This window comes from Primulina huaijiensis, chromosome 13 (assembly GCF_012295235.1).
Source record: "Primulina huaijiensis isolate GDHJ02 chromosome 13, ASM1229523v2, whole genome shotgun sequence".
Taxonomy (NCBI): Eukaryota; Viridiplantae; Streptophyta; class Magnoliopsida; order Lamiales; family Gesneriaceae; genus Primulina; species Primulina huaijiensis.
Genome location: NC_133318.1, coordinates 13,403,926 through 13,476,014, shown reverse-complemented (window position 1 = coordinate 13,476,014; position 72,089 = coordinate 13,403,926). Strand labels below are relative to the sequence as shown.

General features: G+C 35.8%; 1 protein-coding gene across 1 annotated transcript; it reads right to left on the bottom strand.

Annotated features, from left to right (window-relative positions):
* Positions 1-14,216: 14,216 nt before the first annotated feature.
* On the bottom strand, positions 14,217-46,298 carry LOC140991234 (uncharacterized). The gene is made up of 9 exons (XM_073461173.1): positions 46,196-46,298; positions 45,470-45,721; positions 44,742-45,376; positions 44,453-44,702; positions 43,850-44,278; positions 43,132-43,414; positions 42,508-42,561; positions 41,503-42,129; positions 14,217-14,349 (listed from the first exon to the last, which is right to left on the bottom strand). The coding sequence occupies exons 1-9, from the start codon at positions 46,296-46,298 to the stop codon at positions 14,217-14,219; spliced, it is 2,766 nt and encodes a 921-aa protein (XP_073317274.1).
* Positions 46,299-72,089: the final 25,791 nt, after the last annotated feature.

The window sequence follows — 72,089 nt, the reverse complement described above, 5'->3', positions numbered from 1 at the left end:
TCTCGTACTTACGAAATATATTATTTGCAGAAAACCTATACTTGGGTGAATTATAATTTAAGTAGTAGCATTAGTCACAATCAATTCACTTCCTTTAACATTTTTCATGCTCGTTACTTTAGAAAAATCATGAATAGCCTTTACATTTTTTTTTTCCTTTTTGAAACCAAGCATGCAACATGTATTTTTAAATGTCTTCCTTAAATCGTAAAAATCCCATGGACATTTAAAAATCATAATTAAATCATGAAAATCTCATATACATTTAAAAATAACCATAATATGATAAAAATAGCATTAAGGGCACTGCCATGACGATTACTAATTTCTAGGTGTAAAAAGACCGTTTTACCCCTAGACGTAAAATTTCTCGAATTTGACTTTTTCTTAAATTCATTGACTCTAACATGTCCCTAATAATTATTTAAGCCTAAATTAATTTTCCCATAATTTTATTTAGCTTAAATATTAGACTTTTCTATTTATCATTAATTAATAGTTTTGACGGTGTTTTAATCCCGAAAAATCCCAAACTTTAATATAAAATTCTTAAATTCTAAATTTAGTCTTTTTATATTATTTTATCCCTTATGGACCATGACTCGACCCCTGTGAGTCGTTTTCCAATTTTTCTTATTTCTAAAAACCCTAATTGACACATAATTTTCACTCCCGAGCAAACTCTCGATTTTCACGAGTTACCCCCAAACAATGTCAAACCAAAACTTGACCAACCCCCAAAACTAGACTACTGTACCCTTAAACCACTAAGATACCCATCCAAACCACAAACACGAGCCACCCCAAGACCCCCTCATTCTGGCCGAGACTCCTAGTGGTGATAGGACTCTACAATTTGCGTCCCATCCCTTGAACCAACGAGCCCAGCCCTTGCACCACCCCCCGTGCACCCTCCTAGGACTCTAGTGCATCGAATTGACCGGCCCTTGAACCCAGACCGAGCCCCCAAGCCCTTGGAAGCAGCGCAACCCTGCGCAACTCCCTGCGCGAAATCTCGGGCTAGGACTCTTTCCCTAGCCCTTGGTTCGAGTCCTAGCTTGGCTAGGTCTCTCGCCCTAATCCTTGACAGTCCCTGGACGAGCCCTGACCCAAGCCAAGACCCTGCCAGCCCCTCCCTCGTGAACCCGATCACCCCCAAGCTCATGACAGCAATTTACGGTTTTAAGGAGAGTTGCTTGAGGTGCAACGATTTCGGTGAGTTTAGGGTCTTTCAAATTCGTGTAAAAACTCCTCTAGATCATGTCCTATCATCATGGCAGTCCTTTACAATATAAAACATGAATTTAAATCAAAGAACATGAGTTTACAACTTGTGCATGCCATAAATCCGAAAATTCAGAAAATAAATTCATGCTCTTCATGCACACATTAATTAAAACCATATTATAATATGATGGATGAGAAAAGGAAGATTAAGGCGTGCCTTTGCGTTATATACACTCAAATATCCGTTGACGACGAAGAACGGGACGCGAAACCTTGGCTGGAATCCTTGGCACCTTCGAATTCCTTCAAGCTTTGTGTAGTGACTTGTGTGTTGTGTTGTGTGAGGGGTGGGGAGTGTTTTTCAGATTTTAAAAGAGGTGTGGCCGATTCCTTGAAGTGCTAGGAGTGAAGAATTGTAGGGTTTAAGGGAACTTAATCATGTATTATATACTAATGAACTACTAAATAGGCTTTGGCCTATTAAGCCAATTAAATTAAGCTCATTAGTCCAACTAGGACATAATTAAAATATTAACAAAGTTTTTATTTTATTAAATATGTGAATTTATTAGCCGGTTTGCCAAAAAAAACTCGCATTTTAGTTGAAAACCAACACCGATAAAGTTTATGTCCCGGCGTATAAAATCACCTCAAAACCCCTTTTTTTTAAAAAAAAAATACTAAAAAGCATCGACCATCTTTTAAATAAATAAAAATAATTATTTAATAAAAAATTTTACATTTATCCGTCCTCGATCCCCGTTCCTCGATCGTCGCTTGAATATTTCTTAAAAATACTATTTTATGCATGATGACAATTAAAACATCTCAAATAACAAATAAACAAGTATGTTACATTATTAATTAAGCCATTAAAATAATTAATTACTCATTTTCCATTATTTCCTAGATTCGCATGCAGTTGGATTACGTCGTCTTAATTTTGGACCTTACAATTCCTCCCCTCTTATTTTGAATTTCGTCCTCGAAATTTAGAACTTACTGAATAGATCTGGATAGCGACTTCTCAAGTCCCTCTCGGTTTCCCAAGTAGCTTCCTCTTCCGAGTGATTCAGCCACTTGACCTTGACCATTGGAATGACTTTGTTTCGCAATCGTCTTTCTTGTCTTGCTAAAATCTGGACAGGTCTTTCCTCATATGTCATATTTGGAGTTAACTGACGAGGTTCATAATTTAGTACATGTGACGGATTTGACATGTACTTCCGCAGCATCGAAATGTGGAACACATTATGAACTCCAGAAAGTGATGGTGGAAATGCCACTCTATAAGCTAGTGTCCCAATCCTTTCCAAAATCTCAAACGGGCCTATAAATCTTGGACTAAGCTTGCCTTTCTTGCCAAAGCGTATAACACCCTTCATAGGTGCTATTTTCACAAATACATGGTCGCCCACTGCAAAATCCAAGTCCCTTCGTCGTTCGTCTTCATAACTCTTTTGTCGGCTTTGCGCCGTCTTCATTCTATCGCGGATTTTGACTATAAGCTCGGTAGTCGCTTCAATCACGTCCGGACTAATTTCTCTTCTTTCCCCAACTTCGTCCCAATGTATAGGAGATCTACATTTTCTTCCATAAAGTGCCTCAAAAAGAGCCATCCCGATTGATGATTGATAGCTATTATTGTAGGTGAACTCCACTAGAGGTAATTTTGGTTCCTAGCTGCCTTGGAATTCAATAACACATGCTCGAAGTAGATCTTCCAAAACCTATATAACTCTTTCTGACTGTCCATCGGTTTGAGGGTGAAATGCTGTACTGAATAATAACTTGGTCCCCATCGCTGCATGTAGACTTTTCCAAAATGATGACGTGAATCTTGGATCTCTGTCAGAAACAATAGATACAGGAATCCCATGCAGACGAACTATCTCTCGAATATACAAGTCGGCGTACTGAATCATGGTGAATGTCGTCTTAATAGGTAGAAAATGCACTGATTTAGTAAGACGATCGACTATCACCCATATAACATTGAATCTCTTAACTGTCTTTGGCAATCCCACAACAAAGTCAATGGTGACATTTTCCCATTTCAACTAGGGAATAGGGAGTGGCTTCAATCTCCCTGCTGGTCTTTGATGCTCTGCTTTAACTTGTTGGCAAGTCAAGCACTCGGATACAAACTTCAGAATGTCTCTCTTCATGCCTGGCCACCAATATAGCAACTGCAAATCTTTGTACATTTTTGTGCTGCCCGGATGAATGGAATATGCTGTGTCATGGGCTTCCTTCATAATAAGATTTCTCAAGGCATCGTCACTAGGAACCCATAGACGGTCTCGATAACGGACTAAGCCATCCACTACTGAATATAAATTCCGGCCCTTGTCTTCATCTCTTGCTTTCCACTTTTGCAACTGCTCATCGGTAGACTGCCCATCTCGTATTCTATCTCTCAAAGTCGACTGTACCGATAATGTGGCAAGGTTTGGGGCCTTGTCCCTAGCATACATTGTCAGCTCAAACCGCTGTATCTCGGACTGCAACGGTCTTTGGAGTGTTAGATGAGTGATAACTGTTGCTTTTCTACTCAGTGCGTCTGCCACTACATTAGCTTTTCTCGGATGGTAGCTAATGTCACAATCATAATCTTTTACTAACTCAAGCCATCTGCGCTGTCTCAAATTTAGCTCTTTTTGGGTGAAGAAGTATTTCAAACTTTTATGATCGGTGAATATCTTACATTTCTCCCCATAAAGGTAGTGTCTCCAAATTTTCAAAGCAAAAACTACTGCTGCAAGCTCAAGATCATGAGTGAGGTAGTTTTTCTCATGAATCTTCAACTGTCTCGACGCATAGGCTATAACTCGGTCATTTTGCATCAGAACTGCGCCCAATCCAAGTTTAGATGCGTCGGTATAAAGAACATAATCCCCTTGCCCCGATGGCATAGCTAAGACTGGTGCTGAAATCAAGGCTAGCTTCAACTTGTCAAAACTGTCTTGACACTCTGATCCCCATATAAACCTTGCATTCTTTTTGGTCAAGGATGTCAAAGGTACTGCAATATAAGAGAATCCCTGAATAAACTTGCGATAATAGCCAGCTAATCCCAAGAATCTGCGAATCTCGGTAACACTCTTCGGTATTGGCAACTCTTTCACTGCCTCGACTTTGCTTGGATCAACTTCAACGCCATTACGAGAAATGATGTGGCCTAAGAATGCCACTCTATCGAGCCAAAACTCGCACTTGCTGAATTTTGCATATAGCTTCCTGTCTTGTAGTACTTGCAGTGCTGTCCTCAAATGACGACTATGCTCCTCTTTGTTCTTCGAATAAATCAATATATCATCAATGAAGACAATAATAAACTGACCCAGATACGGCTGAAATACGCGATTCATGAGATCCATGAAGATCGCTGGTGCGTTAGTCAGACCGAATGGCATGACCATAAACTCGTAGTGCCCATATCTGGTACGGAATGCTGTCTTGTGAACATCAGACTCTTTGACTTTCAACTGATGGTACCCAGATCGAAGATCAATCTTAGAAAGTATCGATGCTCCTTGCAACTGATCAAATAAATCTTCAATTCTTGGCAGTGGATACTTGTTCTTGATGGTGACCCTATTAAGCTCTCGATAATCGATGCAAAGACGCATACTACCATCTTTCTTCTTCACAAATAATACCGGTGCGACCCATGGAGAATAGCTAGGGCGAATGAAACCCTTGTCTAGTAACTCTTGGATTTGATCTTTCAATTCTTTCATTTCAGCGGGTGCTAGATGATAAGGCGCTTTAGATACAGGAACGGTGCCTGGCAATAGATCAATAGAGAATTCCACTTCACGGTCAGGTGGAATACCAGAAACGTCCTCGGGAAAGACGCTAGGAAAATCTCTCACAATGCCAACATCTTCTAATTTCTGACTGATAGATTCCTGTGTAGCAGTGACACATGCTAAATAAGCTTGGCATCCACGTTTAATAAGCTTCCTCGCACATAGACAAGAGATAATGTGCGGCATTTGCTTGTTTCTTGCCGCCTCGAAGACAAAAGATTTACCACTAGGTGGCCTAATAGATACCGATCGTTGACGGGAATCAATCGAAGCTCCATTTACTGATAGTCAATCCATCCCCAATATAATATCAAATTCGGGCATAGGAAGCACAATAAGATCTGCTCGAACAACATCTTTGAATAAACGAAGCTCCAGATTCTTGACAATTTTAGACGTGAGCATTTGTTCACCGGATGGAATAGAAACTTTGAAACCCAAACACATATCTTGAAGAGTAATAGTCAGTCTTTTGATGAAGGTTTCAGATATGAATGAATGTGTAGCTCCCGAGTCTAAAAGTGCATAGGTTGCTACACCTTGAATGATAATCCTCCCTGCGGTAAAAATGTCTTTTAAATCTTTTTGTGTTAAATCTTAAGGATTTACTATCATTAATTCCCAAAGTTATATGAAGAATTTGTGTTGAACTCAAACCTATCTTGGAAAAATTGCACTTTAGTCCCTCAACTATTGAAATTTGCATTATTACCCAATGTTTTCGAATTATTGCAATTAAGCCCTTAAATTTTCGAACTTGTTCATATTAGCTTTTGAAGTTCTCGTAAATTACATTTATGGCCCTTAAGTTTTCGATACTTGCATTTTGGTCCCTTAATTATCGAAAATTGTATTTTAGACCTTAAAATTTCGAAATTTGCACATTTAACCCCCAATGATTCGAATTCCTCTAAAAATCCTTTAGTTATGATCTTATTTAATTTTGGCCCTAAACTTTTTATTTGGAATCATTTCATCCTTCACATAAAATAAGGCACAAAATTCAAATCATTTTCTATGGTTCCTAAAATCATAACTTAAGTCCAACTAGGTAGAACATGCAATCTAATTTTCATTAGGTTAATGCTTTTCTCTAATCAATTCTAATAACCAATTTAACATTTCATGCAATAATAAGCAATATAAAAATGTTAAATTACTAGGTTACCTGTGATGAGTGTAGTGTCTGTCTCTTCCTCAGCTTCCTCGGCATTCATAACATAAGCTCGTGCCGTAGTAGCCGCTTTCCTCTTTGGGCAATCTATAGCTTTGTGACCAGCCTCCTTGCAGTGGAAACATTTAAATGATCCCAATTCGCATTTGCCAAGATGTAGACGGTTGCACTCCTTGCATGGTTGCCTTTCAGCAGGCTTTGGTGCTCCAGGATTTTGTGGCTTTGGTGGAGCTGACTTCTTGACTGGACCTTGGGGCTTTTGAGGCCCTTGAGGTCTAGGAGGACCCGTATATGGCTTCTTGTTAGGCTGATTATTATTTTGATTGTGCTGCCTCTTGCGCTGAATCTCAAAGTCGATGTCCTTCAAAGACTGCTCGGCCTGATATGCATAGGTAATTGCGATAGCATAATCCCAGGACGCATCATCATAACTTTATCCTGAATGGTAGGTCGTAGGACATCCATAAAATTTCTGAGCTTTTCTTCCTCATCCCTGGCAATAAGGGGTACAAAGTGACAACCACTATCAAATTTCTTCACAAACTCAGCAACAGTAGCATCACCCTGACGGAGGGCCATAAATTCCCTCTTTATTCGGCTCCTAGCATCCGGAGTGAAATATTTCTCATAGAGTTTTGTCTTGAATTGAGCCCAAGTGAGTGTAGCAAGGTCCACACCCTGCTCGGATCCTTCCCACCACAAAGAAGCGTCATCTCTAAACAAATAAGTGGTACACCTCACACGATCCACATCTCCCATATCCAGGTATCGAAAGTGTACCTCGAGTGAACGGATCCAACTTTCAGCAGCAAAGGGATCGGTAGTGCCAGAAAATTCCTTCGGCCCTAGCATCCGGAACTGGTCATATATATCATGATGTGGCCTAGGTGGCTGCTGTAGCTGCTGCTGCTGCATCTGCTGTAACTGCAGCTGTAAATGCTGCTGTTGTAACTGCTGCTCGAAAAGTCGAGCCATCCCCTCCAAAGCACGAGTAGCAGCATCCCCTGGTGGTGGTGGTGGTGGAGGTCAGTTTCCTTGATGATTCACACTCTTCTCTGCTTGGTTTCCATTAACAAGGACACGTCTAGGAGGTATTTTATCTGAATTTTTTCAAAATTCTAACGTAACCAATATGCATTTAAATCTAAGTTCCCTAATCATGTGACATATCCTAACTTAATTTGCATTTTAAGCATGAAAAGCAATAATACTCAAAAATAATAAACATGTAACATAAACACCTTATTCATGACATAATGCAGGTAACGTCATATAATCATATAAAGCATGTATACTTACGATTTGAGGCTTGCCGACTGATCATTCCGGCGCTGATGGTGGCACAACCCTTTACAGGACCTTTGCTCTGATACCAACTGAAACGTCCTGCCCTTTTTATTTCTTTAAAATTACTAGAAAATTTTTTTTTTTTCTAAATTTCGTTCATCCCATGAAAATATTTTTATAAAATATTTTACCCTTTAAAATGAAATATCAACGAAATAGTCATAGAAATGAAATCGTCAATTTGTTTTACCAAACCTAAAAACCATAATTTGAAAAGAATAACACATACTAAACCTCTCAAAAATCTCTCAAAAAGCATAAATAACTAGTCTCAAAATCTTTAATTATAAATCATGATTCATAAGTCATAAGTGCGGAAATAAGTAGAAGCGCTGGTCCTCGGGTTGTTTGCACCTTCAGTCCAGTCAGTTCATCCGTCAAGACCTCCCTCAAACTCACCTGCATCCATCACACCTAGTGAGTCCAAAGACTCAACACACCAAAATCTTTATAACAAATAATACATATAAAACCACATGCAACAGTGAAAATACTTTTAGGTAAAAATAAAATTTCATGACATGCATAAATAAATCTTACTCTTTTTCATTTTTCCTTATCATGACATAAAAACATTTTAACATGATCATAAACATTTTCCTTTTCCCTTTTTCCTTTTCCTTTTCCTTTGTTGAATTCAGATCGTTAATTGTGACTTTCCTGATCATGATCATAAGAGTCGATGGATCCATCTACATGTAACCACAGTTCTGGGCGGCGGGGACATCAGCAACACTCTCACCGGTCAACTGAGCCTTGGCCTATCATGATTCGAATAGAAATACGATCGTCGGGGTTCCCTCTGGGCCTTTTCCCATAAATGGGCTCCCTCTGAGGCCTTTTCCCCTCACGACATTCCCATTCTTACCGTTACAACAAATCCGTTACCACATAACCGTTACCACATATTCGCAATGATGTAAACACGATCGTCGGGCTCCCACTGGGATCATAACCCTCACGATATCCCCACCATTAACGAATTAGTCACAATCAATTCACTTCCTTCAACATTTTTCATGCTCATTACTTTAGAAAAATCATGAATAGCCTTTACATTTTTTTTTCTTTTTTGAAACCAAGCATGCAACATGTATTTTTAAATGTCTTCCTTAAATCGTAAAAATCCCATGGACATTTAAAAATCATAATTAAATCATGAACATCTCATATACATTTAAAAATAACCATAATATGATAAAAATAGTATTTAGGGCACTGCCATGACGATTACTAATTTCTAGGTGTAAAAAGACCGTTTTACCCCTAGACGTAAAATTTCTCGAATTTGACTTTTTCTTAAATTCATTGACTCTAACATGTCCCTAATAATTATTTAAGCCTAAATTAATTTTCCCATAATTTTATTTAGCTTAAATATTAGACTTTTTTATTTATCATTAATTAATAGTTTTGACGGTGTTTTAATCCCGAAAAATCCCAAACTTTAATTTAAAATTCCTAAATTCTAAATTTAGTCTTTTTATATTATTTTAGCCCTTATGGACCACGACTCGACCCCCGTGAGTCGTTTTCCAATTTTTTTTATTTCTAAAAACCATAATTGACACATAATTTTCACTCCCGAGCCAACTCTCGATTTTTACGAGTTACCCCCAAACAATGTCAAACCAAAACTTGCCCAACCCCCAGAACTAGACTACTGTACCCTTAAACCACTAAGATACCCATCCAAACCACAAAAACGAGCCACCCCAAGACCCCCACATTCTGGCCGAGACTCCTAGTGGTGATAGGACTCTACAATTTGCGTCCCAACCCCTGAACCAACGAGCCCAGCCCTTGCACCACCCCCCGTGCACCCTCCTAGGACTCTAGTGCATCGACTTGGCCCAGCGCTTGAGCCCCAGACCGAGCCCCCAAGCCCCTGGCAGCAGCGCAACCCTGCGCAACTCCCTGCGCGAAATCTCGGGTAGAGTCCTAGCATGGCTAGGACTCTTTCCCTAGCCTTTGGTTCGAGTCCTAGCTTGGCTAGGACTCTCGCCCTACCCCTTGACAGTCCCTGGACGAGCCCTGACCCAAGCCAAGACCCTGCCAGCCCCTCCCTCGTGAACCGGATCACCCCCAAGCTCATGACAGCAATTTACGGTTTTAAGGAGAGTTGCTTGAGGTGCAGCGATTTAGGTGAGTTTAGGGTCTTTCAAATTCGTGTAAAAACACCTCTGGATCATGTCCTATCATCATGGCAGTCCCTTACAATATAAAACATGAATTTAAATCAAAGAACATGAGTTTACAACTTGTGCATGCCATAAATCCGAAACTTCAGAAAATAAATTCATGCTCTTCATGCACACATTAATTAAAACCATATTATGATATGATGGATGAGAAAAGGAAGATTAAGGTATGCCTTTGCGTTATATACGCTCGAATATCCGTTGACGACGAAGAACGGGACGCGAAACCTTGGCTTGAATCCTTGGTACCTTCGAATTCCTTCAAGCTTTGTGTATTGCCTTGTGTGTTGTGTTGTGTGAGGGGTGGGGAGTGTTTTTTAGATTTTAAAAGAGGTGTGGCCGATTCCTTGAAGTGCTAGGAGTGAAGAATTGTAGGGTTTAAGGGAACTTAATCATGTATTATATACTAATTAACTACTAAATAGGCTTTGGCCTATTAAGCCAATTAAATTAAGCCCATTAGTCCAATTAGGACATGATTAAAATATTAACAATGTTTTTCTTTTATTAAATATGTGAATTTATTAGCCGGTTTGCCAAAAAAAAAAACTCGCATTTTAGTTGAAAAACCAACACCAATAAAGTTTACGTCCCGGCGTATAAAATCACCTCAAAACCCCATTATTTTTTTTAAAAAATACTAAAAAGCATCAACCATCTTTTAAATAATTAAAAATAATTATTTAATAAAAACATTTTACATTTATCCGTCCTCGATCCCCGTTCCTCGATCGTCGCTTGAATATTCCTTAAAAATACTATTTTATGCATGATGACAATTAAAACATCTCAAATTACAAATAAACAAATATGTCACATAATTAATTAAGCCATTAAAATAATTAATTACTCATTTTCTATTATTTTCTATATTCGTATGCAGTTGGATTACGTCGTCTTAATTTTGGACCTTACAGTTTTTATATTTAATTAAATCTTAATTAAAACTAATGGGCCTAAATTGTTGGCTTGATAGGCCTAAAGCCTTGTTGTTTAATTAGTATATATTATTCTTAAAACCCTCCCCAAATCCCACACTCATTCACGCCTACTTTCTGAATTCCACACGCCTCACCTTTTCTGAAAAACACATCAAAACTCACAGAACTCACACACAAATATTTTGAGGAAAAAGCCGAAAAATTTCAAGGATATTTCAAGCCACGGTTCTTGCTTCGTTCTTCGCAATCGTCAATAGTTTTTCGTGCGTTTAAAACGTAAAGGCACGCCTATTCTTTCTTTCAAAACATCATCACATCATATTATATTTTTATGCATGAAAAGTATGGAAATCAAGTAACACTTTGAATTGTTTTCGAAATTGCATGTGTAGGGGTTCCAAACTTGAGTTTTTGATCACCTAAATCATGTTTATGTATTGTGTAAGGAGTTTCCATGATTAGGAAGTGTTATGGTATTGTTTTACATGAATTTAGGGTGTCCTAGAACCACACAAACACGCTGCAACAAGAACAAAACACAAGCTGAATCGTGTTGCTGTCATGGGGGTTTGGTTCATATGTTTTAGGGGTTGGGCTTGGTTCGGTTGGGAGCAAGGGATAGCCACGTCCGTGAGTGAGTCCAAGGTAGAGTCCTAGCCATGCTAGGACTCGAGCTTGGAGGCTGGGAGGAGTCCTTGCTAACAAGGACTCCTACCCGAGATTCATGGGGCATGCGCACAGGGTTCAGCTGTTGCGCAGGGGATGTGGAGCTCGGCCTGGGTTCTAGGGCTGGGCTTGAGTGAGTCCTTAGTGTCTTAAGTCAGTGCACAACAGGTTGGTTCAGTGGTTGGGGTCGTTGGTAGGGTCCTTGAAGCTAGAACAAGAGTCCATGTCCATAAGAAATTCTCGGCCAGTGCAGGTGCAAGTAGTTATGGATCGGATTTGGGGCTAAGGGTGGTTTCCATGGGTTCCTAAGGTCCAGTAGGGTGTCTAAGGGTGTTGGTAAGGGTCTGGTTCATTTTGGTTCGAGGGCGGCTCGAGAAAATCGAAAGATGACTCGGGGCTAACCAAATAGGGTCAAGTGAGGGTTTTCTAAACTTAAATTATTGAAAAACGGCTCATGGGGGTCGAGTCGTGGTTCATAAGGGCTAAAATAATATAAAAAGACTAAGTTTAGAGTTTAGGAATTTTATATTAAAGTTTGGGATTTTTTCGGGATTAAAACACCGATAAAACGACTAGTTATGAATTAATTAAAAAGCTTAGTTTTTAAACTAAATAAAATTGTGGAAATTTTAATTTAAGCTTAAATAATTATTTGGGACATGTTAGAGTCAAAGAAATCAAGAAAAAGTTAAAAATGTAAAATGTCACGTCTAGGGGTAAAACAGTCTTTTTACACCGGAAAATTAGTAAACATCATGGCAGTGTCCTAAATACTATTTTATATGCTAATATGATTATTTTAAATGATTATGGATGTTTATGAATTTTTACATGTGAAATATGATTTTTAAATGTTCATTAATTATTAAGTTTTAAATTGGACATTTAAAAGATATGTTGCATGATTGGTTTCAAAAAATAAAACGATATGTATATGCATGATTTTTATTAAGTGATGATAACATGTTGAAGGATGTGAAGGGATTGTGACTACTACATGTTGGAGATATCGTGAAGGTTATGGTTCCAGTCGAAGCCCGACGATCGTGTTTCCTTGGATACGGATACAAATACGAATATGTTAATACGTTGGCCAAGGCCCAGTTGACTGGTGAGAGTGTCGCTGGTGTTTCCGCCGCCCAGTACTGTGGTTTTCTCTAGATGGATCCATCGCCCCAATACGATTAAGATTACGAGTCACAATCACGATCTGAATTCAACAAACACGAACTTGAATATGAATATGAATATGGATATGAATATGGATACGTTTATGCATCATGAAAATGTTTTTATCTAAAGTTTATGCATTGTCATGAAAATATTATTTTAAGTACAAGTATTTTTCACTGTTGCATGAGGTTTTATATGTATCACTTGTTACCAAGGATATGTTGTGTTGAGTCTTTAGACTCACTAGGTGTGTTGATGCAGGTGAATATGATAATAATGTTGTGGGAGGTCTTGATGGTTGACCCGACTGGACTAAAGGTGCACATGACCCGAGGACCAGCGCTTTATTTTTCGCATTTATGTTTAAGTTTATGTTAAAAGATTTTACGACATTTTTAGTTATGTTTTGAGAGATTTTGAGAGGTTTAATATGGGCTATACTTTTTAAATTTTATTGCTTTTTAGGTTTGATAAAATATTAACGACTTCATGTTTAGTCCATTTTCTTTGGAATTTCAAATAATAGTTGAATGTTTTATTTTAAAATGGTGCAAAAGTAATTTATGTATATGTATATGTATAGGCCGAAAGTTTGAGAGTTGTAAAAAAAAAATTTCTAGCACTTTTTAAGAAAACGAATAAGCAGAAGTTTCGGTTGGTATCAGAGCAAAGGTCCTGTAAAGGATTGTGCCACCATCAGCGTCGGAAAGATCCGTCGTCAAGCCTCAATTTGTAAGTTTTACATGCTTTATATGATTTGATATGATGTTACCTGCATATTGACATGAATAATATGTTTACGTTACATGCTTACTAGCTTTTTGAGTATTTATGCTTTGCATGCGTAAGTTGCTAAAAATGAAGTAGGATATGTCACATGATTTGAAAACTTATATTTAAATGCATGTTGGTTACGTTAGAATTTGGAAAACATTCAGATAAAATGCCTCCTAGACGTGCCCCTATTAATGAGAATCAAGCCGAGAACAGCGTGAATCATCAAGGGAATGCACCACCACCACCTCCTCCTCCAGGGGATGCGTCTAATCGTGCTTTAGAGGGGATGGCTCGTGTCTTTGAGCAACAGTTACAACAGCAACAGCAGTTGCAGCAGCAGTTACAGCAGGCACCGAGGCCACAACATGATATATATGATCAGTTCCGGAGGCTAGCGCCGAAGGAATTTTCTGGCACTACTGATCTTTTTTTTGCGGAGGGTTGGATTCGTTCACTCGAGGTACACTTTCGCTATCTGGATATGAGGGATGCTGACCGTGTGAGGTGTACTACTTATCTGTTTAGGGATGACGCTTATTTATGGTGGGAAAGAGCCGAGCAGGGTGTTAACCTTGCCACACTTACTTGGGCTCAATTCAAAACTATATTCTACGAGAAATATTTTACTGTTGTTGTTAGAAGCCGATTAAAGAGGGAATTTATGACTCTCCGTCAGGGAGACGCTACTGTTGCTGAATTTGTTAAGAAATTCAATAGGGGTTGTCACTTTGTACCCCTTATTGCCAAGGATGCCGAAGAAAAGCTTAGACACTTCATGGATGGTCTACGACCTACCATACGAAATAATGTTATGATGATGCGTCCTTCAGATTATGCCACTGCAGTCACTTATGCATTCCAGTCTGAGCAATCCTTGAAGGACATCGAGTTTGAGTTACAGCGCAAGAGACAGCAACATCAGAACAACAATCAACCAAATAAGAAGCCATATATGGGTCCTCATAGACCTCAAGGGCCTCAAAAGCCCCAAGGTCATGTCAAGAAGCAAGCACTGGCAAAGCCACCACCTGCAGCACCAAATACGGCAGAAGGACAACCATGCAAGAAGTGCAATTGACTACACTATGGACCATGTGTGTTGGGTACTTCTAGGTGTTTCATATGCAAGCAAGAAGGGCACAAAGCAGCGGACTGCCCAAAGAATAATGCACCTATTATGGGACGAGCATACGTTATGAATGCCGAGGAAGCTGAAGAGAAGGCAGACACTACGCTCATCACGGGTAACCTAGTCATTTAACATTTTTATATTGCCTTTATTTGCATGAAATGTTAAAATGTTATCAGAATTGAATTGGGAACAAGATCTAACCTAGTGGAATTTAGGTTGCATGTTCTACCCTAGTTGGATTTAAGATACGAATTAGAAAACCCTAGAACGATATTTAATTTGGTGCCTTAATTTATGTTAAGGATGAAGTAATTACAAATAAAAAGCTTGGGGCCAAAATTAAAAGGGAATCATAATTAAAGGATCTTCTGAGGGTTCCGAATTTATAAGGGGCCAAATGGGCAATTTCGCAAGATAAGGGACCGAAGTGCAATTTCTGAATTCTTAAAGGATCAAAAATGTAATTCTCGAAATATTAAGGGCTAAAATCAGAATTTTTGAAATAAAATAAGGGTTAAATTGAAAATATTCGGAAAAAAAAGGGGACTAGAATGCGAGTTTCAAAAAAATTGAATGACTAAAATGAAATTTTTCAAGAAATGCTTAAGTTCAACACGAAATCTTCACCTAGCCTTTGGAAAATTAATGATAGTAAATCCTTAAGCTTCAGCACGAAAATATTTAAAAGACGTTTTGACCGCAGGGAGGATTATCATTCAAGTAGTAGCTACCTATGCTTTGTTAGATTCCGGAGCTACACATTCATTCATAACTGAAACCTTCATCAAAAGACTGAATATTACTCATCAAGATATGGGTTTGGGTTTTGAAGTTTCTATTTCTTCCGGTGATCAAATGCTCACATCTAGAATTGTCAAAGATCTGGAGCTTCGTTTGTGCAAAGATGTGGTTCGGACAGATCTTATTGTGCTTCCTATGCCCGAATTTGATATCATACTTGGGATGGATTAATTATTAGCGAATGGAGCTTCGATTGATTTTAGTCAGCGATCTGTGTCTATTCGACCGTCTAGTGGCAAATTTTTTGTCTTTGAAGCGGCGAGAAACAAGCAAATGCCGCACATCATCTCTTGTCTATGTGCAAGGAAGCTTATTAAACACGGGTGTCAAGCTTTTCTAGCATGTGTTACCACTGCACATGCACCTATCAGTCGGAAGTTGGAAGATGTAGATATTGTTAGAGATTTTCCTAGCGTCTTTCCCGAAGACGTTTCCGGAGTCCCACCCGATCGTGAAGTAGAATTCTCAATCGATCTAATGCCGGGCACTGTTCCTATATCTAAAGTACCTTATCGTCTAGCACCCGCTGAAATGAAAGAATTAAAAGATCAAATCCAAGAGTTGCTGGACAAGGGTTTTATTCGCCCTAGTTATTCTCCATGGGGCGCACCGGTATTATTTGTGAAAAAGAAAGATGGTAGTATGCGTCTATGCATTGATTATCGAGAGCCTAACAGGGTCACTATCAAAAATAAGTATCCACTGCCAAGAATTGAAGATTTATTTGATCAGTTGCAAGGAGCATCGATATTTTCTAAGATTGATCTTCGATCCGGATACCATCAGTTGAAAGTGAAGGAGTCGGATGTTCACAAGACGACATTTCGTACTAGATATGGGCACTACAAGTTTATGGTCATGCCATTCGGTCTGACTAATGCGCCAGCGATCTTCATGGATCTCATGAATCGCGTATTTCAGCCGTATCTAGATCAGTTTATTATAGTTTTCATTGATGATATATTGATCTATTCGAGGAATAAAAAGGAGCATAGTCGTCATTTTAGGACAGCACTGCAAGTAATACTAGATAGAAAAATTTATGCAAAATTCAGAAAGTGCGAGTTTTGGCTTGATAGGGTGGCTTTCTTAGGCCACATCATTTCTAGTGATGGCGTTGAAGTTGATCCAAGTAAAGTCGAGGCAGTGAAAGAGTGGCCATTACCGAAGAGTGTTACCGAGATTCGCAGTTTCTTGGGACTAGCTGGCTATTATCGCTAATTCATCAAGGGATTCTCATCCATTGCAGCACCATTGACATCCTTCACTAAGAAGAATGCAAAGTTTATTTGGGGATCTGAGTGTCAAGACAGTTTTGACAAGTTGAAACAAGCCTTGATTTCAGCGCCAGTTTTATCTATGCCATCAGGGCAAGGGGAATATGTTCTATATTTTTGCTTCTAAACTTGGTTTAGGCGCAGTTCTGATGCAAAATACCGAGTTATAGCTTATGCGTCGAGACGGTTGAAAATTCACGGAAAAAACTACCCTACTCAAGATTTTGAGCTTGTAGCAGTAGTTTTTGCATTGAAGATTTGGAGACACTACCTTTATGGGGAGAATTGCAAAATATTCACCGATCATAAAAGTCTGAAATACTTCTTCACCCAAAAGGAACTGAATATGAGACAACGCAGACTTGAGTTAGTAAAAGACTACGACTGTGAGATTAGCTATCACCCGGGGAAAGCTAATGTTGTGGCAGATGCACTGAGTAGAAAAGCAGCAGTTATCACTCAATTATCACTTCAAAGACCGTTGCAGTCCGAGATACATCGGTTTGAGCTTACAGTCTATGCTAGGAATGAGGCCCCTAATCTTGCCACATTATCAGTACAGTCGACTTTAAGATACAGAATTCGTTATGAACAGTCTACCGATGAGTAATTGCAAAAGTGGAGAGCCAGAGATGAAGCCAAGGGTCGGAAATTATATTCAGAGATGGATGGTATAGTTCGTTATCGAGATCGATTATGGGTTCCTAGTGACGATTCTTTGAGAGATCTTATTATGAAGGAAGCTCATGACACACCTTATTCCATTCACCCGGGTAGCACGAAAATGTACAAAGATTTGCAGTTGTTATATTGGAGGCCAGGCATGAAGAGAGACATTCTGAAGTTTGTATCCAGGTGTTTGACATGTCAACAAGTTAAAGCAGAGCATCAAAGACCAGCGGGAGAACTTAAGCCACTTCCCATCCCCGAGTAGAAATGGGAAAACATCACTATGGACTTTGTTGTTGGATTACCAAAGACTGTTAAGGGATTCAATGCTATATGGCTGATATTTGATCGTCTTAAAAAATCAACGCATTTTATACCTATTAAGACGACTTTTACCATGATTCAATACGCTGACTTATATATTCGAGAGATAGTACGTCTACATAGAATTCCTGTATCTATTGTGTCTGACAGAGATCCGAGATTTACGTCATCTTTTTGGAAGAGCTTACATGCAGCGATGGGGACCAAGTTATTATTCAGTACAACATTTCATCCTCAAACCGATGGTCAGTATGAGAGAGTTATACATATTCTAGAAGATCTACTGCGGGCTTGTATTATGGACTTCCAAGGCAGTTGGGATCCGAAATTACCTCTAGTGGAGTTTACCTACAACAATAGCTTCCAATCATCTATTGGGATGGCTCCTTTCGAGGTATTTTATGGAAGAAAATGTAGATCTTCTATTCATTGGGACGAGGTTGGTGAAAGAAGAGAGATTGGTCCAGATGTGATTGAAGAGACTACCGAGCTTGTAGTCAAAATTCGTGATCGAATGAAGACGACGCAAAGCCGACAAAAGAGTTATGCAGATAAAAGACGGATTTAGAGTTTGCAGTGGGAGACCATGTATTTGTGAATATAGCACCTATGAAAAGTGTTATGCGTTTTGGCAAGAAAGGCAAGATTAGTCCAAGATTTATTTGTCCATTCGATATTTTAGAGAGGATATTGGGACACTAGCTTATAGAGTGGCGTTGCCACCAATGATATTCGGAGTTCACAATGTGTTCCATATTTCGATGCTGCGGAAGTACATGTCAAACTCGTCACATGTGCTAAACTATGAACCTCTACAATTGACTTCAAATATGACATATGAAGAAAGATCTGTCCAAATCTTGGCAAGACAAGAAAGGAGACTCCGAAACAAAGTCATTCCAATGGTTAAGGTCAAGTGGCTGAATCACTCGGAAGAAGAAGCCACTTGGGAAACCGAGAGAGACTTGAAGAATCGCTATCCAGAACTATTCGGTAAGTTCTAATTTCGAGGACAAAACTTTATTTAAGAAGGGGAGGAATTGTAAGGTCCAAAATTAAGACGACGTAACCCAACGGCATTCAAATCTAAGAAATATGAAAAAAAAATAAGTAATTAAATGATTTAATTGCTTAATTGATTATGTGACATGCATGATTATATGTTAAATAGAATTTAATTGTCATGATGCATAAAAACGAGGATTATTCAAGTTGCGACCGAAGAACGGAGACCGAAGGCTGAAAAACGTAAAATGTTTTTATTAAATAATTGTTTTTAATTATTTAAAATATGATTGTGGGTTTTTCTTATTTTTGAAAATAAGGAGTTTTGAGGTAATTTTATATGCCGGGACGTAAATTTTATCGGTGTTGGTTTTTCAACAAAAAAAATACGAACTTTTTGGCAACTCGGCTATTAAATTTACAAACTTATTTTTACCAAAACTATTTTTATATTTAATTAAATCCTAATTAAGACTAATGGGCCTAAATTGTTGGCTTGATAGGCCTAAAGCCTTGTTAGTGTTTAATTAGTATATATTATACTTAAAACCCTCCCCACACCCCACACTCATTCACACCTACTTTCGGAATTCCACACGCCTCACCTTTTCTGAAAAACACATCTAAACTCACAGCACTCACCACACACAAATATTTTGAGGAAAAATCCGAAAAATTTCAAGGAGATTTCAAGCCACGGTTCTTGCTCCGTTCTTCGCAATCGTCAACAGTTTTTCGTGCGTTTAAAACGCAAAGGCACGCCTATTCTTTCCTTCAAAACATCATCACACCATATTATATTTGTATGCATGAAAATTATGGAAATCAAGTAACACTTTGATTTGTTTTCGAAATTGGATGTGTAGGGGTTCCAAACTTGAGTTTTTTATCACCTAAATCATGTTTATGTATTGTGTAAGGAGCTGCCATGATTAGGAAGTGTTATGGTATTGTTTTACACGAATTTAGGATGTCCTAGAACCACACAAACACGCTGCAACAAGAACAAAACACAAGCTGAATCGTGTTGCTGTCATGGGGGTTCGGTTCATATGTTTTAGGGGCTGGGCTTGGTTTGGTTGGGACCAGGGGCTATCCACGTCCGTGAATGAGTCCAAGGTAGAGTCCTAGCCATGCTAGGACTCGAGCTTGGAGGCTGGGAGGAGTCCTTGCTAACAAGGACTCCTACCCGAGATTCATGGGGCATGCGCGCAGGGTTCAGCTGTTGCGCAGGGGATGTGGGGCTCTGCCTGGGTTCTAGGGCAGGGCTTGAGTAAGTCCTTAGGAATTTTATATTAAAGTTTGGGATTTTTTCGGGATTAAAACACTGATAAAACGACTAGTTACGAATTAATTAAAAAGCCTAGCTTTTAAGCTAAATAAAATTGTGAGAATTTTAATTTAAGCTTAAATCATTATTTGGGATGTGAAGGGATTGTGACTACTACATGTTGGAGATATCGTGAGGGTTATGGTCCCAGTCGAAGCCCGACGATCGTGTTTCCTTGGATACGGATACGAAAACGAATACGAATATGTTAATACGTTGGCCAAGGCTCAGTTGACTAGTGAGAGTGTCGCTGGTGTCCCCGCCGTCCAGTACTGTGGTTTTCTCTAGATGGATCCATCGCCCCAATACGATTAAGAATACGAGTCACAATCACGATCTGAATTCAACAAACACGAACATGAACATGAATATGAATATGAATATGAATATGGATACAAATATGAATATGGATATGTTTATGCATCATGAAAATGTTATGAAAATGTTTTTATCTAAAGTTTATGCTTTGTAATGAAAATGTTACTTTAAGTACAAGTATTTTTCACTGTTGCATGTGGTTTTATATGTATTACTTGTTACCAAGGATATGTTGTGTGGAGTTTTTAGACTCACTAGGTGTGTTGATACAGGTGAATATGATAATAATGTTGTGGGAGGTCTTGATGGTTGACCCGACTGGACTGAAGGTGCACATGACCCGAGGACCAGCGCTTTATTTTCCGCATTTATGTTTAAGTTTATGTTAAAAGATTTTACGACTTTTTAGTTATGTTTTGAGAGATTTTGAGAGGTTTAGTATGTGCTATATTTTTCAAATTTTATTGCTTTTTAGGTTTGGTAAAATGATTAACGACTTCATGTTTAGTCCATTTTCTTTGGGGTTTTCAAATAATTGTTGGATGTTTTATTTTAAAATGGTGCAAAAGTAATTTATGTATATGTATATGTATAGGCCGAAAGTTTGAGAGTTGTAAAAAAAATTTCTAGTACTTTTTAAGAAAACGAATAAGCAGACGTTTCACTTTACATCCATCTGCCAAATCTCATAGTCATACCATGCAGCTATGGGTAGCAATATCCTTTTAGACTTGAACATAGCAACTGGAGAAAATGTTTCCTCATAGTCAACTCATTGTCTCTGAGTATAACCTTTTGCTACCAATCGCGCTTTGAAGGTCAATACTTCCCATTCGTCCCAAGTTTCCTCTTGTAAATCTATTTACACCCTATGGGAACACTTCCCTCAGGTGGATCCACAAGATTCCACACTTGGTTCGAATGCATAGAATTCATCTCAGATTCCATAGCTTCAAGCCACTTGGATGAATCGGCATCAGATAACGCTTCCTTGAAGGTCATTGGATCACATCCATGGTTAGGCTCATCATGGCCCTCTCCAAGAATCAGACCATACCTCATAGGTGGTATCGAGACTCTCTCGGATCTTCTAGGAGCTTGTATCTCCTCTCTAGGCTCTTCGTGTGTGGGTTCTACAATCGTGGGTGTCTCTCGAACCTCTTCGAGTTCTATCATCTCCCCTTTTCTATCCAATCGAAATTGTTTTTCCAAAAAGGTGGCATTCCTAGAAACACCTTTGTTTCTTGGGGATGATAGAAATAATATCCAACTGAATTCATTGGATATTCCACAAAGTAACATAAAATGGATCGACTAACCAATTTATCTCTCACTACCTGCTTCGCATAAGCAGGGCATCCACATATTCTAAGATAAGAATATTTGGGAGGCTTACCCATCCATATCTCATATGGTGTCTTATCAACTGTATTTGAATGGACATTGTTCAACAACAGTGCCGCTTTCTCAAGCGCATATCCCCAAAACTGTCCATCAAAGTCCGGTTACGACGCTCTGAAAAACCATTCAACTGCGCTGTAGCAGGCAGAGTCCACTGCGAGAGATACTCTTGGAACTCGGCACTCAAGTACTCACCACCTCGATCCAATCGAAGTGTCTTGATGCTTCGTCCCAATTGTTTCTCTACTTCACTTCTGAATTCTTTGAACCTTTCAAAGGCTTCAGACTTGTATTTCATCAAATACACATACCCATACCTCGAAAAATCATCGGTAAATGTGATGAAGTAGGCATGTCCATGCTTAGTGGTGATCCTAAGGGGACCGCACACATCGGTATGGATCAAATCCAATAACCCTACTGGACCTTAGAGAAAATTATTGCACCCAACAATCTATCTCTAAATAATTGTATTTCTTGCAATGAATGAGAATCGAACATTTGACTTTGTCTCTGATAACAATTGTAGGAATGAGCGCTTTTCGTTTTACTAAAAGTTATAGTTAATGGTAACGAGGCAACTGAAATCTTTTAAATCGTATTACAGTTCAGGTTCCACGTTTCGATTTATTTACTCAAAGGAGACAATTATTACATCCAACACATCCAATTATATATAATACATTTTTCTTTAAATTTTATTTTCTCTCCAACCATTTCAATTTCAAAATATTAATAAATTTTATGTTAATTTTTTTTTAAAAAAAATTACTTCATTTTCTAATTTTTATGAGACATGTGCATCGTGTGTACCACAATCCGTTAGTGTATATATATGTAGAATTATGAAATTATTTTTAGTTCTTCGAAATAATTGTCACGAAAATAAAAATGATGAAATTTTCTTGAAATCATTTTGGAAAAAGGGATACTTTATCAAAGTCTAAAAGGGAAAGACAAAAAAAATTTATGTTCAACTATGCAAATTTAGAATGATTTTATTGAAAACTCAACAATTTTTGTTCGGAGTTTTTAAATTAAACCAAATCTCCTTGTCATCAAATCCTATGTTCTCCTTAAAATTATTCTAACCAAATTCAATGGTATTTTTACTTTCTAATCTCTTCAAATCCCAAATTGTCAAACATGAGGACTACTGGAGTTTTTTTTTTTTTTTGTGTTAATTAATCTTTAAGAAAATTATTTAAATCACTTATATATGTTCTATTTTTACCATTTTTTTAAAGAAATCTAGAGCATTCCAGTCGTAAGTATTTTTTAAAAAAAATATTATAGTCAAAGTTGATGCTTAATGAAATTGGCTTTACAGTTTGTTTTTTTGAGTTTGAGTAAAGAAACAAAGTAACCATTTAAAAAGTGTAACTTATTATAGAAGACGCTGCGCATGCTTGGGTTTGATTGGACTCAACTACCGTCCAAAGTTGAAATGTATGTCTTTTACGTGAAGAAAACAGAACAAAGCTGTCAAAAAGTAACCACCAGATTCTCTCACGAGCATACGACTAAATGTGCCTGAAGTACTGGAAACAACGTTCCCTCTCAGGCTGTCCAAAAGTGAAAATTTTATTTATCTATCAAGATTTTTAAGGCTAAATTTCCAACAGCAAATTCAAGTTACTTGTCATGAGTCCATAAATCCACCACCGGATCAGAGCAATCACTAGAGAATTTTTTTGATTTACTTCGCATATTCAATAAAGTCATAGATAGATAATTGTCGAAGTAGACGCACGTGAAGTAATAGGATACCATTTTTACTTCACATTTGGTCGGTTCAATGAGGGAAAACCGGTCCGGAATTAGACCGGAGTGTTTGAAGTAAAAAATAATATTTTACTTCGTCGATGTTATTACCGAAATTGATTGGTATATACTACTTCATAATTAATAATCGTCGAAGTAACCAGTGACGAAGTAAAAACCATAAATTCTACTAGTGAATTTTCTCTTATATTTTCAAAACTTTATTTTCTATTATTTTTTAGATCCAACACCCAAATTTGTTGATTCTAGCTTATTCAGATTTTGTGATGCTACTCCCCAATTTTTCCCAATTCAAAAAGCCACAGATCACCCGTGTTTATATTTTAATAATGTTTCTTTTGTCCACTAATTCTGTTTATTCTCATGGGAGGAGTTCGGATTTAGTAAAAAAAATTGTTACAATTTATTGAATAATTTTTTTTTATTTTTTTTGCAATAATCTTAAAGAAATCGTTTCATATCAACTTGTCTCGTGTCGATTCGTGAAAATAATACGATGACTTATTGTTGTTTCATTGTCAAATTTTTTAAATTATTTTATCTGCATAATTTAAATTAATAAGGCCAACTGATTGTATTTATAAAAACATCAATCAATATTTATAACTTCTATGTCATTTGAGTTCTTTTGGTAAGTTGCAAATTTGTCATTAATAATTACGTATAATGAAAATTAAACATCATATAATAATAGTAAAATGCTAATTGTGATGAATGTGTGGGTATGATGTTTACACATTTCGTGTTTAGATTATGTCATTTTGCAACATATTACAAGCATGCATGAATCCGTACGACAACTATATTTTTTCAAACGTATATGAAAACGTTCATAAATAATTGATATGAAAATTGTGATATTTTATGCCAAATAAAAGATGTAAAAAGTAAAAAGTAAAATATTATTTGTTGTTAGGATCGAAATAATGTTTAGATGTGATAATAATAACTTTTTTTATTATATTTTTCAAAACTTGAGCTGGTTTTAATTATTATTGGTTGTTGGAACATTTCAAGTTCGTAATCTTGATTTTGATGTTAACAAAACTTGTTATTTTGTTTCTAATGATTTATTGTAGTGCGTAGGAAGCTGGAACTGATCAGGCTTTGAACTGATCAGTTAATTGAGCCGAAAATGAAGCTATCGAGACGCAACTAAAAGTACCAGCTGATTCCCAAAACTGAATCAGCTCAACTGACATATCAAAGAACAGTTCAGCTGATATCCAGCTGATATGTGGCTCAACAGGAGAACTTCAAAAACCTGACCAACTGATGAAGAACTCAACTGATGAAGAGCTCAGCTGATCAATTCAACTGAAAGAGTGAAATCAGTTCAACTGATTTCACCAGCCCAACTGAAGATCAGTTCAGATGACCATTTAAGAGCATCAGTTAGGAATCAAATCAGTTGCAGATCAATACAAGTTTATCTAAAGTGGATTCCAGCTACGCACAAGGGTATAAAGCATATGTACTATTGAGAGTGCAATAATGGACGTTGCAGCAAAGCATAAAGCCAAAATATTCTAGAAGACTGTTGGAAAAGTCGAGACACAAATTTCAAGTAACACATCCAAGCTGCAACAGATACAATAATTGAGTCTCACTGTATGATCAAGTCTTCACGCCTATAAATAGAAGATCAGTGAAGACTAAAGCAGAAGTGAGTAAAAGAAGAGAGGGCACGCTTACTGCTTATCAGCTTACAAGAAGCAATCAGCCCAGAGGGAATACACAAAGTCATATAAGCTTAGTTTAGAAGCTCTTTTCCCTCAGTGTGTGAGAACACATTTCCTGTGTATACATTGTTCAGTTTTCATACACACTTACTCACCACTACTACTCAAATACATTCTTGCACAAAGACATTAAACTTGTGTATGTAGTTTTGACACGCAGACGTTAAACAAGTGTTGGCTGGGAGGTGCTGCCTTCAATCTAGCCTAGGAGTTCAGTTGGGCAGTGGGTAAGTCCTAAGCTGAGTGGGTTTGTACAAGTTGTTGTATAAATCAAAATCTTGTAGTGAATCCTACCCGAGGTGATAGAAGAGGTGACGTATGAGCAGTTGAAGTCTACGAACATCCATAAACATATCTTGTGTATTTTCTTGTTTAACTATTGTTTTCAAACTGGTTTGATCAGTTAGAGCATCCGTCAATTCAGCTTTCAACATAATTGAACTGATATATGATAGAACTGATCCTCTGCTCTTCAGTTATTCAGATTACACAAGTTAAAAGGCTTTCAAATATAGCAGCTTTCTTCACGAAAGATTACTTCGAGTATTTTCCACTTTGTACTTTAACCAAATTCGATTTAATTCATCGGTGTTAACATGCTTAGAACACGAGCTATTGTAGCTCTTGAAGAATATAGTGTTTGAAGCACCTCTGGTACCCAGCACACGATCCTTCATTGGTTATTAAAACTCTTTCTTGAACAATTAGACTTAATTGGACCACAAAAAATATATAAGCAATAAATCAACACAACAACTAGATAAATGGAGACTTAACTAAATGTGCAATATTAATGTACAAAATATTGCGGATGTTCGGAGATAACAACTCATGCATAACCCATTCTTCTACTTAGGAAAGAATTCACTAAAAGAGTTTGATTTATACAAATCTTGTACAAACTCACTTCGACTAGGACTTATCACACTGTCTAATTCAAAATTCTTAGTAATATCTCAACACATGAAGTTATGGCTTATTTTAGGACACTCGGTTCACGAGAAAAAACAAATTTTTCAATGGTTAGCTTTGAATGGCTAGACTTGATAGCATAACACAAGTTGATCCTTGATGATCTAAAATGAACAAATAGGTGTGTGATAGGTAAGCAGCTTGATATCTTATAAAGAATAAGTGTGCTCGAGATCTTTTAGATTTCAGATTGTGAAAACTTGGAACTTGTTGATTTCTTTGGCGTTATGATGTTCTAAATCTGCAAATTTATACCCAAAGTTTTCCAACAGTCGGAAAACTTTTTCAACGATCGTATATGCTATCCTCCGGCATATTTTAATCGTAAAATCTATTAAATTCTCATTTAATTAACCTTTGCTTTTTTCTGCTTCGGGCTATTTTAGTTTTTGAAAAGTTGATCGACTCTTGACAATTTAGAAAGCATTAATCTCAATCGAGAATTTTATGTTATTTTTTATTTGACACTATTTATGATAGTAATCGAAAAACTTGAGTTGTTGTTGAAAGGGGATCGGTTACGGTGCCCGGATGCGCAACGGAAACTTCAAAAATTGTTTTTCAACAAGTAAAAAAAACGAGCACCCACTAGTAGTGTAGCAAATAACATAACACAAAATATGTCATACATAGTGTGTTTAGAGAAATATACCTATCAATCTTAAAAGATTGATTGTGGCTCCAACTTAGTTGTCAAACAACTAAGCTCTTCAAGGGATGACAATCTACAAGCCTACTTTTAGCACTCCTTGCTCAAAATAAAGCCCACCACCAACAAGCTAGTTCCCCTCTAATTTTGCACTAGAAAAATTAGATGATTTTTCTTTGAGAAGTGTTTTCTTTCTTCAACAATTGAAGAAGAAAATGAAGGAGAATTAAGCTTCAAAATTTCGGCCCTTGAGGTGTATGAGAGAAGGGGAGGAAACTTTTTTGGTTTTTCGAAATGCTAAAGCAAAAAGTTGCATGTGCATGCCATGCCATTAACTCAAAAGTTGCCTCCAACCCTTCATCTCCCAAGCATGCAATTCTATTTGGACTTGTAACAATTACAAGGCCCATGAACTTTTATTTAAATGTATCAAACATATTTGAGACCATTTAAACTTTACTTGATTTTACTCAAGCCACTAGTTTAATAATTATTTCTAATTGGGCTCTACAAGTCCCAATGTTGTTTAATTAATTCAACACTTGAAATAATTTAATTATTTGGACTCTACTAGGCCCATTAGTGTTTAATTAATTCAACACTTGAATTAATTTAATTTATTCCATAATAATGTTTATGAAAATCACAAATTTCAAATACATTATTGAATTGGCCAACTTTTAATTTAGGAACACTTCCATAAATTAAAAGTTACATTCTCCTTATCGAAGTCATACTTCTATTTTTTTTACGCTTATAAACTCCTTTATAAGCCGTTCAACACATTGAACTATTTTACTTCTCAACGGGATCTAGAAAGCTAGTATTTGTGTGGCCCTCAATGGTTTATTGATACAACTATCAGTGGGTTCACATCTCCATGTGATTCGGGACTAAACATGTCCTTATATGAGCATACCCCAATTGCTCCATTCTTACTTATCAACTCCTTGATAATAAGAACGTCAGAACTCAAGTCTGATAGTACTCAACCAATCATGTTACACGCCTAGCATCATCGCTTACATGATTCCCTAGGTATCATATGATAGCGCCTGCAAGAACCATTCAATTATGGTTAGCGTACAGTATGATCTTTTCATCTCATATATCCCGACCGATTCGACAACTATTGATATATCGAGATCTGTCAAAGAATCGATACTATGTGTCATGTCGTAGTTCCATCGATGGTGTAATCTATGAAACCCCTTTCATAAGTACCACCAACACTCTGATCAGAGATTTCATACTACATACATATAGGATATCCATACCCAAATATAAGCGGTGAATCCCCGACTACAATGCATCAACTCCTATATGTTTCGACAGAACACCCAACCTTGCCACCTGATGATCCCATATGAGTCGGTAAACAAGTCAAAGTACAATGCTAGCATATAGAGTCTCAATGTTGTCCCGGGTCATAAGGACTAATGGTGTACAACCATAAACTAGGACGTTTCCACTCGATAAGTGAGAACCACTTGAAAAGTCTTTTATGGAGGGTTGTTCAGTTCACTCTACCAGGAGCACCTATCTGCATGTTCAGACATCACAATGTCCCCTACCAATGAAACATGTTACTCACATCGCAGATACTAGTCTCAAACTCGAGCGGCCTATATCTTTCTTAGTGGCGGCTGAATCGACTAAGAACTGTTTAGAATATACAGTATTCCGAATATGAGTTTCATGATACTCATCATATGAGCATCTCATATTCTTTCTACTATTTGTATATTCAAGGATTTTATCTATGCAACTAGCATGTGTATACATATAAAGATGTGCCAAAACAATAATTTCAAATATTATTAAAATAAAGATTGTTTATACGTAGAGTTTCATCGTGTACACTCGGCCAACACTTGGCTCGACGGGCACCTACTCTAACAGTTGTATCCATCTTGATTTATTAATGTCTGACTGGTTATAATTGAACTGTCAGACTCTACGCATTTGTTCGATAAAGCGGTCTGTTAAGAAACACATACTATTGATGATCTTTTGTTGATGTTTGTAGCTTTAGCTCTTGATAAAATACGAACGGCTTGACTTTGTCTAGCAGCTCTAGTCCAGTAATTATATGGGAATAATAGTTAGACCTGAAACAGCTCGACGTTGTTTTTGTCATTGCCAAAACCTAGGGTATTTAAACTTAACTATTTCTCTCTTTTTGAGATGAAAAACCAAGCTGTATTACTAAATACAATTATTATATAAAAATAGTTAAGTATCAAATTCAATTAAAAGAAAATGTATTTCATTGAGTAAATGAAATGACATTGTTAAATGTGCACAAAAAACTAAAACCTATTACACTTACAAAGCAAAATATATCTTCTAAGACTTGAATCGTTACTACGACTTCCACCGCATCTTTTTTTATATATATATTCCTCTTCATCTATTTTCCTCTCATCAACTTTTTTCATATTTGGCTCTCTATGTTCTTCTCTTTTGTTCTTCTAACTTCTTGTAATTTATTTATTCTTTTTTGACATCACCACACTGCATAAACTCAAGAATCTATTGCAGGTGGCTTCCAAGGATAGTCTGAAGGTGATCAAGACGTACATCCATGTGATTTTTAAATTTTATAAAATACACTAATAGTTCATCATTCATGTTTGTGGCTTGAATTTTTTTCTAGAGCTGGTCGGAACTAAGATTGTTGCAAAGTTTCCCAATAAAGCTTATGTCCTTCAAGATCCGTGACTTGAAGTTGTCGAATGTCATAGTATGAGCAAAGTGCTTGATGTCCAAGTTGCTGATGGACTTGGAGAGATCTTGCAACTGATTCAGTACATTTTGTAGCATGGGATCTTCACTTTCTTCATCAGGCTCAGAAAGTTGATTGCCACAAGATGCTGAAGGGCCGACCTTGTACATATTGAGAGGATCTAGCTATGGTTTGGAAGTTGTATGAATGAAGATTTCCTCACCGAGCAATTTTCAAGAGCCCAACTAATCATAGAAAGAAAACGCTAAATTGTTCATTCTTATTATTGAGGATCATTTTTGTACATAGAATGTCTTGCAAAATCCTTTTAACTTAGAGTAAAAAGCCTTACTTCTCATTTGTTTAAGTCAATGATGTACTAAGAATTTTAGTTAGGTAATGTGTAAGTCCTGCTGAAGTGTGAAATTTCAAAATATTGTAATTGTCAAAGTTGTCTAGTTGAATCCTTCAACAATGAATAAGGGGTGAAGTATGAGTACTGAAGTCTCCGAAAATCTAGGAAAAAAACTTGTGCTATTTACTTATCAATTACTCTGCCATAACATTTTATTTTGAGAGCCTAACTTATCACACACACTTAAGCCATTTTTGTGTTCTAAACTTATTAGTTAGTATCCGTGAATTGACAAACTGATAGCTTATTGATACCCAACCGACAAGAATTACAATTAATGTTGCTAATCCAATCGAAATATTTACATAATTTTTGAGATTATTTATGAAACGTCCACTACTCGTTTTCTTAAAAAGTAATAGAATTTTTTTTCCCTTCAACACAAAATTTTGGCCGAATACATAAATAAATATATAAAATATTTTTGGACCATTTTAAAAATAAAACAATCAACTAATATTTAAAAATCCAAAGGAAAATATTTTCCAACATAAAAACGTCAATCGTTTGCAACTCCTAACTTAGAAAAATTTCTAAAACTAACAACCTCTCAAAAACCACTCAAAATCATAATCAAAGTTGTAAAATATCTTTAACATCAACTTAAAAATCATAAATCATAAACATAAGACTAGTGCGGAAAACTAGCGCTAGTCCTCGGTCTAAACCCACGAATGGAAGCTCAAGAGGTGGTGGTTTTTCGGCCTTCGATCGCGGGTACGATCTCTAATGGGAAAGTTCCAACGCCGTGTATAAAAAGAGGAAAGGGGGTGCTTCAAACCATCAAGCCTCCATTATCATTATTATCAAACTCACCTGCATCAATCACATTTAGTGAGTCTAAAGACTCAACACACCATAATTTTGAAAACAACATAATACGTATACAATCAAATACAACAGTGAAGATACATTTACTAAACATATACATTTCATGAACATGCATAATTTTAAACATTTTTTCATATCAACATAAACATATTCATATTCATCTCATCATCAACATATTCATATTCATTTCCATCATATACATATATACGTATTCCTTTTTCGTTGAATTCAGATCGTTAATTGTGACTTTCGTATTCATATTCGTATTGGGACGATGGATCCATCTATATGTAACCACAGTACTGGACGGTGAGGACATCAGCGACACTCTCACCCGTCAACTAAGCCTGGTCCTTACGTATTAACATATCATCGTATTAGTCACAATTACTTCACATTATTCAAAATTTCATATTTTCATCACTTTATAAAATCCATACATATACACATAATTTTTTCTTTAAGCCAAGTATGCAACATATCTTTTAACGTTATCGTTTCATCATAAAATTCCATAAACATACAAAATAATCATTTTAACATATAAAACAGCATTCAAAGCACTGCCATGATGTTTATTAATTTTCAGGCGTAAAATTATCGTTTTACCCCTAAACGTAAAATTTCACAAATTTGAAATTTTTTTAATTTTGTTGACTCTAGACCATCCCAAATAATTATTTAAGCTTAACTTAATTTTCTCATATTTTTATTTGGCTTAAATCGATGGCTTTTTATTTATTCTTTAATTATAACATATTAAGGCGTTTTAATCCCGAATCAAATCAAACTTTACTATAAAATTCTCAAATTAAAAACTTATACTTTTTATATTTAATTAGCCCTCGTGAACCATGACTCGACCCCCGTTGAGCCATGTTTTGAATTTTAGTTCATGAAGAAAACCCTAAGTCGAACCAAGCTAACCACTCGAGCCATACTTACGTTTTCTATGAACCATCTTTGAGCCAGCCCAAGCCAACTTCGAACCAGATCTCCCCTGGACCCTCGTGAACCCATATCACCCTTAGGACTCGACCCCAAGCCCCAACCGAAGCCACTACATCAGATGAAGCAATCGGCCAAGAGCCCCTTAGCATTAGGACTCTACGTTTGTGATGCTAGGACCCTAACCACCGGACCAGCCCCTGAACCAGACCTTGTGCACCCTCTTAGGACCCTTGTGACTCAACCTAGCCCAGCCCGAAGCCCCCTGGCCGATCCACCTTTCCTTGCGCGGCTGCGCACCCCATGCGCGTAAGCGCGATTCTTCTCGGGTAAAGTCCTAGCTTGCTAGGACTCCTCCTCAGCCTCTTGTCTCGAGTCCTAGCGTTGCTAGGACTCCTTCCCTAACCCATACGTGACCCTAGCCTAGCCCTGGTCTAACCAAAGGCAAGCCATGGAAAACCTTCCCTTGAACCCGAGCCCTAAGATCACCAACCGAGAAGATTGGTTCCAGCTTTTGTTTCTTGTGTGCAGCGTGTTTGTGTGTCTTTGGACTCCTTAAAATCGTGTAAAACATGACCATTTTAATCCTATACATGGAAGCCCTTTCATGTACACTTAAATCATGATTTTGGATCAAAACAACATACTTTAAAATTCATGTTGGATGCACAAACGAAAATAATTAAAGGTGCAACTTGTTTTTCATACAAAACATAATTAAATACATAATATGGTGTGACGATGAGTAAAGGAAAGAATATGGAGTGTCTTTACGTGTTTAACGCACTAAAACGTTGCGGCGATTCGAGGGACGATAGCGGAGAGGGCTCGTATACTTTATAAAAATCGTATACCGATAAAAATTACGTCCCGACATATAAAATCACCTCAAAACTCCTTATTTTCAAAATTAAGAGAAAGCATCACCTTTATTTAAATAATTAAAAATAATTATTTAATAAAAATATTTTCCATTTATCAGCACTCGGTCTCCGTTCCTCGATCACAACTCGAATAACCTTTAAAAATACATTTTAATGCATTCAAGTAGAAAACTACTAAAACATCCTATAAACATATCACATAATCAATTTAGCAATTAAAATAAATTAATTAGTTATTATCCATATTCTCTAGATTCGCATGCAGTTGGATTACGTCGTCTTAATTTTGGACCTTAAAATTTATGAATCTCCTCTAAATAAATATATGATCCTAACAAATAATAACAACAATAATTAATAAATAATAAGAGAAAAATTACTTTTTTACTATTTATTATCAATTTTAATATTGATGGAAACAATAAAAATTAAATTAATGACAAAAAACATGATTACTAATAATAATAATGTTGAATCAAGAATTTGTTATGTTTTGGTGTTAACAAATAATTAAGGAAAACTGATTTTAGCGGAATAGGTCTAGTTGAACAAAACTGATATGATCCCATACTGAAATAGTTCTTATCAGATTATCAGTTTTTTTTATTCAGTTTTGTTGGAATTTATAAGTTTCAGAGTTTGACAAACTGATCAGTAACTGAACAGAAGACCTGAACTAGAGAATGCAATTGAACTAAAGGAAACTTATCAAACTTCATGGACCAAGTAACACTGAAGTAAACAAAATAAAGTTTTCAAATGAATTACTAAAGTCTCAAACTGATGAATTCAAAGTTGACGAACTGACCGATACCAAATCTAAAGAACTGAATGTGTTATTCGCAGAACTGGTATAGTATAACCGAAAACTGAACTGAAACGTTCAAATTGAAAGGATATCAGTTAGAACTGATTAGTCAACCATTTTGATTCCTGATCAGTTAGTCACATCATCAGTTGCAATTTGAATCTCAGCAAAAAACTGATAGTCCATACAAAAGCAGAACAGTCCGATACATCGTACCTCTGTCAGAAAAATTCATCTACATGGACTAAAAGATGATTCACCATATATTAATCATTAAATGCATTCAATGTGACCGTTGAAATCGAAGACTATATATAGCTGATGAGTTCAGTTGTGAAGAGAGTTGAACCAGTGTGAAATATCACGAACAACAATTACAACAAGAACAATCAGCTGAGATTCACTTTCGTTTCAATTCAGTAAATTATAGCTCACACTTCATTGATATATTGTAGCATTCAGGCTACTATTTCGTTCTATTCAGTTTTAAACTGATAAGTGAAAAGAAAGACTAAGATTTTCAGTTTGAAAATGTTTAAGTCCAACTAAAGTGGGTTACTACATTCCATTGTAATTAATCAAAATCTTTTAGTGAATTCATATCCTTGAGATAGAAGGGGTAACATAGTAGAATTTGAAGTCTCTAAATATTCATAAAAATCTTTGTGTTCTTCATTTTACTCATTCAGTTATCACGATATCCTAGCCATAATTGAAACGTCCACTACTCGTTTTGCTTAAAAAGTGCTACAATTTTTTTTTCAAACCCTTACTAAGATCGGCTGAAATGTTTACATGCAAATATAAAATATTTTGACACCATTTTTAAAATAAAACAGCCAACTAATATTTAAAAAATCAAAGAAATAGTTTAAACATAAAACCAAACCTAAAAAGCATTAATTTGAAAAGTATAGCTCATACTATCACCTCTCAAAACCTCTCAAAAGCATAAATAAATAGTCGTAAAATATTTAACGTAAATCATAAGTGCGGAAAAATAGAAGCGCTGGTCCTCGGGTCATGTGCACCTTCAGCCCAGCAAGGTCAACCATCAAGACTCCGAACATCATAATTATCAATATCACCTGCATCAATCACACCTAGTGAGTCTAAAGAGTCAACACACCATAATCTTGATAACAACATAATACGTATACAGATCACATATAACAATGAAAAATACTTGTAATTAAAATAACATTTTCATAATAATGCATAAACTTTAAACATAAACATTTTAATATCAACATATTCATATTCATATACATCATAAACATATTCATATTCATATTCGTGTTCGTTGAATTCAGATCGTTGATTGTGACACGTATTCGTATTCGTATTGGGTGATGGATCGATCTACATATAACCACAGTACTGGGTGGCGGGGACATCAGCGACACCCTCACCCGTCAACTGAGCCTTTTGCCTATGTATTAACATATCATCGTATTTGTATCAATGGTAATACGATCGTCGGGCTCATACTGAGACCTTATCTCTCACGGTATCTCCAGCATATCATCGTATTAGTCACAATCCCTTCACCTCCAACATTTCGTATTTCCATCACTTGATAAAAACATGCATATAATATAGTTTTTCTTTTAAACAAAGCATGCAACATATCTTTTAAATGTCTATATTAAATCATAAAAATCCATAAATATTTTAAAATAATCATATTAGCATATAAAACAGCATTCAGAGCATTTCCATGACGTTTACTAATTTTCGGGTGTAAACTTTCCCTTACACGTAAAATTTCACGTTTTTGACTTTTTCTTTATTCTGTTGACTCTAACATGTCTCAAATAATTATTTAAGCTTAATTTAATTTTCTCATAATTTTATTTAGCTTAAATACTATACTTTTCAATTAATCCTTAATTATTCATTTTTAAGGCGTTTTAATCCCGAATTAATTCAAACTTTAATGTAAAATTTCCAAATTGAAAATTTAGACTTTTTATATTATTTTAGCCCTTGTGAACCATGACTCGACCTCCGTGAGCCATGTTTCGATTTATTTTCCAAAAAAGAAAACCCTAAGTCTCGCCCCAAGCTTACTACGAGCCACCTTCACGTTTTTCACGAGCCAAGCTCGAGCCATCTTCGGACCCGACCTCCCCTGGACCCTCATGAACCCACTGGACCCTGAGGACCTGACCCTAACCCACACCGACACTTCCTACACCAGCAGCAAGCAATCGGCCGAGCACTCCTTATAGCACTAGGACTCTTCGATCTCGCCTAGGACCCTAACCACCGAGCCAACCCCTGACCTAGACCCTTGTGCACCTTTTCAGGACCCTATAGACCTAGCCTAGCCCAGCCCTAAGCCCGCTGGCCGAGCCACAACTCCATGCGCATGCTGCACAGCCCACGCGATGGCTTGAGAAGAACTTGAACTCCTTCCCAGCCGACGTGCTCGAGTCCTAGCGTGGCTAGGACTCCTTCCCTGACCCATCCCAGCCCTGGTAGCACCCAAGCCGAGCCATGCATCATGGTTCGCTCAAACCGAGCCTTGAACAAAAAACCGTGCAACAAACGATTCCAATTTATTGTTATTTTGTGTGCAGCCTTACTCGTGCGTCTTAGGACTCTATTCCATTGCAAAAACGTTGCCCTTTGATCCTATGTCATGGCAACCCCTTCATGTAACCATAAATCATGTTTTAGATCAAATATCATGCTTTAAATTTATGTTGATGCATAAAAACGAAATAAATAATAAAGGGTACTTTTTTTCATGCAAAACATAATCAAATACTTAATAGGGTGTGATAGATGAGAAAATAAAGAATTATGGCGTGCTTTTGCGTGTATAACGCACAAATAAACATTGGCGAATCGAAGAACGACGACTAGAAGCCTTGGGCGAATTTCCTTGGAATTTTTGAAGCTTTCCTTGCCAAATTATTGTGTGTGCCGTGAGTTTGATGAGAGAAAAAGAGTCATTGTGTGTGAGGGAGGTGGGAGGCGTGTGGTAGGTTTAGTTATGAGGGTGATTTTTGAATAATAATTAGAACACTAATGGTAGCTTAGGCCCATTAAGACCAATAGTGTTTTTAAAAATTATTTTGTTTAATAAAGTTTGTGAAATTATTAGTCAGGTCGTCAAAACGTTCGTATTTTTGTTGAAAATCGTATACCCATAAAAATTACGTCACGGCATATAAAATCATCTCAAAACTCTTTATTTTAAAAAAAATAAAAAGCATCAATCATATTTTAAATAATTAAAAACAATTATTTAATAAAATTATTTTTCATTTTTCAGCCCTTGGTCTCCGTTCCTCGATCGCAACTCGAATAACTTTTAAAAATATATTTTAATGCATGTACATAGAAATACTACTAAAACATCATATTAACATGTCACATAATTAATTTAGCGCTTAAAATCAATTAATTAACTATTTTTCATATTCCCTAGATTTGTATGCAATTGAATTACGTCGTTGTTGTCACTTTGATTGTTGCACTCCCAAGAGCAGGTTGTCCACAAGTAGTATAATTCGGTGAGTCCGATATCGTATCCACAGGGAAGCTAAGGTAATTACAAGTCCACTACAATGTCTTTTTATTTTGTTTCTGTTTTTCTTTCTTTTTAATTTTAATTGTTTGAATCTTTAATGGGTAAATTTTAATTGTTCAAATTTTAATTTAAGTAGTTGAGATTAAAGGATCCACTCTTGGTATTTTAATAAAGTTAACATTAACGAACAATATTGAAATCCACTTAATAAAATGGTTCCAATATATTAAATAATCATATTTATATTATGTTATAAATTATTATCTTATAAGTATATAATATATACCAAAACTTATAAATGTGGTCAAGTATTTATTGTGCTATATATATTTGTAAACACTAAATCAAGGTTCCCACTTTAAATGGTTGGTAAAACCAAACAAACATTTAAATGGTACCAATAAATTAATACTATGATATATTCATATATAATAAATCAAGGAATCCAAGTTAAATGGTTGGTAAAACCAAACTAACATTTAAATGGTTCCAAGAATTTAATATTATAATATATTTATATATAATAAATCAAGGCATCCACTTTAAATGGTTGGTAATACCAAACTAACATTTAAATGGTTCCAAGAATTTAGTGTAACATATAGCAACAATAAATCAAAACTCCCACTTATAAGTAGGGTATAAAAATGCTTAAAGAAATAAATATAACATAAACAATAAATAATGATTAAATAATATAAAACATAGATTCTTACCTTTTAATAACCTTATTATCATGCCAAGAGTTTCACCTTATCATCTCAACTTTAGGAAGTTAGCTATTCATTATTCAAAGTGTAAAACTTTGAATATGAAATTAACATGCTAATTGTATTTAAATGAAGAAATAAAGGAAAAATATAGAGAGAAATATTATGAACTCAAAGGTTTGTTCATAGAATGAGGGATATCTCAATACATTACAATGCACCCCTATTTATAGCCAAATTTGGGGAGACAACCACAAATAAAATATTATTTTTTTACACATAAGTCTTCATTGGTGTTCCAAGATATTATATTATATTACACATCACTTTTGAAAATCTTCTTCTCCGAATTTGCTTCTTCACATAAAAAAAAACATGTGGATAATTGAGTTGTCTAGTTGTGGTATTTTTTTCAAACCATTTGACCAAGTAATTTGAGAGATATGGTCAAAATACTAGAGCATGGTAAAACTGCCACTCCTTTGGTAACTTTATTTGTTGCTTAATTTGATCCCAATTGTGAGAGGATTTTTATCTCATGCTTGTCAACAATATTGTAGATATTATAATCAACTTTCTACAGGTCCAAGAATCATCTTAATCCCATTTGCAACGCCAAGTTTATTCTTGTTTTATCGAACCTGTAAAAAATAGTAAAAACTTGTAATTACACAACAACTTATATTTTATACAATTTATTATAAAACATATAATATTTAAACATTTAATAAAACAAAAACTATATATTTATATTATAAAACATTTAATTAATGTACAATTTTTATGTTTATCACACCTCCCAACCAGCTTATTGCTAGTCCCTAGCAATTTAAGCGTTAATAGCAATACAAAACATATTGATTAATTTAAATAGAAATGTAATCAAAACTATCTAAGTGTTTAAATTAAATTTGAAAACTGTCAAAGTTATATCAAGATCATCATAATTATAATTTATGAAATAATTTGAGATGATCAATTCAAAGCTTATTTCAGGTAGTTAAATGTACACGGCCTTCAGAAATTCCTAGTAAGAGTCTCAACTCCATATCCTCACAGGTTAATAAATGTTTCAATTTATGGCAACGATTTCTCTCATGGAGTTGGAATACAGATAAATGCTCAGAAAAATGGTTTACAGAATGCAGACAGACAAACGAGCCAAACTAATCAAAAGATAGAAAATCCATTGATTCAAAATCTAGTTGTTCTTATTATATATTTTTTCCTGATTTTTTTTTTTTTTTTTTACATCATGGAATCAGACTAAGTTTATGCTTCTTGACCACATATTTATTTAATTTGTACAATAAATTTCTCTCTTTCTTTTTTTTTTTTTTTGAGAGATATATGGGTCGTAGCATATAACTTAAAAATTACATAAATCTTCAATATCTTTCTTTTTGGAATTTTCTACTTTTTTCTTCAGGAAATATCATTTTTTTTTTCAAAATAAGAACTCAAGATCTAAACAATAGATAGTCTCTCTCATGATCAATAAAGGCTCGAAAGCTGTTTTCTCAGTCCTCTCCACTCACTCACAAAATATGTGTGAGTTTAAAATTTTAGGCACTCTTATAAGGTATATCTTGGGCCATATACTTTAATACCTGATTTTATCACAATGGTTAATCACTCAAAAAGATTTCATAAATCATATTTTTATATTGATTAGAATATTAAAATTGACATTTTTTTTTTCAAATAAAAATTTAAACATTCTTAAATAGATTAATGCATGTTCTAATTTAAATTTTTCAAACATGTAATGTATGACATTTTTGCAAAAATTACTAAGATACAAACAATAAACATGATTTTATTTTAAAATAATATATATATATATATATATATTATTTTTATTTTTTAATTTTTTTTTATAAGTTTGTTCTCCCCCCAATCAGAATATGACATTGTCCCTAATGTCAAAATAACTATTAATAAAGAGTACATAATGAAAGAGATATCACCTGGATTTTATTGAAGATAACAAACTGAAACAAACGCAAACCAATCCACGACTTTTGAATCAATGATCCAACTTCTTTTTCTTACTGCTTGATTGCGACCAATTGATCTTTGTTATCATCGGATCAGGCTTATGAACAAAAGCTTCCAAATCATCAATTAATTGGTCGGCAGTCGAAGCACAGATGATCATCCGTCGTGAATTTTCTAAAATGAAATTCTGTTCCACAGCTTTATCAAGAAATGTCAACAAACTGTCATAATAATTATTGATATTCAACAAGCTCACAGTTTAATTATGGATATTAAGTTGTGCCCAAGAAACAGTGTGAAAAATTTCTTCTAATGTACAAAAACCACCTGGTAGTGCGATAAAAGCATCAGAATTTTCAATCATTTTTGTGATTCTTTCATACATAGAAGAAACTTTTAATTTCTCACCAATCGTAACATCTGTAATATTTCCTTCAGCTAAAGCTGTAGGAATAATACCCAAAACCTGACTACCTCCAATATGAGTAGATGTTGAAACAGATCTCATACCCAATATTACCTCCCCCATATACCAAGTGAATTTTTCTCTCAGTCAATACCTTTCCAAGATTATTCGCTGCTTCTACAAACACTTCATTTTTTCGAGGACTCGACCCACAAAATACATAAATATTTTTCAATGATTGGGCAGAGGTTCCAGCCATGTTTTTTTACTTTCTTCGTTTTTTTTAATTTTCCTCTGGTTTTACGTCCAAAAACGGCTTCAACGCCTTCTATGAGTCGAGGATATGCTTCCCATCCAATTTTCTTATAAATTGGCAAACAGGGTCTTTTTTAGTCGGATTCCCAAGACTATGACGCTCATCTTGGAATTGTTTCCATAAACGGAGAAGTTTAATATGCACATGTCCACTAGAATGCGTCTCAAGAGACAATAAGATGTTATCCAAAGACTCCTTACTCAGCCCATTCTTAATGAAACCAATTTTATCCTCTCTGTTATTGGAAACACATCCCAAAGATCTGCATCGTTTGCCACAATTCCATCTTTGCACACTTATGACAAACCCCTAAACTTTTGGTCCTTCGTTTTTTCGCATAAGTGCTTTTTCCTTATCCAGGCAAATACCGAATGAGCAATGATTGTGGAAATTCTCCTCCTAATCGGACCTTAGCTTCTATTACAAGACGAATATCTTCTGGAATTTCTTTTTGCATTATCAATCTCAATTATTCACACCTTCCTGCATAAATTTTTCTTAGAACATTTTCAAAAACAGAGGGAAAATATTTACAAATTTTTGTGAGAATTTCTTCCATTTTGAAAAGAAAAAAAAATGATTTTTTTTTTATTTTTGTATCAGCAATTAAGGGAAACTGATTAAACCGACTATGAGAGTCACAGAGTACCGTTATTCGTCATTTAACCGGGAAAATAAAAAGATTAGGAAATCTGAAATAAAAACAAACACAATTAAATGCAACACAAAAAAAATCAAGGATCGGAAAGGGAAATAAACTCTTCTTGAAAGATTTCATTTTCCAAAAATGGTTTAAGCCTTTGTCCATTCACTTTAAAAACATCACCATTTTTAAGATTTTCAATATCCACAGCTCCATAAGTATACACATGCTTTACAACATATGGGCCTGTCCATCTTGATCGTAATTTTCCTGGGAATATGTGAAGTCGCGAATTATAAAGCAAAACTTTTTTACCAATCTCAAAAGATTTTCTAAGAATTGTTTTATCATGAAATGATTTGATTTTTGCTTTATAAATCCTTGAATTCTCATACGCGTTATTTCTGAGTTCATCAAGTTCATTAAGTTGCAATTTACGCAATTTGTTGGCATCATCCATGCTTGAATTTAAAGTTTTGATCGCCCAATAAGCTTTATGTTCCAATTCCACAGGCAAATGACAATGTTTTCCATAAACCAACCTATAGGGAGACATATTCAATGATGTTTTAAAAGCTGTTCGATATGCCCAAAGTGCATCATTAAGTCGCAGAGACCAATCTTTTCTATTTGAGTTAACAGTTTTTTCCAAAATTTGCTTTATCTCCCTATTAGCTAATTCAATTTGTCCATTTGTTTGAGGATGATAAGGAGTAGTTACTTTGTGAGTAATACCATATTTTTTCATTAATGAAGCAAATGGTTTATTAACAAAGTGAGTTCCCCCATCACTTATAATGGCTCGAGTAATTCCAAATCTACTAAAAATATTTTCTTTTAAAAATTTGATGACGATTTTATGATCATTTGTTCGACATGGAATTGCCTCTATCCATTTGAAAACAAAATCAACTGCAACTAAAATATACAAGTATCCAAACGACGATGGAAAAGGTCCCATAAAATCTATTCCCCAACAATCAAAGATTTCAATTTCAATAATAGGATTCAAAGGCATCATGTTTCTTTTTGAAATCGCACCCAATTTTTGACAATTTTCACAAATCTTGCAGATTTCGTGGGTGTCTTTAAACAAAGTGGGCCAATAAAATCCACACTGCAAGATTTTTGCAGCTGTTTTCTTTGAAGAAAAATGTCCTCCGCATGCTTCTGAATGACAAAATTTAATGACACTACTTACCTCATTGTCGGGTATGCAACGTCGAAAAATTTGATCCGGACAATACTTGAACAGATACGGATCATCCCAATAAAAGTTTTTTACCTCATTCAAAAATTTTCTTTTATCTTGAGAACTCCATTGCGGTGGCATTTTTCCTGTCACAAGAAAATTTACTATGTTAGCAAACCAAGGTGTAGTAGTAACTGAAAATAGATGTTCATCAGGAAAATTATCGTTAATTGGTGTCATTTCACAAGATGATCCTGTTACTAGTCTTGATAAATGATCGGCTACGACATTCTCGGTTCCTTTTTTATCTTTGATCACAATGTCAAATTCTTGGAGCAACAAAATCCATCGTATCAGTCGTGGCTTTGCATCCTGTTTGGTCAACAAATATCTAATAGCAGAATGATCAGTAAACACGATAGTTGTTGATCCAATCAAATAAGAACGAAATTTATCTAATGCAAATATTACAGCAAGTAGTTCTTTTTCAGTTGTGGAGTAATTCATTTGAGCATTGTTTAAAGTTCTACTTGCATAATATATCACATAAGGCTTACCGTTTCTTCTTTGACCCAATACTGCACCGACTGCATAATCACTCGCATCGCACATGATTTCAAATGGTAAAGACCAATCAGGAGGTTGCATGATAGGAGCTGATGTTAAATGTCGAATGATTTTATCAAAAGCATTTTGACATTCTTGAGTCCACTCAAATGCACTGTCTTTTGTTAAGAGGTTACAAATGGGTTTAGAGATTAAACTAAAGTCCTTTATAAACCTCCTATAAAATCCAGCATGTCCCAAAAATGAGCGAATTTCTTTAATGGTTTTTGGAGGGGGTAAATTGGCAATGACATCAACTTTTGCTTTATCAACTTCAATTCCATGAGATGACACGACATGTCCCAAAACAATTCCAGAAGTAATCATGTAATGACATTTTTCCCAATTTAAAATAAGACCTTTTTCCTTTCATCTTTTTAAAACTTTTTCCAAATTTTCAAGACAATTATCAAATGTGTTCCCAAAGACAGTTAAATCATCCATGAAAATTTCCGAACAATTTTCAACCATGTCGCAAAAAATGCTTAGCATACATCTTTGAAATGTTGCTGGGGCATTGCATAATCCAAATGACATCCTTCTAAATGCAAATGTTCCAAAAGGACATGTGAATGTAGTTTTATCTTGATCTTCGAGTGCAATGGGAATTTGATAATAACCTGAATATCCATCAAGAAAACAGTAGTATGGATGACCTGCTACTCTTTCTAAAATTTGATCAAAAAATGGTAATGGACAATGATCTTTTCTAGTGGCGTCATTTAATTTTCTATAATCAATACACATCCGCCAACTAGATGGTACTCGACTTGTTAACAATTCACCTTTTTCATTTTTCATCACTGTGATGCCAGATTTTTTCGGAACTACTTGTGTTGGGCTTACCCACTTACTATCAGAAATAGGGTAGATAATCCCAACATCAAGTAGTTTGAGAACTTCAGTTTTCACAACATCTTTCATGTGTGGATTTAATCTCCTTTGTGGTTGTTGAGATGTTTTTGCATTTTCTTCTAAGTGAATTTTGTGAGTGCAAATTAGTGGATTAATGCCCTTGAGATCTTTTAGTGTCCAACCAATTGCATTTTTATGTCTTTTAAGCATATCAACTAATTTACCTTCTTCATCACTTGCTAGTTTGGAAGAAATTACCACCGGATATGTTTCATCTTCTCCAAGAAATGCATACTTCAATTCTTCTGGCAAGGGTTTTAACTCCAATATGGGTGGTTCGTCTTTGTTCTCATATTTTGCATCAAATTCTTTCTCTGATCCTGGTAACGAGTGATACCTGATAAAATCATCAAGATCAATTTCAATATTTTCTTTAACAGTTTCAATTGAACAAATATCTAATTGATCACGAGTACTCCCTTCTTGAATGTTTTCTTCCACAAGAGTTTCAATAAGATTTTCATCTTCACTTTCATCTCCTTTGTCATGTGGTTGCTTACAAAGATTAAACACATTAAGCTCCAAGGTCATGTTACCAAATGACAACTTCATTATTCCATTCCTGCAATTTATAAGAGCATTAGAAGTTGCTAAAAATGGACGACCTAAAATTACAGGAATTGCATTACAAGCTTCGATAGGTTGTGTATCTAAAACTATGAAATCGACAGGATATACAAAGTTATCAACTTGGACCAACACGTCTTCTACCATACCTCTTGGCACTTTAACAGATCTATCAGCAAGTAAAAGTGTTACCGAAGTAGGTTTTAACTCGCCTAGATTGAGTTCTTGATAAACTGAATATGGAAGTAAATTCACACTAGCTCCAAGGTCAAGCAAGGCTTTTTTAATCTTTCGTTCTCCAATAATACAAGAAATAGTAGGACAACCAGGGTCTTTGTATTTCAAAGCATTATTATTTTGAATGATTGCACTTACTTGTTCGGCTAAAAATGCTTTCTTTTTCACATTCAATTTTCTTTTCACAGTGCACAAGTCTTTCAAAAATTTGGCATATGATGGTACCTGTTTTATTGCATCTAATAAAGGAATATTAACTTTTACTTGTTTAAAAATATCATATATATCAGAATTCAAATTTGATTTTTTTGTATTTTTCAATGCATGAGGGAATGGTGGTGACACTGTCTGTTGAACCTCCTCTTCGCAAGTTATGGGTTCCACTTCCTTACCCTTTGGAGTTGATTTATCATCATCTTCACAAGGTTCAAGAATGGATTTTTCCACAACCTTACCACTTCGAAGGGTAATAACAGATTTTACCTGATCCATCGGTTGAGTTCCAGAAGTTCCAGTTTGTGAATGATGATCCTTGGGATTAGGCAGAGGTTGTGAAGGAAATTTACCTTTTTCATGAACATTAAGTGCAGATGCAAATTTAGCAAGAGTATCTTTCAAATCTGTCATGGTTTGAGCAGTTTGAGTATTGATAGACTCTTGCTTTGCAATGAAAGAATTCAATATATCTTCCAAATTCCTTTTAGGTGGAGGAACATAAGGTGCATAATTTTGAAAATTTTGTTGATTTTGGAAATGTGGTTGTGAAAATTGTGCAGCATTATCATTCCTCCAACTAAAATTTGGATGATTTCGCCAACCTGGATTGTAACTTTGAGAAAATGGTTCAAAATTTGGCCTTTTGAGATTGTTTAAAACATTGGCTTGTTCATGGAGAGATTCTTTAAAAGAAGGCAAAATAGGACAATCTTTTGTAGAATGATCACTTGTATCACAGATGTGACATGCAATTTCTTGAACAGATTTTAATTGACCATTCTTTTTCAATTCAAGTGCCTCAACTTTTCTTGCCAAAGAGGTAAATCTAGCTTGAAGATCATGTTCATCTTTGAGAGTGTACATACCTCCACCAGATGTAGGAGATTGAATCTTGTTTGATGGTTCGATTGTACCTATAGTGTCCCAATTTTGAGCATTTTCAGCTAATGAATCGAGATACTCAATTGCCTCATTTGGATCTTTATCTTCAAATGTTCCATTACACATAAATTCAACCATTTGCCTATCTTTAGGTGTTAAGCCTTCATAAAATTGAGAAACAACTCTCCAAATTTCAAAACCATGATGTGGACAAAGATTAAGCAATTCTTTATATCTATCCCAACACTGATAAAAAGTTTCTCCTTGTTTTTGAGTGAAAGTGATGATTTGCCTTTTGAAAGAATTTGTTCTATGAGATGGAAAAAACTTTTTCAAAAATTGTTGTTGAAATTCATCCCAAGTTCGAATGGATCTCGATCTAAGATTTTGTAGCCAAGTTTTAGCTTTATCTTTTAAAGGAAAAGGAAAAAGCTTAAGTCGAATGGTGTTCATGCTACAATTTAGATCATTATATGTGTTGCACACTTCTTCAAACTCTCGTAAATGCATGTATGGATTTTCAGAATCTAAACCATGAAAGTTGGGTAAAAGTTGGATAATACCAGGCTTAAAATTGAAATGATATGCATCAGGGGGAAAAACTAGACATGAAGGTGAACTAGTACGTTTAGGATTCATGTGATCTCTAAGTGTTATTCGTCTATCATGATCATGTTGAGATTGAATTTCATCTTCATTTTCTTGGATGAGTTCTTCCGCCATGTTTTGTGAAAATAAAAGGTTATTTCGAATGAGTCGACCTCTAAGTGTACGTGACCAAATAATGCTCGTGCAAATGCAAATGCAAAAGAATAAAAACACACAAAAGCAATAAAAATTCAAATAAACTATAAACAAAATTAAATAGACTTGAAATTAAATTATACTTTCCCGAAAAAGGCGCCAAAAAACTTGTTGTCACTTTGATTGTTGCACTCCCAAGAGCAGGTTGTCCACAAGTAGTATAATTCGGTGAGTCCGATATCGTATCCACAGGGAAGCTAAGGTAATTACAAGTCCACTACAATGTATTTTTATTTTGGTTTTGTTTTTCTTTCTTTTTAATTTTAATTGTTTGAATCTTTAATTGGTAATTTTTAATTGTTCAAATTTTAATTTAAGTAGTTAAGATTAAAGGATCCACTCTTGGTATTTTAATAAAGTTAACATTAACGAACAATATTGAAATCCACTTAATAAAATGGTTCCAATATATTAAATAATCATATTTATATTATGTTATAAATTATTATCTTATATATAATATATACCAAAACTTATAAATGTGGTCAAATATTTATTGTGCTATATATATTTTTAAACACTAAATCAAGGTTCACACTTTAAATGGTTGGTAAAACCAAATTAACATTTAAATGGTTCCAAGAATTTAGTGTAACATATAGCAACAATAAATCAAAACTCTCACTTATAAGTATGATATAAAAATGCTTAAAGAAATAAATATAACATAAAAAATAAATAATGATTAAATAATATAAAACATAGATTCTTACCTTTTAATAACCTTATTATCATGCCAAGAGTTTCACCTTATCATCTCAACTTTAGGAAGTTAGCTATTCATTATTTAAAGTGTAAAACTTTGAATATGAAATTAACATGCTAATTGTATTTAAATGAAGAAATAAAGGAAAAATATAGAGAGAAATATTATGAACTCAAAGGTATGTTCATAAAATGAGGGATATCTAAATACATTACAATGCCCCCCTTTTTATAGCCAAATTTGGGAAGACAACCAAAAATAAAATATTATTTTTTTACACATAAGTCTTCATTGGTATTCCAAGATATTATATTATATTACACATCACTTTTGAAAATCTTCTTCTCCGAATGTGCTTCTTCACATAAAACGAAACATGTGGATAATTGAGTTGTCTAGTTGTGATATTTTTTTCAAACCATTTGACCAAGTAATTTGAGAGATATGGTCAAAATACTAGAGCATGGTAAAACTGCCACTCCTTTGGTAACTTTATTTGTTGCTTAGTTTGATCCCAATTGTGAGAGGATTTTTATCTCATGCTTGTCAACAATATTGTAGATATTATAATCAACTTTCTGCAGGTCTAAGAATCATCTTAATCCCATTTGCAACGCCAAGTTTATTCTTGTTTTATCGAACCTATAAAAAATTGTAATTACACAACAACTTATATTTTATACAATTTATTATAAAACAAATAATATTTAAACATTTAATAAAACAAAAACTATATAATTATATTATAAAACATTTAATTAATGTACAATTTTTATGTTTATCACACCTCTCAACCAGCTTATTACTAGTCCCTAGCAATTTAAGCGTTAATAGCAATACAAAACATATTGATTAATTTAAATAGAAATGTAATCGGAATTATCCAAGTGTTTAAATTAAATTTGAAAACTGTCAAAGTTATATCAAGATCATCATAATTATAATTTATGATATAATTTGATATGATCAATTCAAAGCTTATTTCAGGTAGTTAAATGTACACGGCCTTCGTGAATGAACCGAATGCACTAGGAAAAGTATATTGAAACAAAGAAATTGCTCTAAAGGAGATCTGTTACATTCCCAAAGAGTGGGATGTTAAAACTATGGCCATGCGAGAATCAAAATATCTCAACAAGGTGGAACTACATGATCTGTTTGCAGATCTCAAATTATATGAATTCGAAATGCAAACCAGAGAGGGTGAACCAGCAGTCCCACCAGTCACAACTGCCTTCAGCACTCTGACACTGGAGCCAACAATTTCATTTGAAAAGACAGCTGAACAGCTAAACAATGACGTTATGTCATTGTTTGTCAAAAAGTTCGGAAGATTCATGAGAAAGAATCAAGGATCATTCCAAAAGAATTACCTCATGAGTGAATCAAAATTAGAACCAAATGCGCGCAGCAACTGTGGCAAAACTTGTCATTTCCTAGATGACTATCCCAAGACAAAGAAGGACAGCAGGCGATCATTTGATAAGGGAAAGAATCCTTTCGAGTACAGGAAAATATCAAATGATGACAAGAAATCATCCAGGAAGAAGCATGAATCCCTAGTAGCTGAAAAAATCAAATCAAAATTGGTAAAACCTAATAGCAAAGCATCAGAAACTGAGAGCTCAAGCAGCTCTAGTGATGAAGAAGAGATGAAATACCTTGTGGCTAATGATGTTGGACTGGAATCTAGCAGCGAGAATGAATTTGATTTCAGTTATACTTATTTTACGCGTTAAGAACTAATTTATACATTGCACGACATGGTGAATGATTATTGTAAGCTTTTTTTCTCCTTTGAGGAAGCCAAAGCTAAGCAGACTGATCCTACCAATGAAAAAACTAAAACTTATTGTTCATAATCAGTTGAAATGTCTAATATCAAAGAGAAGATTGCGAAGCTGATAGCGTAAAAGGATGAGACTCAATCCTTGATGCAGCAGTTGAAGTCCGAGAACTTGAGACTACTAAAACATCATATTAACATGTCACATAATTAATTTAGCGCTTAAAGTCAATTAATTAATCATTTTTCATATTCCCTAGATTTGCATGCAGTTGAATTACGTCGTCTTAATTTTGGACCTTACAATAATATTCAATCAATCTTTCTGTTTATTTCCGCACTATTGTTCTTAGTTAACTGATCGATATAGGCATACAAGATTTTCGGATTGGTTCATCAAAGAACGGATTCATATTTTTAAAAAATTAAAAAAAACCGAAGTGTTTATTCAACCCCCTTTCTAAACATTTCACCCCTTTTAACCGATCCTAACAACTGTTATCATAGCGGTTTTATCTTGTCTTGAATATTTCCAAACACTCACATTTGATAACCATGTCTTCGTTCAATAAAATTTCTATGTTTTCCAGATAAGAATTTGATACTTGAAAAATTATAATTCAGGCTCATTTATATGCACCAGATGATGAAGAATCAATGAAAATAATGAAGGCGAATAGTGCAGTTTCTCTAACTGATAGAGCACCTCATCGTATTCATCGCATTGAGAAGCCGCGCGATGAGTGGACAACTGAAAATAAAATGAAGCCAGATCTGGATAATGTTGCCAAGGATATTCTCTACAAGACGGTGGACAAAAACACCTTCAGCAAGATCAAAATGTGCAAATCTGCCAAAGAAATTTAGTAGAAGATGATCTAGCTATGTGAAGGCAACGAGCAAACCAAGGAGAATAAACTTTCAGTTGCCGTGCAAAAATTTGATAACATCAAACTGAAAGCAGGCGAGTCAATGAACGAGTGAGCAACATCGTGAATGAACCGAATGCACTAGGAAAAGTATATTGAAACAAAGAAATTACTTTAAAGGAGATCTGTGATCTTCCCAAAGAGTGGGATGTTAAAACTATGGTCATGCAAGAATCAAAAGATCTCAACAAGGTGGAACTACATGATCTTTTTGCAGATCTCAAATCATATGAATTCGAAATGCAAACAAAAGAGGGTGAACTAGCAGTCCCACCAGTCACAACAGCCTTCAGCGCTCAGACACTGGAGCAAACAGTTTCATTTGAAAAGACAGCTGAACAGTTGAGCAATGACGTTATGTCATTGTTTGTCAAAAAGTTCGGATGACTCATGAGAAGAAGCAAGATTCATTCCAAAGGAATTACCTCATGAATGAATCAAAATTATAAGAACCAAATGTGCGTTACAACTGTGGCAAAACCGGTCATTTCATAGCTGACTATTCCAAGCCAAAGAAGGATAGCAGGAAATCATTTGATAAGGGAAAGAATCCTTTCGAGTACAGGAAAATATCAAATGATGACAAGAAATCATCCAGGAAAAAGCATGAATCCCTAGTAGCTGAAAAAATCAAATCAAAATTGGAAAACCTAATAGCGAAACATTAGAAACTGAGAGCTCAAGCAGCTCTAGTGATGAAGAAGAGATGAAATACCTCATGGCTAATGATGCTGGACTGGAATCTAGCAGCGAGAATGTATTTGATTTCAGTTATATTGATTTTACGTGTTAAGAACTAATTTATACACTGCACGACATGGTAAATGATTATTGTAAGCTTGCTTTCTCTTTTGAGGAAGCCAAAGCTAAGCAGACTGATCCTACCAATGAATAAACTAAAACTGATTGTTCATAATCAGTTGAAATGTCTAATATCAAAGAGAAGATTGCGAAGCTGATAGCGTAAAAGGATGAGACTCAATCCATGATTCAGCAATTGAAGTCCGAGAACTTGAGACTAACCGATCTAATTCAAGCTTAGAACAAGTCATTAGTCATGTTGACTGAAATTCAAGGCTTACAGAAATCATTTGGGGACAAAACTGGTTTAGGCTTTAACAGCCAAGATGAACTCTCAATAAGTGGTACTAAGATAGAACTGAATATGTGCGAAGAGAAAAACATTCTGAATATGTGCAAAGAGAAAACATTCACTTTGTTAAATCAGTCATGGTACATAAACTACCTGAGCCGAGAAGCTGGTTGAACAGCCGATTGAGAACATGAATAAGGCTAAACGGTAGGGGATTGGATATAGTCCCAAGAGTTAAACTGATTCAGACAGATGGTCACCAAAGTGATCCAGCTATCACAAACAGAACTCTGTAAATGGCTATTACAGTCACTATCACAATTGCAAGCTTGTTCCAAAACGATATCGGATGGACAACAAGGCGAACAGAAGTAAAAAACATATTGTATCATCTGCACACAACACACCAAATACACACAAACTAGGTAAATCTATTTGGAACACAACGACTGGAAATTCAGTTCGACTGATCGAAGTCTAGGTTCTTAAAGGACTAATAGGTTCAAGACTAAAATAGATTTGGTTACAAAATTTATTTATTATTTTTTTGATTGTAAGTTACAGGAAAACTAATCAGAGACTCAGTGTGGTACTTGGACAGTGGATGTTCAAGACACATGACTGGAGACACATATTTAATATCACAACTGGAAAAATACTCAGGTCCCAAATCAGTTTTGGAAATGCCTCTCAATGTAAAACCGTGGGTAAGGATAATCTTATCCATTGTAACATTATTATTGATGATGTCATACTTGTTGAAATTTTGAATTATAATTTCATTTGCATCAGTCAATTATGTGATCATAATCATTCAGTTAAGTTTAGTAAACATACTTGCATTGTTAAGAACACAAATGGTGACATTGTTATGACAGGCATGTGGTAACACATATAAAGTGAGTTGGAGTAATCAACCCAATGAACTAGTATGCTTTGTAGCTTCAAATCAATCTAAGAACTGATTATGGCATAAGAGGTTGAACCACCTAAATTTCAAAACCATTGCACAACTGAGTAACAATGAACTGGTAACTGGTTTGACAAAAAATTGAGTTTTCAAATTATAAAATTTGTTCAGCTTTTCAGTTTGGGAAGCGAGTTAGATCATCTTTTTAAAACAAATGAAGAAAATATTTTACCCGATACTTAGAACTGATGCATATGGACTTATTTGGTCCAATACAAATCATGAGCTTAGTGGGAATAAAATACACACTAGTGATTGTTGATGACTTCTCAATATTTATTTGGGTAATTTTTCTCAAATCTAATGATCAAATTGCTTCACAACTGATAAAACTTTTCAAAAGCCTTTTAAATGAGAGATCGATTGAGATTGATAGAATAAGATCCGATCGTAGAACTGAATTTTTCAATCAAACTCTGTCTCAGTTACTTGAACATTTGGGAATCGGACACGATTCTTAAATGCAAGAACACCACAGCAGAATGGTATAGTTAAACGCAGAAATCGGACTCTTAAGGAGGCAGTGAGAACTATGTTTGCTGATTCTAGTATTTCTAAAAGTTTTTGGGCAGAAGGAGTTAACACAGTGTGTTACACTCAGAACAGATTGACGATTAATAAAAATCATTTGAAGACACCCTATGAGATCTGGCATGGAAAGAAAAGTGTGCTTTCATTATTTAAAATATTTGGGTGTAAATGATTCATTCATAATAATGGTAAAAACTACTTAACTACCTTTCATGTTAAATCAGATGAAAGATTATTTCTTGGTTATTCATCAGTTAGTAAGACTTACATAATATTTAAGAATCAATACATGTTGTTTTTGATGAAACTGTACTAACTGATAAGCCAACTGACCCAGTTGAGCTAACTAATCGCTTAACAGATATCAGTTTGGAGGATGATAGTGAAGATGAAGTTCACGCTATCAAAATTTCCTTCAAACACCAGAACTCGAAGGTAGATCAACTAGTTGGACAAGACGCAGTTCCTGATGATCAGTTTGTAGGACACCAAGATAATATTCAAACTCAAACTGAAGTCATTCCAACTGAAGCAGAAGAAATTGATGAGTTACAAACTGAACCAGTTGCGCAGAGAAGTTTGACAGATCCAACCTACAGATGGAGCAAAAATCATCCTCATGATTTGGTAATAGGTAACCCATCTGATCCGGTAAAGACTAGAAAACAAATGTTTAATTTATTTGTACATTCTACTTTTATATCTCAATTAGAACCCAAGAAAACTGATGAAGCTCTAGCTGATCCCAGTTGGGTAAATTATATGCAAGAAGAGTTGAATCAGTTTTCCCATGAAAATGTTTGGACTTTGGTTCCAAAATCAATTTCAAAATAAGTTATAGGTACAAAAAGATATACAGGAACAAGATGAAAGAAGATGGTTTAGTAGTGCATAGAAAAGTGAGGCATGTCGAACAAGGTTATAGACAAGAAAAAGAAATAGACCACGATGAAATATGCTCCAGTTGCTCAACTAGAAGCAATCAAAATATTTCTTGCCTACCCATACTTCAAAAACCTCAAAGTATATCAAATGGATGTGAAAAGCACATTCTTGAATGGTCAGTTATAGGAAGAAGCTTATGTAAAACAACCACCATGTTTTGTAAATCATTTACTTCCTGACCATGTTTATCATCTTAACCAAACTTTATATAGCCTTAAACAAGCTCCCAGAGCTTGGTATGAGAACTTAACAAGATTTCTAATTGATCATGATTTCATTATAGGATCAGCTGACAAGACATTGTTCAAATTATCGAAGAAAAATCATACCTTGTTGAAATTTATATAAATGACATTATTTTTGGGTCAACTAACCCCAAACTATGAGAAAAGTTTGTTAAATTAATGCAGGACAAATTTGAGATGAGTATGATGGATGAACTGACATTCTTTCTCTGTCTGCAAGTGAAGAAACTAAAAACTGGTATATATATCAGTCAAACCAAATACGCAAAGGAACTGCTCAAAAAATTTGGTATGGAAACATGTTCAGCCGCATCGACTCTCATGTGTTCATTGATTAAGCTAGATAAAGATGAAGGGGGAATATCAGTTGAGATGAACCTCTACAGATGTTTAATAGGTTCTTTATTGTACCTAACTGCTAGCCGTTATGATATTATGTTTGTTGTATGTTTATGAGCTAGATTTCTAGCTGACCTTAAACAATCGCATTTCTTAGCTAATAAACACATATTGAAATATCTTAAAGGCACACAAAATGTGGGCTTATGGTATTCTAAATATTCTTCTTTCAATATAGTTGGATATTCAGATGCAGATTATGCAGGATGTAAGCTAGATCGTAAAAGTACAAGTGACTCATGTTAGTTTTTAGGAGACAGACTGATCTAATGGTTTACCAAGAAGAAAACATCCATTGCTACTTCCATAATTGAAACTAAATACCTAACTGCTTGAAGTTTCTGTGCTCAAATTTTCTGGATTCAGCAACAATTGAAAGACTATGCAATTATTGCTGAAGAATCACTAATCTTCTGTGATAACATCAGCTCAATTATGATTACATACAATCCAGTTCTTCATTCCAGAACCAAACATATTGATGTTAGACATCATTTCATCAGAGATCATGCTCTAAAGAAGGAAATCCGGCTTGAAGTTTTCTTACTTTAGAAATATTTTAGGGCTTATTTATTTATCTTAATACTTAATTTAGGGAGAAAGTTGAATTTTAGTAAATTAACAGATAAGACAAATGGTAGTTGTACTTAAACTGAAATGAGTCAGTTTCAAACTGATCAGTTAGTACTTCATTCAACTGATCTTGTCAAATACGTTAACTAACTTTATTTCGATTCAGTTCTATACTGAAAATCGTGAATACTTAAGGTTTGTTATTTTAAAATTATTCATATCTTAAACAAATCCAATTTTTGTGTAATCGCTTGATTTCAGTTTCTCAAATAAATAAAAACGGTTGAAAGACCTGAATTTATGGTCAAACTATTCACGGACTGATACGTGTCCGAAATTTTAAAAGTAACGAAACATTTTAGAAACCGCATTTCTCAAACTTCACTTTACAGTTTCTAAAATTTTCTAAACATCAAATCTTCAGAGCAATCACATGCAAATCCTTTTTTTCTTCGTAGAAAGATCAAATCCAAATGGCAGCCCAAACTCCCGCATTTCTTTTGAATGCTGCTGCAATTGATTTTGAACTCATTATCTCTATCAAAGATGAAGCAGTTACAGGAGTATTTCAGAAGATCGATTAGTATGGGCTTCGTCAATTCTTGGGTCTGGATACTCAAGAAATATGCTCCCCATATATCTTATTTATCTACGAGTCCAGCTTGATATCCGATGATGGGAAGATTCAGATGAAGGTCAGCAATCACTCGATGATTGTTGATGAAGAGTCCTTCAAAAATTTATTCCAACTACCAGCTGATGGACTTTCATGCTTTTCAGAAGTAGCAGCTTCTGATATCGAGGAGATGAAGACGCTACTCTCAACCAGTGGGCAAAAGATTAAAGTTTCAGAGACTAAGAGAGAATTGAAGTCATAATATCAGTGGCTAGCGGATATTTTTGCTAAGGACAATTTTGCCAAGGCTGGGTCATTCGCCACCCTAACTCTCGAAAAGTTTCAGGTGATGACCGAAATGGTCAAAGGGATAAAGATGAATTGGTCATCTATTCTATTCACTATCCGAAATAGTCAAAGGGATAAAGATGAATTGGTCATCTATTCTATTCACTAGCTTGATTAACATGTTGCAATCGACGAAACAGTCCCAAGGATTTGCACTTCAACTGAGATGAATGATTGAGGATTCAGGGATCCTTCTGGAATCAACATCAACAATTATTAAATTCAAGACTACAACGCCAAAAACGTTCAATCAAAGAAGGATGGAGACGAGGAGGTAGCTGTCAAGCCTAAGAAAGCTGCTAAGTCCAAAGCAGTTGCTCCTCCTAAGCCAAAGAGAAAACTGGATCTGACAACCAGCGACTCGGCGAAAACTCTCTCCCCGTAGCTGATCAAGAACCCGAGGTCTCAGAAGACCAAGACAGTTGCCGCTCTAGGAGCTCTACCTGAGCTTCCATCTGAAGCTGAGGCACCAATCTCTGCATTGCCTATTCAATAAGTCCAACCAGCTACAGAGCTCTACTCCAAGAAGAAGGATGATTATCCTCAATGAATCATAAGGTAAGGGAAAATTGATCGAGGAACCAAGGCCGCACAATTCCATTAAGACTCAGATTGATTTTATAATAGAAGAAATCAATGATTATGCTGAGCTAAATATGGAACACTTTGACGAATGGGTACAGTTTAGGACTGTAACCCTTGCCTAGAAGCTGAAGAAGAAATCAGTTCTAAAGAGCTTCATTTCACTGGAGTCTATAGTAATGAAGGTAGTAAAGGCTACTTCAGTGGCCCAAGCTATGGAGAGAATGGTGTACTTCTTCGATTTGATGAGAATCAAAAGGCTGACTGAAGTAGCTGCTGAGCTAAAAAAGAACTATGATTCAGCTGGACCTACGGAATATGCCGACAGGTCAGTGTTTGAGCAACTGAATTCCGATCTCATCACCTTTCAACTCAAAGTCAAGAATTGGGAGATGGGACAGAAGATGCATATCCCAGTTGATACAAGCAGTCCAACTGAGGAGTTCAACAAACATACTGCTGCACCTTCCACTAGACCAGTTGAAATAGTTTCAGTTCTGCAACCCACTGTTGAAAAGACTACAAAGACTGTTCTTTCATTAGTTCTGAAGTACTCAACCCTCCTCCTCCACCTCATTAATCATTCCACCAGTTTCTGAACCAGCAGCTCAACTGACCGCATACACAGAGGAAGAGCCATCCTTAGCCAATGTGGATGAGTAGTTGCTATTAGTTGCTGAAGATATTATGCAAGTATACAGTGAAGAGCAAGCTATTGAAAAAGATGTTGTACCAGTGAAACGTCCAATATTCTTTAACTTAAAAAAATTCTACTAATTTTTTTTTTAAAAAAATTTATCATAGAATTCGAAATTCACAATAAAAAAATAACTTAACATGAGAATTTTGGAGGCTAAATTCGAAATGTTTGGAAGGGCCAAAGTGTGATTTTCGAAACTTTAGGGGCTATAATGCAAATTTCAGATTTTACGGGGTAATGTCGAAATTTTCGAGGAATGCATGGGGTTAATTCAGTTAATTTCGAGGATTTTGGGTTAATTGTCGGGAAGAAAATTGTTAAGTTTCAACACGATTAGATTTGATGGTATGTTATGTTACAGAGAGGATATACATTTCAGGTGTAACCACGCATGCATTGCTAGATTCAGGGGCTACACATTCATTTATATCTGAATCTTTTGTCAAGCGACTAGGAATCATACCAGTAGCGATGGATTCAGGGTTTAGAGTATCTATCCCATCCGGAGATCAGATGTTCACCTCCCAGATAGTGAAGAGATTGGAGCTTCGGCTACAGAAGTATGCCGTACACGTAGATTTGATCGTGCTACCATTACCGGAGTTCGACATCATCTTAGGTATGAACTGGCTATCTTCTCATGGTGCAGTCATATATTTTCGACAGATGTCAGTTTCTGTAAGACCGCCCAGTGGGAAGCCGTTTGTTTTCGAGACAGCTAGACATCAGCAGATGTCGCACGTCATTTCCTGCATGTGTGCAAGGAATCTTATCAAGAGAGGCTGTCAGGCATTCTTAGCCAGCATTGTATCAGTGACTGAGCCAGTCAGTCAGAGGCTCGAGGACGTGGATGTAGTCAATGAGTACTCTAGTGTGTTCCCTGACGATGTTTCAGGCATTCCACCAGACAGATTAGTGGACTTCTCTATTGGACAATGCCGATATCTAAAGCACCCTACCGGTTAGCGCCTGCATATATGAAGGAACTCAAATATCAGATTCAGGATCTGTTAGATAAGGGTTTCATTCGCCCTAGTTTTTCTCCTTGGGGCGCACCAGTTCTATTTGTCAAAAACAAGGATGGCAGCATGAGACTGTGTATTGACTACAAAGAGCTGAACAGAGTTACAGTCAAGAATAAGTACCCCCTGCCGAGGATCGAGGACTTGTTTGATCACCTCCAGGGAGCATCAGTGTTCTCCAAGATAGATCTCCGATCCGGATACCATCAGCTGAAAGTGAGAGAGGTTGACATGCACAAGACAACCTTCCGGACGCGTTACGGGCACTACGAGTTTATGGTGATGCCTTTCGGTCTGACGAACGCACCAGCGATCTTCATGGATCTCATGAATCACGTGTTTTGGCCATATTTGGATCAGTTCGTCATAGTTTTCATTGACGATATTCTGATCTATTCGAGGAGAAGGGAGGAGCACAGTCAACATATGAGGACAGTACTGCAGACTCTACAGGATAGACGACTGTATGCCAAGTTCAGTAAGTGCGAGTTCCGGCTTGAAGAGGTGGCATTCTAGGGCCACATTGTATCACAGGATGGCATAGAAGTCGACCCCAGCAAAGTATAGGCAGTCAGAGATTTTCCAGTTCCTAAGAGCATGACAGAGATCCGTATTTCTTGGGATTGGCGGGCTATTACAGGAAGTTCATCTAGGGCTTCTCTTCTATTGCGGTGCCTATGACCGCCCTGACAAAGAAGAGTGCTAAGTTTATTTTGGGATCTGAGTGCCAGGAGAGCTTCGACAGATTGAAGCAGGCTTTGACCACTGCACCAGTACTAGCTATTCCATCAAGGCAATGAGAGTTTGTGGTGTATACAGATTCATCGAAGCTTGGTTTGGGCGCGGTTTTGATGCAGCAGGACAGAGTGACAGCTTACGCGTCCAGACATCTAAAGGTCCATGAGAAGAATTATCCGACCATTGACCTCGAGCTAGCAGCAGTGGTATTTGCCCTGAAGATCTGGAGACACTATCTGTACGGGGACAAGTGCAGGATTTTTACAGATCATAAGAGCCTGAAATACTTCTTCATATAGAAAGATCTGAATATACAACAGAGGAGGTGGCTTGAGCTGGTGAAGGACTATGATTGTGACATTAGCTACCATCCGCGTAAGGCTAAGGTGGTTGCAGATGCTCTGAGAAGGAAGCACGCATTGATTGCTCATTTGTCAGTGCAGAGACCGTTACAGGCTAAGATTCAGATATTTGAGCTTGCAATTTATGCAAGAGTCAAGGCCCCGAATCTTGCTACTTTGACAATACAACCAACTCTAAGAGACTGAATTCGAGCATGGCAGGCTTCTGACGAGCAGTTACAGAAGTGGAGACAGAGGGAAGAGACTAAGGGCCACAGAGTGTATACAGTTGTGGACGGCAAATTCAGATTTAGGGACTGTCTATGGGTTCCTGAGAGTGATTCCCGTGGAAGAGATATCTTGAGCGAGGCCCACAGCTCCTCGTACTCCATCCATCCAGGGAGTACGAAGATGTATGAGAATCTAGAGACTCTGTATTGGTGGCCGAGCATGAATCACGATATTCGACAATTTGTCTCCGAGTGTTTGACTTGTCAGGAGGTCAAGGCAGAGCATCAGAGACCTGCAGGGAAACTGAGACCACTCCCTATTCCCAGGTGGAAATGGGATAACATCACCATGGATTTTGTGACAGGGCTTTTGAGGACTACTAGAGGATTTAATGCCATCTGGGTGATCGTTGATCGGCTCACTAAATCAGTTCATTTTCTTCCGATCCAGAAGACATTCACCATGACTTAGTACTTAGAGTTGTACATTAGAGATATAGTCAGACTGCACGGGATTCCAGTGTCCATCGTGTCAGACAGGGATCCGAGATTCACATCTACATCCTGGAAGAGTCTCCATCAGGCATTTGGTACCATTCAGTTATGAGCTTACCAGCTATTGCTTATCAGCTGATCATTCAGTGTCCCGCTCTTCCTCTGATTTCTTGTTCACTTCATTCTTCCATTTCATCATTTAATTTATTCCTTGTTGGTCGCAAGTTATGCGCCTGTGCTTGATTCCTGCAATGACATAAACAACTGCCAAAACACGTAAATCCGCTCGATATTCGCACACTTTCATGCCACTTCCTTGGATAATTTAAGTGCAAAACTTGCACGTATCAATTCGACTAGGAACATGTTTGGAATATACGGCACACTTACTAATGTGTTTCAAGATCTTACGTTTAGATGCAGACCCCGTTATACCTTTGGCATATTCAAGGACTTTATCTATGCAGCTTGCATGAGTATACATGATAAATTAAATGTCATAATTTGATTAAAAAAACGTAAAATATTATCAAAACAAATATTGTTTTTACATAAGAGTCAATATTAAGCCATAAATTGGCTTGCTAAGCACCTACTCTAACAATCTCTCACTTGCCCTATAGACAACTACCCATAGATTTTAGACTCATTGCTTAACGATAATTCTCAAACAATGGTCTTGTTAGGGACTTCGTCTGTGGGTCAGTAACGTTATCTGCAGAGGTGACTCTCTCCACTAATGTGTCTGTCTCCTCTTCCCACAATCTCCGGTTTATGTCAAACTTCCTCAATATATGTTTGGATCGCTATTGAGACATCGATTTCTTTGCTTGCGCAACAGTACCGGTGTTGTCGCACTGAACCAGGACTAAATCAATTTTTTTAGGAATGACACCAAACTCATGAACGAAATTCTTCATCCAAACGGCATCCTTTGTTGTAGCTGATGCAGCTATATATTTTGCTTTAGCGGTTGAATTTGTTGTGGTGTGTTGCTTGGAACTCTTCCAAGAGACAACACAATCGTTGAGCTTAAATACAAATCCAAATTTTGATTTCAAATCATCCACATCTGATTGGAAGCTAGAATCGGTACATCCTTCAAATTTTAATTATTCACTCCCTCAAACCAAGAACAATTTCTTAGTTCTTCTCAAGTGCTCAATAATGTTCTTTGCGGTTTTCCAATGGAATAGACCGGGGTTCGATTGATAAAAGTTAGCAATACTCAATTCAAATGCAATATTAGGTCGAGTATATATCATATCATGTATTATATTGCCTATGACGCATATGGAATACGGCTCATGGTTTATATCTCATCATCAATCTTAGGGTACATAGACTTAGATAAAGTCATACTATGACACATTGGGAGATATCCTCTTTTGGACTCTTCTTCGATCAATCCTATAGATTTTTATTCATAATACCTAGGATGTTTCACCCTTATCTTTCATGAAGAATTTACTAGCTAACCATACTTAAGTTGACTGCAACATCCCTAAATCATTCACAATGAGTAGTATGTTATCAATATAAAGTACTAGGAATGTCACTACGCTCCTACTAATCTTCTGGTATACACATGGTTCCTCAAGATTCTTGATAAAATCAAAATGTTTGATAGTGTTGTCAAATCTGATGTTCCAGCTCCTTGATGCTTCTTTGAGTCAATAGATGTATCTTTGAAGTTTGCATATTTATGCTCACTTTCTACTGATGTGAATCCTTCAGGTTGAGACATGTAAATCTCTTCTTTAATGTCACCATTAAAGAACGATGTCTTCACATCCATCTGACATATTCATAGTCATACCATATTCCTATTTCTAGCAATATCCTAATGAACTTGAACATTGAGACTGGAGAAAAGGTTTTCTCATAGTCAATACCTTCCTTTGGGTACCAATCTTGCATTGAAGGTTATTACCTTCCCATTCACCCCAAGTTTCCTTTGGTAAATCAATTTGCTTCCTATGAGAACAATTCCTTTGGGTGGATCTACTAAGCACAAAGAACAATTGACAACCAAAATAAAGTCAACTCAACTGATGCCAACCCAACCGAACTCAGTCAAACTGATTCGGTTTCCCAGAACAACATTGATGAATCCAATTATAGATGGAACAAGAATCATCCACCTGCTCTAATAATAGGTAACACATATGCTCCTGTTAGAACTAGAGGACATATGTTCAATCCATTTTTACACCCTGCTCTCATTTCTAACATTGAGCCTAAGAACATTGATGAAGCATTAACTGATAGTAGTTGGATTGATGCTATGCAAGAAGAACTAACTCAGTTTACTAGAAACTCTTTCTAGGACTTAGTTCCAAGACCCTCTCATAAATAAGTTTTAGGTACAAGATGGGTGTACAGAAACAAGCTTAATAAAGATGGAACACCACTGAGGAATAAAGCAAGACTAGTTGCTCAAGGATCTAGGCAAGAAGAAGGAATTGATTAAGATGAAACCTAAGCTCCAGTATCTAGAGTGGAAACTATCAGGATATTCCTTGTCTTTGCCTCTTACAAGAACTTCAAAGTTTGTCAAATAGATGTAAAGTGTGCATTCTTGAATAGACAACTACAAGAAGAAGTTTATGTTGAACAATCACTAGGTTTTATCAACCATTTATTTTTTGATCATCTTTATAAACTGAATAAAGTTTTATATGGTCTAAAACATGCTCGAATATCTTGATATGACACGCTATCTAAGTTTCTTATCGAACATTATTTCATTATAGACACTGTTAATAAGACACTATTTAAGTTTACTAAAAGAGATTATACTTTATTAGTGTAACTTTATGTTCATGACATTATTTTTGTGTCAACTAACCCCAAACTGTGTTAAAAGTTCTCTAAACTATTTCCAGACAAATTTGAGATGAGTATGATGGGTAGACTGATATTATTTCTTGGTTTGCAAGTGAAACAATTGGATAATAGTATTAATATCAGTCAAACTAAGTACATAAAGCAACTACTCAAGAAATTTGGAATGGAAACATGTTCCGCAACAGCAACCCTATTGAGTTCATAAGTTAAACCAGACAAAGATGAAAGAGGATATAATTTGAGGTAATCATGTATCAAGGATTAACAGGTTCCTTATTATACCTAACTTCTAGTCGACCTTATATTATATTTGTTGGTTATATGTGTGCTCGGTTTCAGTCTGACCCTAAGCAAACTCATTACTTAGTTGTCAAGCGAATTTCAAAAGATCTTAAAGTTACACAAAAATGTGGATCTATGGCATGATAAAGACTTTTCTTTCAATTTAGTTGGCTATTCAGATGCAGATTATGTAGGGTGCAAGCTTGATCAAAAATTTTTCCAGTGGATCATATAAGTTTCTAAGAGACAGACTGATTTATTGGTTTAGCAAGAAGCAGACTTCTATTGCAACATCCACAACTAAAGTATCGTACTTAGATGCTGGAAGTTGCTGTGCGCAACTGCTCTGGATACAACAATAATTGAGAGATTATGAGATCATTGCACAAGAGTCACCAATTTTTTGTGACAATACAAGCATCATAGCAATCACCTACAATCCAATTCTACTCTCCAGGATCAAACACATTGATGTCAGACATCACTTCATCAAGGATCATGCATTGAAGAAATACATAAGGCTAGAGTATATCTCAACCGATCAACAAGCAGCGGATATTTTCACCAAGCCACTACCAGAGACTAAGTTTTCTTACTTGAGAACTATTTTATGGTTATTGATTTATTTTAATGCTTAATTTAGGGAAATATTGAGTTTTAAGAAAGTCAACCAATAAGACAGAAATCAGTTTAACTTGAGCTCAACTGAAATGACAGTTCAGTTACCTAAACTGATCCTTTGTACTTTTTACATAACTGACATTATCATTTTGTATACTTATTCTTAACTCAGTTTGGTTTCATATCAAATTTAAATTATGTTTGAATATTCAGTTTTCTCAAAATGAGTTTATCAATATTTCACAAATATTTTGTTCCAATGACAGAATGTCACATGTCTTGTCAGAGGAAATTCAAAAAGTCACCGTACATAAGTACCTTAGTTTAACTCATTTTTCCTTACTTCAAAACATTTTTTTCAAACAGTATGATTTTTTCTTCCAATTTTCATCACAATCACTCTTTTTTTTTCCTCTAAATTTACTAGATTTATTCTTGAAATGGCACCATCTTCACCAGCTTATATATGAAATGCTATTGCGGTAGATTATGATTGGATTTATGCCATGGAACACGAATTAATCTCAGGAATCTTCCGTCTGTTAGAGTCATCTAGACTCAGGGGATTTGTTTCAGCTTCTTCTCAGGATATATCTGTGACAGAGTTGTTGAGTGTTTACGAAAATATCTCAGTCAATGAAGAAGGGAAAATTATCATGAACATCAACGGGCACACACTCCTGATAGAAAAGGATTTTTGTTTAACCCTGTTTCAGTTATCTTCTGAAGGAATCACAAGTTTCTCTGATATTTGTATTGATGACTTGGAGGAAATGAAACTAAAGTTCTCTGTGTCTGGGAAGGCTGTCAAACTCTCAGAAAAGAACTCAAATTGAAATATCAGTTGTTGACAGATATGGTGGCCCAAGGCTTAATAGCTAAAGCATGATCTTTGTTGCCCTAAAATTTGAAAATTTTCTGGTGATGACAGCCATCATAAAAGGAATAAAGATCAACCGGTCCTTCTTTATGTTCAACACTATGAAGAGTATGGCACAATACACCAAGCAATTCTTCTGTTTTGTTGTTCAGTTGAGCAAGTTTGAAGATTCTGTCATTTCACTTAATGAAGCAATGACTCTCCACAAGCTTGGGATGATTAATGCACATAGCATTTCAACTTTGAAGCCAAAGGGTCAAGCCTCAACCATCTCACCTGCCGGTCTGTTGAAGGTAAAGAAGGAAATAGGAGAAGAGATAGCTTCAGCCAAGAAGTCTAAGGTTGTAACAAGAAAAATAAATCTAGTTCCCAAGACGAAAGCAAGAGAAAGTTGATCGTGTATGGAATTGATTCTAACAAGGTACCTCCTTCACCTGTCAAGATGCCCAAAACAACAAAGACGAAACCAGTTTTCATCCCAAGCAAGATTGCACCTCTGCCTATTTAAAAGACAGAAGAGAATAAGGAAGAGAAAAAGGTTGAGGCGAAGCAAACTGAACTGACCAAAAAACTAATGGAAAGGCAACTACTGCTAAGGCAAATGACAAAGAAGTTTATGTTAGACCTTGCAGATAATTAGATTCTGGTTGGAATAACTAATCACCTTCAAACAGTTTCTCCACACACCATTCTACAAGCAGCACGATCAAAAGTGGCAGTTATCAGAGATCCCATTGAGTATATCGTATCTAGACTGGTCTCAAAATATACTTCAAAGGGATAGAGTGGAAAGGAAAAGAGAAGATGGGGGAAGTTGAGAAGTTCATACCTATATCTGTTGTACAAACTCAAATCGACCTCTTTATGGATGAGGTAAATGAATATGCAAATGCCAAAACTTAATTCTACGATGAATGGTATCAGTTCCGAACAGTCACTTTTGTAAGGAAACTGAAAAGTAAATATACATTAAAGAAATTCATTGCTCTTGAAAAGAATGTCTTGAATGTTGTTAAAACAGTAACATTGGCTCACGCTATGGAGAAAACGGAGTAATTCTTTGATCTTATGAGAATTAAAAAGGTGACACTGATCTGTGAAAACTAAAGAAAAACTATGATCCTACATGCTCAACTTTTCATGATGACAGAGCAACTTTCACTCAATTGGATACATATTTCACTCAGTTGGACCTCAACCAATTCAACTGAGCAAATTATGGACCAAACTGAACCTTCAATCACTAAAGTACCAGAAGGTTAAAAGTCAACTGAACCTGTTGAGGATATATCTTGGTAACATTGATGAGATCTTAAAAACAGTAACTCGGGCCATTGAAGTGGTCCATGATGAAGAGATTGAGATGACTGTTTCATCAAAAATGGAAACTAAGGAACAGATTGCTGATGAAACTGAAGTGGTAAAGTCAGTAGAAGTTCAAATTCCTTCAGTTGAAGTTCCTAAAACATTTTCATGTCTGGATCTTTGTGGAACCAGTTGGCTCCGAACCCTCCAATAGTTGAAGATTTAGTTGCAGCATCGAACCAAATGGTAATTCATGAAACTAAAGTTGTTGAAGCATTTGAGCTAGTTGATGTTGCTGGACCAAAAGCCAATTGATCATCTTTCCCGATTCCGAAGCACATATCATTGTTGAATCACCAGAATTGGAGATATTATATTGAAATGTCTACTACAAAAATACTACTAGAATTTTTTTAAAAAAAAGCTCATTTCGAAAATATAATCAAACACATGCATGCCATAAAAGCTGTCAATCACACTTTTTAAAATAAAAGTATTCGACTACTGGTAAAAATACTGCAGTATAAAGAATGTCAAATCATCAAACCCTAGACTGTCGATTAAAATAATTCAAATGTGAAACAGGAAAAGTCCTGTCACACCATCAACATATAAAAGCGAAAGTGTATAAAAATATTCATGTTGACTCCTGACTCATAAACATAATGTGCGAAAAATATGGTCCTCGGGTTAGCGTGCGCACATCCATCCCTGCCTACTCAGTCTTCGGCGCCTCCAATCTCCAAATCGATATGCTCAACTGTATAACTCACACCTAGTGAGTCTAAATACTTAACACACCTGAACCGTGATAGAAAGCACAAATACAACATGTAACAATGAAAAGTACTGTAATTAAAATATATTTCATGATCTCAAAAGCGTAAGCATAAACATGACATGTCAAAGCATAAATGTGTCCCTATCGCATCATATCAACATATACGTGTTCAATTTTCTTAATTTGAATTCCGTTCATTTGTTGTGTCTTTCGTATCAGCTCTAGTCGATGGATCCATCTACGTATAACCGCGGTACCCGACGGCGGGGACATCAGTGACAATATTACCCATACACTGAGCCTTGGCCTTACATGTTCGTGTTTGTATTAGTCACAACCAACTCTCATCCTTCAAACATATCATCATATTCATCACTTATGAAATCATGAATATACGTAAATTTCCTTAAAATCAAGCATGCAACGTATTTTTGTATTATCGTAAAAATTCATATTCATAATATCATATACATTTAAAACATGTCAATTTGTGATCAGGGCACTGCAAGGACCGCTAGCTCGACCCAGGTGCAAAATGACCATTTTTCCCTAGAAACCCTAATTGACCATTTTACCCCTGGACATCTAAATTTCGACCTGAAGCCAACCAATCTCTTTAAAACACCTCAAAACATAATTATAACAAATTACTAGACGAAATTTCGAGCCCATGCATTAATTTCTATAATTAGTTTTAAAACTTGAACCGAAAACCCGGTTGTAACCCAAACTCAATCAAACTTAAACCATAATTCGAATACTCCTAATCAAACTCCGTATGACCTAATTTAACTGTCAGTAACCTCAGTCATATCGACATATTAACACCCAAACGAGTCATAAGCGCTAAAACCACTACCCCACCCAAATTGGCTTGCGCCTAGGCGCTGAAACTGTGGCGCTGCGGCACTTGGTTAGCGCCTAGGCACCCGACATCAGAGCTGTAGCACTACCAGCCCCGAAAATCAAGCACTGCGGCACCTAAAGGGAAGCGTCGCGGCGCTAGCCCTGCGCATCAAAATGCCAAACAACATTTGAAGCCAACCTCTACCCCACGTTCAACTAGATCGGACCAGGCTCGAACCAAACCACCTTAGGATGTAACAGGACACTCCTGGAATGACCTAACCCCAGGTCACAGCCCCATGCACACGTGCAAGCTTCTCCTGAACCCCACCAAAAAACGAACTCTATCGTGACTATCCCCTTCGATATACACTTAGCCCGCAACAAGTTGTGTTCGAGCCATCCTAAGCCATGTCCCGGACCCACCAGAGTCTAGTCCACAGCCTGGAATAGCCTTTGCACCGCTGCACACGAGCCATCGTCCGAACTAGCCAATAAGTGCACTACACGACCCAACTGATCGGCCCCCTTACCTAGAATCGATCTCGATCTGATCTTGGCGTCTAAGAACCTTCAAAACCTGCTGCAAATCGTCTCACACAACAAAGCCCGGCAGCCCCATAGAACATATAAAAAACGTGAGTTTACATGAAGAATAAACAAGAGAAACCATGTAAATTTGATCCATATGCACATAAAATGGTAGATCCAATAATCCTCATGCATAAACACACAAATAGACATATATTGATGTGAATGATGAGAAAAACGAGGTATAGGGCGTGCCTTTGCAATTAAATGCTCGAAAACAAAGAAAACGAGGTGAGAGACGGACATCGGAGGGACGAGACAACGTTTCTTAAGAAAATTCTTGAGGAAATCGATCACTCCTACTGCTAGAACTCGTGGAGGCTGCTGTGAAAATGGGGAGGGGCGGCCGAGAGAGGTGAGTGATTAGGTTTAGGGTTTAATTGTAGTGTTTTAATAATTTGATTATTGCTAATGGGCCCTTAAAAAAATAAAGAGGTTAAAAGGATTTTAGGCCCATTAAGCAATAAAATAGTCCCATCGAGCCCAAAAACACTCCTGAAAAATAATTCTTTTAGGTACGTTTTTGACAATATCGTCCGAACCCTCAATAAGTCTTCTGACTCGCTAATTTTTACGAACTGGTTTAAAATATGGCCCGACGAGTAAAAATATTCAACCAATGCCCATTTTGAAAAATCTCACTTACTTACACCATATATTAAATAATTAAAAATAATTATTTAGTAAAAATATTTTTCCTTAACTGTCCTCGGTCTCCGTTCCTCGTTCAAATGTGAAATACTACTAAAAGCCCTAATACATGAAATCTTAATAAACCATGAAATGAAACACATATCCATGCAATAATCATACATTTAAAGCTTTAAAATAATTAAACACATATTTTATTAAAATCCTAGATTGCATGCAGTCAGGTTACGTAGATCGAATTTTCTAGACCTTACATAGATGATCTTCCAATGGACAACATCCTTTCAAATCTGATTGGTATAAACTCTCTTTTGTCAAAAGTCAAGATAGGCAAGAAACTGATTGAAATTGATATTGATATTGAAAGATTCAAACACAAAGTGGATATCAAGAATCTATTCAAAGATTTCAACTCCATGTTCATCCAACTTGACTCCATGATAAAGAATTGAGCTTCAACGTCACTACTATCAAGTTCTCATGATGCTTTCACTAGGAATATGGATCTAGTTCATGAAAATTTGAATTTCAAGATTGATCAAGTTCACACTCAACTTTCTTATATATTTTCTTCTCCAATAGCAGTGGGATTTGTTCAGACGAATCAATAAGGGCTAGTACATAGGAGCTGACACCGAAAAAAGAGCCTGCGATACTGGCTTCTCTCCATAGTCTCCTTTGCCACCACATTTGTCGTCAATTGTACTCGAGAACATTACCCTCGATAAGGATATCGATTCCGGCAATGAGGACAATGCACCAAAACAAAAATAAGGTTGCTTGGTCAGATAAGGTCATTGCAATGCCATGGATCTGTATTGGCACTGATCTAAAATTTGGTAATTCTCATAAGATGGAACAATTGTTGAAACGTCCACTATTTTTTAACTTTAAAATTATACTAAAAGTTTTTTTTATAAACCATAAAATTCAAAACTCCCATAAAAATAACTCCACGTTTAAAAATTTTAAATGCATAAAAATCCATAAATCGTCAACCACCAAAATCATACATTAATTTTTAAAATAATCCAAAAATAGACTTCAAAATAAATCATAAAATCTCTAAATAAATAATCCTCAAAATCTTTACTTAAAACTTTAAATACTAAGTAGGTGCGGAAAATAAATGTCCCTCGGGAGTGTACTGCCGAACTCGATCCACTCAAGCGTCAGCGCCTTCCTCAAAATCATTCTAGCCTACAACCATCCAAACCTAGTGAGTCTAATGACTCAGCACGTTCTAACCATACATAGCAAATAATACATATACAGGCACATGCAATTTTAAAATAAATCTTTTAGTAAAATAAGCTGACGTAAAATCTCGTAATCATATACCATATCACAAATCATTAAATCGTAAAGCTTTACATCATCGTATATCATTTTTTGGGTGAAGTTTGATCCTTGAAAGTGACTAGATGTAAACGTATCATCATGTGGTCGACTGATAAGTCTTAGCTCACCATTGCGCATGAGGATTGGGCACTAAGCACCGTCGTAAATGGAAATACGATCGTCGGGCTTTCTCTGGGGCCTTCTCCCTCACAATATTCCCAATCATATCATGTTTGTCACAGTCAATTCACATCCTTCAAAATAGTTTTCTTTTTCTTCTTCTTTTTCTTTTTTATTTGCAAAATATCGTATCTTCCAAAAATAGCAGTTTTCAGTAAAAATTGTACAGCCTTTGCATATATCATAAAACCCCATATCTTCATAATAAACATTTTAAAATATCATTTTGCATGCATTTTGATTCTTCGGGGCACTGCCAAGCCTTTTGTACTACCCGGGACGCAAAATGACCATTTTACCCCTAGACTCCAAAATTCTCGATTTGGATTTTCTCTTACCTTTATTGACTCGAGCCTATCCCATAGTATCATATAAGCTTAAATTTGACTTATAATATTTTTCTTAGACGTAAATCCGAGCCTTTCGATTTAATAAATTTATGACTAAACCATGAAACGTTTTTAACCCAAATAAATTCAAAACTTAATATTTTCTTCTCAAATTTTAAACATAAACTTTTCATCCCTAAACTTAACATGACACCTTAAAATACACCCATAAACATTTCTTAGACGTAAAATTTAGCTCCTCAACTAATTTCTCAATTCGTTTTAAAACTTAACCGTACGTCCCGGTTTTAACTCGTATCAACCAGACTTGAACCATAGCTTATTAACACTTTATTAACCATTTTCATCCCAAATCCAGTCAATTAAAACCTTTGAACAAGCCTAGAACCATGCTGGAAAATTCTGCTCATTTTCGAAAACCCTAGCTTGCACAAACCCTCAATCCCTTCGACCCTAGCCCATGGCCGCCCCAACCAACCCCTAGCTGACCATACTAGGACCATGACTGAACCCTAGAGACCCTGCTGGACCAAGCTTAAAGAGCCTAGAACCCTAGCCCTAAGCCGCGCCCCTACATGCCTTAAACAACCCAAAACGATGTGTAACCTTTATCCTCTCTTTTCAGCCTTTTCACAGCCCATCTAGGACCATGACTAGACCCTATTATGAACCATGAACATGTCTCTACAGCAGCTAACAACCTGCTTCTTCTTTGGACTAAAAACGCAAACCCTAGTTCCTAAAAACCCAATTTTCGTTCAACTCTTGCATCCTACTATCCAGCCCTTAAACATGCATCTATGGACCCTTAAACATGTTGAAAATCGTCCCTTCCCATGGCCCCATCATGGCAGCCCTTTTCTGCATCATAAGCATGATTTTCAATGCATGAAAATCAAAATTTTAAGATGTACAAGCCATAAAACGAAAATAAAAGGAAGATTTCATATTATTCATGTAAACATGATTAAACACACATAATATAGTTTGAATGGTGCAAAAAGAAAGTTTACAAACGTGTCTTTACGTTTAAAACGCTCGAAATACGAATATCGAAGCGGTGGAAGTCGGTGACAAACAGAAGTCGATTTCTATTTTTTTCTACCTTTTTTCCTTGTCAAAACCCCACTAAAAACCCACTTTGGGATGCAAGGGAGTCGAATGATCGTTGTTGGAAGGAAGAACGAGGAAGAAAGTCAAAAAACGAAGGAGAAAAAAAATCGAAAACTTCCTTGCCTTCCTTCCCTTCTTCGGCCACTGTTTTCCTACCAAATTTTTGCGTGACTTTAATGTGTGTTTCGATGTGGTGTTTAGGTGTGTGTGTGGGTTTAGGTTTAAATAAATAAATAAATAAAACAAAAAAGCTTCTTAACTTTTTAATTAATGGGCTTAATCAACACTAGTTTTTTAATTAATAAATTACGCCCAATAAGATTAATAAAATCATTAGGCTTACATTAAAAAGGTTTAAAAATACATATTTCCAAAAATCTCTTTATAAAATACATAAAATTCATTGCTCCCTTTAATTAATTTAAATTCGACCTAAAAAAAAGTGATAATTCTTAAAATATATAAAATAAATATTTTCTGAACTAAAATAAAAATTTAGCTTTTAAATCTTTAACACTTTAATTGTCTCCAGTCCTCCATCCCCGGCCAACTACCGATATTCGTCTGAAAATCTTTTAAATTATAAAATCAAGCAAAATTACACAATGAATCATTTAGTCACTCAAAATATATCATTCATGCATCTAAAATCATTTAATTAAAATATTTT

Excerpts from the sequence above, each read along its gene's own strand:
- LOC140991234 (XM_073461173.1), bottom strand. The coding sequence starts at position 46,298 with ATGGCGGAAGAACTCATCCAAGAAAATGAAGATGAAATTCAATCTCAA. Across the intron at positions 44,279-44,452 it reads TTATCAAGAACTCAATCTAG|GTCGTCCATTTTTAGCAACT; the intron begins GCGAGTTAAAAC and ends CTGTAATTTTAG. Across the intron at positions 43,415-43,849 it reads AATTTCTTCCAAACTAGCAA|GTCATCCATACTACTGTTTT; the intron begins GTGATGAAGAAG and ends AAAGAGTAGCAG.